The sequence below is a fragment of the Bradysia coprophila genome, assembly GCF_014529535.1.
Source record: "Bradysia coprophila strain Holo2 chromosome X unlocalized genomic scaffold, BU_Bcop_v1 contig_473, whole genome shotgun sequence".
Taxonomy (NCBI): Eukaryota; Metazoa; Arthropoda; class Insecta; order Diptera; family Sciaridae; genus Bradysia; species Bradysia coprophila.
The window spans coordinates 305,454-373,299 of NW_023503340.1; the positions used below are offsets into that span (position 1 = coordinate 305,454).

At 37.7% G+C, this 67,846-nt stretch overlaps 8 protein-coding genes across 9 annotated transcripts in view; 4 read left to right on the plus strand and 4 right to left on the minus strand.

Moving 5' to 3' along the window:
- LOC119070116 (general transcription factor 3C polypeptide 1) overlaps positions 1 to 1,433 on the minus strand; it is a 7,015-nt gene extending 5,582 nt beyond the window's left edge. Inside the window, exons 1-5 of the mRNA XM_037174429.1 lie at positions 1,264 to 1,433; positions 1,004 to 1,194; positions 794 to 933; positions 519 to 716; positions 1 to 444 (exon numbers count right to left, since the gene is read on the minus strand). The exon at positions 1 to 444 is cut by the window's left edge and continues 222 nt beyond it. Of these exons, the coding sequence (XP_037030324.1) occupies positions 1 to 444; positions 519 to 716; positions 794 to 933; positions 1,004 to 1,194; positions 1,264 to 1,342 (1,052 nt within the window). The 5' untranslated portion in view covers positions 1,343 to 1,433. The remainder of the gene's footprint in view (positions 445 to 518; positions 717 to 793; positions 934 to 1,003; positions 1,195 to 1,263) is intronic.
- A 9,568-nt stretch (positions 1,434 to 11,001) lies between these two features.
- On the plus strand, positions 11,002 to 12,921 carry LOC119070130 (histone-lysine N-methyltransferase ASHR1-like). The gene has a single exon (XM_037174453.1). The coding sequence runs from the start codon at positions 11,376 to 11,378 to the stop codon at positions 12,804 to 12,806; it is 1,431 nt and encodes a 476-aa protein (XP_037030348.1). The 5' UTR covers positions 11,002 to 11,375; the 3' UTR covers positions 12,807 to 12,921.
- A 2,695-nt stretch (positions 12,922 to 15,616) lies between these two features.
- Positions 15,617 to 17,056, minus strand: LOC119070133 (ubiquitin-like modifier-activating enzyme 5). Its single transcript, XM_037174457.1, has 2 exons — positions 16,795 to 17,056; positions 15,617 to 16,722 (listed from the first exon to the last, which is right to left on the minus strand). The coding sequence occupies exons 1-2, from the start codon at positions 16,933 to 16,935 to the stop codon at positions 15,691 to 15,693; spliced, it is 1,173 nt and encodes a 390-aa protein (XP_037030352.1). The 5' UTR covers positions 16,936 to 17,056; the 3' UTR covers positions 15,617 to 15,690.
- A 2,929-nt stretch (positions 17,057 to 19,985) lies between these two features.
- LOC119070137 (trypsin-like) lies at positions 19,986 to 21,234 on the plus strand. Its single transcript, XM_037174460.1, has 3 exons — positions 19,986 to 20,221; positions 20,279 to 20,731; positions 20,935 to 21,234. Exons 1-3 carry the CDS (start codon positions 19,996 to 19,998, stop codon positions 21,144 to 21,146), a joined length of 891 nt encoding a protein of 296 aa, XP_037030355.1. The 5' UTR covers positions 19,986 to 19,995; the 3' UTR covers positions 21,147 to 21,234.
- A 7,848-nt stretch (positions 21,235 to 29,082) lies between these two features.
- On the plus strand, positions 29,083 to 31,025 carry LOC119070131 (SET domain-containing protein SmydA-8-like). The gene is made up of 5 exons (XM_037174454.1): positions 29,083 to 29,294; positions 29,469 to 29,690; positions 29,749 to 30,098; positions 30,160 to 30,881; positions 30,943 to 31,025. The coding sequence occupies exons 1-5, from the start codon at positions 29,274 to 29,276 to the stop codon at positions 31,014 to 31,016; spliced, it is 1,389 nt and encodes a 462-aa protein (XP_037030349.1). The 5' UTR covers positions 29,083 to 29,273; the 3' UTR covers positions 31,017 to 31,025.
- Positions 31,026 to 35,736: 4,711 nt separating this feature from the next.
- LOC119070128 (lysosomal Pro-X carboxypeptidase) lies at positions 35,737 to 38,663 on the minus strand. Of its 2 annotated transcripts, XM_037174449.1 has the most exons (9): positions 38,485 to 38,663; positions 38,341 to 38,425; positions 37,581 to 37,726; positions 36,991 to 37,527; positions 36,832 to 36,929; positions 36,496 to 36,638; positions 36,316 to 36,426; positions 36,093 to 36,256; positions 35,737 to 36,020 (listed from the first exon to the last, which is right to left on the minus strand). In XM_037174449.1, exons 1-9 carry the CDS (start codon positions 38,646 to 38,648, stop codon positions 35,798 to 35,800), a joined length of 1,671 nt encoding a protein of 556 aa, XP_037030344.1. In that variant the 5' UTR covers positions 38,649 to 38,663; the 3' UTR covers positions 35,737 to 35,797. The 2 variants fall into 2 exon arrangements, with proteins under 2 accessions (XP_037030344.1, XP_037030345.1); XM_037174450.1 differs by lacking the exons at positions 38,341 to 38,425; positions 38,485 to 38,663 and adding an exon at positions 37,890 to 38,104.
- Positions 38,664 to 39,753: 1,090 nt separating this feature from the next.
- On the minus strand, positions 39,754 to 40,888 carry LOC119070143. Its single transcript, XM_037174471.1, has 3 exons — positions 40,385 to 40,888; positions 40,140 to 40,302; positions 39,754 to 40,077 (listed from the first exon to the last, which is right to left on the minus strand). Exons 1-3 carry the CDS (start codon positions 40,494 to 40,496, stop codon positions 39,867 to 39,869), a joined length of 486 nt encoding a protein of 161 aa, XP_037030366.1. The 5' UTR covers positions 40,497 to 40,888; the 3' UTR covers positions 39,754 to 39,866.
- A 3,980-nt stretch (positions 40,889 to 44,868) lies between these two features.
- LOC119070134 (nucleoporin Nup43) lies at positions 44,869 to 46,452 on the plus strand. The gene is made up of 5 exons (XM_037174458.1): positions 44,869 to 45,354; positions 45,426 to 45,588; positions 45,651 to 45,750; positions 45,815 to 46,246; positions 46,305 to 46,452. The coding sequence occupies exons 1-5, from the start codon at positions 45,081 to 45,083 to the stop codon at positions 46,419 to 46,421; spliced, it is 1,086 nt and encodes a 361-aa protein (XP_037030353.1). The 5' UTR covers positions 44,869 to 45,080; the 3' UTR covers positions 46,422 to 46,452.
- The last annotated feature ends 21,394 nt before the right edge of the window (positions 46,453 to 67,846 follow it).

Genomic DNA, 67,846 nt, shown 5'->3' on the forward strand with positions numbered 1-67,846 from the left:
TCCAACGACATTTCATCGTCGTCCAGTTCGGCTTGTCTCGGCCAAATGTCGTACACGTTAATGTTGGGCTCACGCAACTGAAGCACTCGAATCGACTTTTCACCGCCTTTCTTCATTTTCCATTCAACGGGAGTGGCATCCGGATATATCGTACGGTATGGGACCTGAGCAGCGACGATAAACTTTTGCAATTGCTGAAATTTCAACAGCTTGCGCAGAGTGTTTGCTGCTGACCCGAACGATTTCTTCAGGACATCGTACGCAATCATACAGTTGGACTGACTCTTCAGCAGATCGACTATCTGCTCGGTTAGGATCATGTGAGGTGGCTTGTATTCGGTGTAGAATCGTTGCAGATGCAGTAAAATACCATTGTGAGTGTGTTCGTCCAATTGTTCCATGTAGTTTTGACGGGCGATCAAATTGTAGCGATAGAGGAGTTTCCTGTGACACGATGGCAATAATGGTCTTAGCAAAAACGAAATATGTTTTTGTGGATCGGACGCAGAGCGTAATACCTGGTGTAAAACATGGAAAAGGCCGGTTGCATGTCACCCAGTGAATGAGTCAATTCGCCATTGTATCGTGAACGACCGATTCGTTCCAATACGCAGTACTGTAGCGTATTCAGTTCAAGCATTTCAGACACGGTGTTGGGAATTAGCACCGATTCTCGTAGTTTCTGCGTGCCGACGACAACGAATTTATTTCCCCACCTGTGACAAGTGAACGAAAATCAAAATTTTCGGTCCGCAGGAAACGTTGGGACTACTCTAACGGACAGTTCACTTACTTTTCTAAAACCTCATCGTATGTCATACTGGCCACCTCATCCGTTCGGATTTGTGTCCGCGAATCGAAATCTTGACACGATCCTCGCAACGCACCATTATCCTGACTAATCGGATTGTACTTATAGATCGTGTATCTGTGCTGTGGTTGGGAGAAATGTTTGCGTCAGACAATTGTTCGCGTTTCGGCAGTAAAGTTCAAAAGTACAGACCGTTGAATCACCCATCGATTCAATGTCAATATTGTCAGCTCGATCAAACGTTTTGATCAACTCTCTCGGTTCGGCGAGCTCATAGTACAGGACACATTTTTGTTTGGCTAGAAACGACCATAGCTGAACGCAAAAGCCTTTGGCTAGAGGAAACGACAACTTTAAACGGATGGAAATTCGTTTCCAGAGACCTGCAATGAAATTCGATTTGACGGCACGGAAATTGGTTATGAAAGTGACTATGACAACAATTGACTCACTTTCCAATGTTATGCCGTCTAAACCCTCCAATCCAATTTCATCAATAACTGCATGTGTAACTAAATTTAGCGACGACATGGTCAGTGTTTATGTTTTCCGTTTGATTTCTTCGGAATTTATGTTTACGTTTCGGTTCCATCAATGAGAGAAAAAAGAGTGGATCAAAGTGTCAAACCTGCTATTATGTGAGTGGCCGCTGTGTACTCTTGTCAAGTCACTGTCACATTGGAAAAATCACACTGGAAATGAAACCGCGAAAATTTAAAATAAAATTTGAAATTTTGGCTATGGGTCTGTTCCAAGTGCAAGCGCAAGAGTATTATGTCAAATTTCATCCGCAGAGCCATAACTGCTTTTGCGAACATTTTGTAAACAATATTTGTTTGGCTATGAGACTGTGGATGAATTTGACATTTCATTGTTGCACTTGGAACAGACCTTTACAGAGTTCCCACGACTTAGGAAGGCTCCAAAAATTAGGAATTTTAGGAAATTTTAAAGGTAATTTTAGGAGAATTTTAGGAGATTTTAAAGGTAATTTTAAAAAATTTTGATAAAGTTTTGTAAGTAATTTCCGGAGGAATTTTTGCAGCCCTTAGATCTTTCTATTTCTCATACACTTCGTAAAATAATTAAAATGCTTGCGATGGATAAAGGATCGAGACTGACATAGTCCACGAAAAATTGTTATCATCCCTAGGATGTCAAAAACTCGATTTTCTCAATTGAGCCATTTTTAGTAGAATAAGACTAATGCAGTAAACAAAGATCTCAAAGAAGGTTTTTGGTAGAGGTCGAAGTAGGTGGGAGACCGAAAACTCAAAAAATTAGCTTCTATGATTTGTCGCAAGTTGTAAATGAATTTTTAAAATTTAAGCCAGTGTCGATCCTTTATACATCGCACACCCCTAACTGACAAAAAGTTGTTTTTAGCCCCGTACGAAGTACGAAGGGGCTTATAGGATTACGATGCCGTGTGTAATTGATGGAATTCGAAGCAGACGGTAAGGGCAAAGTGTTTGCCTATGTTCATAGATAACGAATCCACAATAAAAATTTTGTCCGTCCGTCCGTCTGTCCGTCCGTCTGTCACGTCGATATCTTGAGTAAATCAAATCCGATTTCAAAATTTTTTTTTCCCCTGAAAGATAGTCAAAATAGTGAGGCTAAGTTCGAAGATGGGCGATTTTGGGTCGACCCTTCCGGAGCTGGGGCCCAATAAGTGCCTAACTGTTTTTCGACGATATCTCCAGACATTTAACCACTGCACTTGTAAGTGATACGTCAAATGAAAGGTATTTACAATACCGATCGACAAAAAAAAAGTTTATGAAAATCGGATGACCGACTCGTGAGTTAGACCCCTTGGTGTGAACTAGGTACAGGGCGGCAAGCCGTTTTTGCTTGTAGGTTGGCCAAATTTGAACGTATTTAGATGGATTTTGCTTTATTAGATAGGTATTGACCGTACCAATCAGGGAAAAAAAAGTTTATGAAATTCGATTCACCGGAGCGTGAGCTAGGTCTCTTGGAGTGAGCTTATATGTGGCTACTCGGCCGTACAGTGAAGGTGGTGTTTTTTGTTAATATCTCGAGTAAACTTTGACCGAATTTCAAATTTTTTTTTGTTTGAAAGCTACTAACGATTGTAAAGCAGCCGTTCCACCTCCTAACAAAATGGCCGTCGGCCGCCATTTTGGATTTTTGTAAAATCAATATAAATAGGTGAAAATGATAATTCCAAAATCACTGATCAGTGGGAAGTGTAGTTTGTGTTACTTTTGAAAGGAACGTCGTACGAGGCTTCGTAATTGCGCTATGCGCAATTTTTAAGACGTACACATTGCATAAGAATTTTACGATGTTTACGGGCGCAATAGGCTTACGGTAGGAGTAGGGCGACGGACGAAGTATGGTCACGTGCGCAATAGATGTACGGGTTTGTACGGGGCTCAGTCGCAGCAAACGCTCCGACTGTTCTGACGGCTCGTTTTTTATCAAAACGTCTTTTTCCTTATGTAGTTCAATAATTGAAACTTTTATGGTTTACACTTTTTTGACGGCAGTATCGACCAGCAACTTGGCCTTTATTTTCTTTTTCTTGTCGACTGGACCCTTCTTTCAAGTTTATAAGATTCACCATATTTTTGGTCGAAGTGCGACGATAGTTTGTTTGTTATCGCTAAATCCACGTTCGGGATCGTTGTTTACATGACTAGAAAAGACTGTTTTCAAATTCATTGCCGCGTTATTAAAAAAATTACCTGTTTTTCAGTTTATAAAAAATAATTTTATCACCTTTTTAGGAATTTTAGGATTTTTATAAGATTTTAGGAGATTTTAGGTGGATTTGGTCCATTTTAGGAATTTTATGAATTTTAGGAGGAGTGGGAACTCTGGATCTATCTTCATCGGAAGAGCAACCTCAATGAATTCCGTGATGAGATTTTCTTGTAATACAGGCAGTAAACTTTTTGCCGTTTTCAAATGTCACGACCTGAGAGCTGCTGATGTCATAATAGTAGATCACATCATCTTGGAAAACCATAGAAACCATAGAAACTATAGAAATGTGAATGACAGCTGGTCTATGTGGGAGTGGGTTAGTGTGATCAAAGTATAGATCATTTTCAAGGCCGTTTGAAATGCCATCCACGTCAAACAAATCTCATTCAAATGAATGAATGAACGAAGCATTTAAAGAAATTTAAGTGAGGTTACGTCTGAAAGTACCGTATCTTGAATATAATCTATACTGGAGGTAATGCAAATGCGCAGTTTTGCGTTGAATTCGTTTGCGTCAAGTTGCAGCTAGTGTTGAGTTCAATTCCATAGATTCCATACAAACTTACCAGGTACAACAACATTAGACACAAGAAAATATGATGATGACAACATTACAAAAATGAATCCACTGAGGGTTGGATTACCTTCAATGTTATATACTTTGGGAGTGATGATCTGTAGCAAGGCTGTATACTTTGGGGCGACTGGTTGATCTTTACAGATTGAGTGCTGGCGAGTCATTCTCTGTAAATAGAGTTTCGTCATCCGGAATTTTGGGCCTATTAGTGTAGCTTGAGGCCATACTTCGCTCACTACGAGATTTTCTTCTACTGATTTTGTTCAGAATTGTTGCTACACAGAAGGCTAAGAAACATTTTCATGCTTCGGGGCCGAAAATGAGGGCAATTTTTCGAATTTTCTCGGGTTTCCGGCCCTCTGCATGAAAACTCACATGTGCACCTGTTTGGGACGGTTGATTTAAGGCACTTTCGCTTGTAAGCCTCACTTCGTTCGGCCTACAATCCGCGAAATTGCCTAAAATCAATCGTCCAAAACAGGTACACAAATGACTATTTCAGTCAAATTATTTCAGTCAAATTGACTTCAATCGAAGTTTTTCGCGAGATTTTCGCATTGTTTTTCCGTTTTTCCATTTCGTTGTTTCGTTGTCGTTGTTGCTGTTTTGCCGGTGATTGTGCAATTTTCGCTGGATGGATGAATGGTGAAAATGAGCGGATCAGAAGGTTGGTGACATGAGTACGGCGCATGAGAATTTTTATTTTTTGTTTTTGAAGCTCAGGCTCAGTTCTTTTGTTTGCTTTGCTGCATTTTTTGGTGATTTCTTAGCAGCTTTCCGCTATTTCCCCAAATTTTCCATCAGCAGATGGCAATTTCTCAATGCAAACTATCCTACACTTGTTCATGGAACGTTTTGCTGCTGTCTTGTGTAAGAGGCTAGCGGAAGCAACTGAAGATGGTCAGTCCACTCTGACCAGTGACCGCCGTTAGTTCTCGAGGTCGAAACAGCTTTTCTTTCTTCTTTTTTGTCACTTTACGTGATGTGTGGGCAAGGGAAGAGCTATAGCTCTGTTTGTCGTTCCGAAGGATAGTTTCTTTGTGATTTAGTGAATGTGAAAAGGAGTCCTGTTTTGGTTTGTGTGCAGATGTCCGGTTCTTGCAATTTGCGCCCCTGAGCTTTTCGTCTCAGGTTAAGCAAAATTGGTATGTGCGAAGTTGTTTATGTCCCCATAGTTTACAGCCTTGGACCTGTAGAACGCTATTAATAAGCAAAATAGAATACTTTTTTTTAAATAATCGAGTAGCCAGCATTTCATGTGCAACTAACAATGTAAATGCATTTTTAAACTGAAACTTATCGGGTAGCGGTACATTGGACCAAAAAACATCTTGAAGATATTTTCGTCACATTTCCATGCATAGGCTGATGCATAGCAAAAGCAGAAAAAAGTATGAAAAAATAAAAAAACCTGACTTTGGTGACCAATGTTCACAATGGTTGATTTTCGGAGAAGATTGCAAATTTAAACTTTGTTTTAACGTAAATGTAGATTTGAAGAACTAATAAACATTATGTTAAGTCGAGCAACATCCGTCAGGATCTTCCAATTCGGAATAAATTTAGATTGGATACTTCAATAATTCAAAAGTGTAGTCGAGCTACGATTGAATTTGTGTTTTGTGATGGTTCATGTGGACTGTACAGAGTAGAAACAACAACAAAAACGGGACGAAAATATCTTACAGGTTTTTTGGTGAATGTAAAAATGGACCAATTTACCGCTCCTTAAAAATTTTCCGTTTAAAATTTTTCGTCTCCTGAGTTCCGGACCACAATCTAAAAAGTGGTTTTTCGGGGCTTGTGTGGTCGTAAGAAATCGATCACCCATAACGTGCAGGTATGGTAACATGTGTAACGTCGTGGTATGTTGATGAAGTGGATTGAAATGATCGAAACAATAGATCAATAGTATCCAATAATGGTTACCACTGAAAGGTGAGTATTGTGTCCCTGTGTTGCGAAAATCATTTTAAACTTCCCGTGAGAAAAATGAAAGATTTTCAATGAAATGAAAGATCTGCAATTCAGGTGATTTAGACAAATTGGTAATGTTCACTCTCCACTCCATAGTTACGTAAGTAATTATTAGCGGTGACGGGTATTATGACCCGGGGAATTATCCCCCAGACTGAAAAAACTGAAATTAAATTGGAATTATCACCCGGGGAATTAACGCCCAGGCATTATCACCCAGATCATTTGGAATTATCACCCGGTGAATTAACGCCCAGGCATTATCACCCAGATCATTTGGAATTATCACCCGGTGAATTAACACCCAGGCATTATCACCCAGCTATATAAGAATGATTTCCCAGCAGTTTGTAGCTTAAAATTATTAGCAACTGAATTGGGAATTATCACCCGGGGAATTATCACCCAGATCAACAGGAATTATCACCCGGGGAATTACCGCCCAGGCATTATCACCCAGCTATCTGAGAAGTCATGCTTAATTAGTCTAGTTAATTGTGTATCGTCTGAGAGACATGCACAATTAGGTAATAGTGCATCGCCTAAGATGTATGCACAATTAGTGTAGTTATTTGTGCATCGTCCTAGAGACATGCACAATTAGTCTAGTTAATTGTGCATCGTCTTAGAGACATGCACAATTAGTCTAGTTAATTGTGCATCGTCTTAGAGACATGCACAATTAGTCTAGTTGATTGTGCATCGTCTTAGAGACATTCACAATTAGTCTAGCTGATTGTGCATCGTCTTAGAGACATGCACAATTAGTCTAGTTAATTGTACATCATCTTAGGGACATGCACAATTAGTCTAGTTAATTGTGCATCGTCCTTGAGACATTCACAATTAGTCTAGTTAATTATGCATCCTCTAAGATGCATGCACAATTAGTCTAGTTAATTGTGCACCGTCTTAGAGACATGCACAATCAACTAGACTAATTGTGAATGTCTCTAAGACGATGCACAATCAACTAGACTAATTGTGAATGTCTCTGAGACGATGCACAACGAACCAGACTAATTGTGAATGTCTCTAAGATGATGTACAATTAACTAGACTAATTGTGCATGTCTCTAAGACGATGCACAATTAACTAAACTAATTGTGAATGTCTCTAAGACGATACACAATTAACTAGACTAATTGTGCATGTCTCTAGGACGATGCACAAATAACTAGACTAAATGTGCATGTCTCTAAGATGATGCACTATTACCTAATTGTGTTTGTCTCTCAGACGATACACAATTAACTAGACTAATTAAGCATGACTTCTCAGATAGCTGGGTGATAATGCCTGGGCGTTAATTCCCGGGTGATAATTCCCCGGGTGACAATTCCCAATTCAGTTGGTAATAATTTCTAAGCTACAAACTGCTGGGAAATCATTCTCACATAGCTGGGTGATAATGTCTGGGTGTTAATTCCCCGGGTGATAATTCAAAATGATCTGGGTGATAATGCCTGGGCGTTAATTCCCCGGGTGATAATTCCTTTTGATCTGGGTGATAAAGCCTGGGTGTTAATTCCCCGGGTGATAATTCCAGCCTGGGGGATAATTCCCCGGGTGATAATACATGTCGCCATTATTAGCAGAATGTACGTCTTATATCATGTGACTGTTTGCGTAACACAGTGCTTTATATAGATTACACCGCAATGAAGACTGAAGACATTTCCTACATAACTTAAATAAAAAATCATCAGAAGACGTGTCACCCGTGTCACAAAAAAATCATAATCAATTTTTTTTTTGCTCATATCGGAATGTTAAATACAATGTAGCAAAATTATATTCAAGCGTAATTGGTCACAGAGCGTTCTGGAGAGGTTATTTACACCGTATTTATTGCTAATTTAAGATATGCATTAACATACGGTTATCGGTAAAACGGATGGAAAATTTGAATAATTCTCAGCGCAACACACTGATCTACATACATTTTAATGGACCGTGAGTTGTATTTTTTTCATTTAAATTTATTTTTTAGATGCTAATGAAGGTACTTATATTCGGTTCACACAAAATAAAACCGCAATTTTGGAACGACTTTATTTTGAATGAACTTTCATTGTAAAACTTAGTACATATCTCGAACGCAGCGAAAAAATAACCTTTCATGTAAACGGTGTGATTAACCCTATTTTCTACACTCAAAATGGCCATGAATGAGTAAGTGAATTTTAGTTAACGCTTTGCTTGATGACAGTTCGGGGTAGAATATGTCTATTTTCTTGCCTTTTATTTGGCAGGAAGAAAGGAGGGAATAAAATAAACATTTTCTCCTCCAAACTGTCTAAATAAATTTTCGCAAGGGATACACCGTTGACATCTGCGATAATTTTCATTTTCGCAGCGCTTCGCAAGGAAAATATTGTATGTTGTTATTGATGTTGTTATTTTGCCACGAGGGATTATAACCCTAGCCTTTGGCTCAAACCTCCCACTCGGCAAAAAAAATCGCCAAACAAGGACGTAATGTACTATTATTTTGGGTACAAAAGAATTTTACGATGTTTATTTGCCCCTGTGGTATACCTCTAAGATACAACATTTTTTATAAAAGTAATTGCTAAGATTTAATATAACTAGAATGTCGGCCGGACTATTCTTAGAAGTGAAAGAGAATCGGTCAAAAAAGTGCAGTTTTTGATCATCAGGACGAATTCTTGACAGTTCTCACCTTAATGCTAAGAGTGGTCCATACGATTCGGAAATTTTAAGGTGACAACTTTCAAGTTACGAATTCTTAAATTCACGAGAATCGGAGCCCTGGGCGACTATTCTCGTATTTTCGTACCTGGTACCCCATAAGAACGATCAAGTTACGAATTCTTAAAGTTACGAACGTATGAGAATTGATGCCCTGTCAAGTTAATATCTTGCAATAAACTTTATATTTTAATCTGAAAAACTAGTAACATTCTAAATATTTGTTGATTAATGCAATTGGTCTCCGTAAAATATTTGACGGCTGTACGTTTCGGGTAGAATTAATTTTTTTCATCGACACATTAAATAATTTTAATAATAAAATATTAGAATTGGCGCCAAATTCTCTGACATTAGTTAATGTCGCAACCATTGCAACGTAAGCTTTTAATACCACTTACTTAAGCCGAGAGCATCGAAAGGTTGGTGAACACATACTCAAATGGAAATTCAAGGTAATGAGCATGTAGTGATGAATACAACAATGAGTTAAAATTGCATATTGACTAGCCCGATTAGTTTTATTGTTTATCATCACGCACGGATGATTAACGATTACACTTTTCACATGGCCGCAAGAAAACAAATTGTTTGTAATAGTGTCATATATTACAAACAATTTGTTTTCTTGCGGCCAGAAAACGAGTCATTATCGTCTTGCTCAAAATCAATTTTTTGCATTTCATTAAAACCTTCACACACGTCTCTCAACAGAAGATGTCTTAGCAAGACAGGAATGTACTATTACATGCTGTAAGCTCCTAAACCAATTCTCTTTTTTGCCATCATGAAGTAATAAACAACTTTCGACCCTAGAAAACTCAAAAGTACGTAATAGCTATTTCAAATAACTTATATGTTCACCGAGTGAAGAAAAAGTTGAAAAATTTCATTTCGATCTCGCTAGCGCGTAGCTAGTTGTACACGTCAATCGAGAAAATAAAATTTTCTGATATTTTCCCGAAGTCAACACAACGTTTTTTTATGCCAAATACTGCGAAAGTTTGTATTTTCGGTCCTCAAATGGTGACCGAAAGTAAAAAAATTCAGGCCTTGGGCCGAAAGTAAATGTCACTGTCATCATTTTACTTTCGCCCCGTGGGCTTGCGTATTTGCGGGCTGAAAGTAAATGTCACTGTCATCATTTTACTTTCGCCCCGTGGGCTTGCGTATTTGCGGGCTGAAAGTAAATGTCACTGTCATCATTTTACTTTCGGTCCTCATATGTCTCGAAAACACATGTTCACTTGATTGAAAGTACGCATTGAGTGTAGTGTTGTGTTGACGATAGCCAAATGTTTTGTGAGCAAGTGAATGTATGTTTACAGTAATTTCATTTGTTAAATTGTTTTTATTTTTATGCCAGGGGGCTGCCGCCCCCTGGACCCCCGCGCTTTTCGGCATTTTGGTGTTTCTACAGCAAATTTTGTTGATAACTCAACAGTTTAATTAAAATTATGTTTTGTTTCGGACCGAAAATACAAATCTTCCGCAGTATTTGGCATAAAAAATAGTATGCATCACTTGGGGCAAAAATAAAAAAAATTAAAACGTGTGATTGCCGCCCTTGCCTGCGGCGCGGGCTGCAAACTTCACACGTTTGAATTTTTTTACTTTCGCCCCTTGTTATGCAAAATACTATTTCACAACAAAGGCTCACGAAGTTTCAGCATCAGCAGAGGTGAGAAAATGACTATTTTCTCGCCTGCGTTGTGAAAATACATCCAGAGCGCTTCAAGCAAAAGTGATCATAGTCGGCAGCTGTCAAATAAAGTACTATTTTGTATGAAGTCACAGCACTGCTCCTAACATGAAGAGAAGCAGTGCTGTGATGAAATGGTGTTTTACAGTTGTGTGACATGCTTGAAGTGCGTTGCTATAGCTTAAATATGAAATGAAAACTTCAACAAATTAAAATGCATTATGTGACATCACGCTTGCAACACGTTCGAGTAGATTAAACGTTGAGAATATAAATTTCGCTTTCACTAATAGAGAGTGTTTAAGTGAGAGAGATGGCGAAATAACAACCTATTGTTCCATCTCGGGTTTTCTGTCAGATTCTTTTGTATTATCGATGACATCAGACCCCGGGTTGATTTTCCATCTCGCTCTACTTAAACACCGTATAGCCGCAACACTCGTATCCTACCAAATCAGCTTCGACTTTAATGCAATACACAATGTTGAGCGAACCTAATAGACTCTTACGATTCTGAATTGTTATCAGTCTGCGACAACATTCTGTGTGATCGTGTATCGATGATGAATAATATAAATTTTCACTCACACGTGTCCAAATTGTTGGCTTTGTGTGTTAAACAAAAAAAAAATGAAAAATGAAAAAAGTGATGATGTATCAGATGCTTTGCTTAGTAATACAGGCCGAAAGAGAAAACAGTCATTGTCCGTTATTAAACGAAGAATATACACAAAAAAATGATGATAATGAACACAGGTTCATATAGCAACGTTATTTAAATAGGACACAGTACGAAGCGCCGATAACAAAACGTATCAGTTCAGTACGTTTCCGATCATCCAAAGTGAGAGTCATGAAAAGTAACGAGTCAGCTGTAAAACACTTTTCGCTAGCTGAAAGCTATCAGCAAAAGGGAAATTTTGCCCAAGCTTTGGAAAACTTCAACTTATGTCTGTGTTACGCTCCAGCCAAGTCGAAATTAATTTTCGACTCGCTGACCAATCGATCGAAAATTTATTACAAAGTGAAACAATACGGACGCGTTCTGGACAATTTGAATTGGGCGAAGGAAATCAAATCGATGGAAAATGGATGTACCGATCTGATGGAAATGTTGACCACTTGCAAAGAAGAGATTTCACGTGGAACGACTGCAGCCAACGCGACGGATTTCTTTCAATTGACTTTGCCGATAAACGAGAGGCTACCGTTTGTGTCTGCTTGTTTGGAATTGAAACAAAATGAAATTTACGGCAGATATTTCACAACAAACAAGGACCTCAGTCCCGGTGACGTAATCGTTGCGGAAGAACCGTTTTTCAAGGTCGTCGATTCGACAGTGTGCCACCTACGGTGCTGTATATGCTGCTCAACTAATTTGTACAGTCTGATTCCGTGTGATAATTGTTCGGGAGCAATGTTCTGCTCTTACGAATGTAAAAGCTCTTCAATCCATGGACGAGAATGTGAACCAGCCGGAAAACGTATGGATACGCTAGAGGAATACATGCTTCAACGGATGTTCTACCAAGCAATGGAAGTGTGTGGTGGATCAATGGATGAATTGAAGGCCTTGGTGTCGTCGGAAGCAGAGCACAAAACGATTTTAGATTTTGATTTTCGTCACTGTACCGATGACGTGAATAAGAGGAAAATCATTTTGGCGGTGTCTGGATTGGACAAGAGAGATCCTGGATCGACCGAAACATATTCAAGGTATCAGAAAATTATCGATCGTCTATCCACTGAAACTGCAGCCACTGATGACTTCCTGGAGAATTATCTTGTCAGATGTCTGCAGAGTCTGACCGTCAATTTTTTCCACTTCTTCTGGAGCGCAGTGAATGAGGCCAAGCCGAAGGGCTTTCTGTTATGCGCACTGTCAGCGTTTTTCTCCCATTCTTGCGATCCCAACGTGGAAAAAGTGGACGTGGACAATAGGTTAGTGTTTGTGGCCAAAAGACCGATCAAAGCTGGAGAGCAACTGAACATGTGCTACGATCGCTACAACTATATGCGGTATTCGCTGGATGAGCGACAGAGTTATTTGAATGAAGTCTACAAATTTAAATGCAACTGTGATGCTTGTGCTAATGACTATGCGAAATACAATTTCACATTTGACGACCATCAGCTTGATGTGGAGAAGGCTAAGGAAAAGTATCGTAAAAACTGTGAATATATCAAACAGAACATGTCAACCTATCCCTGCCAGACAATTTGCAATGTTATGGAGGAAAATGTATTTTTATTAAGCTATATTGGCAATGGAATGCAATTTTGATTTAGTCGCTAAAGGTCGTCATAGTCGGGTAATGTTAGTCGTTCATTTTAAGGTTTTTCATTAAAAAATTTTTTTTTCCAATTTTCTTACAAATAAAAACTTTGTTGTTCAACGTCTAGATTGTTTGCATTTTTCATTTAAACACTGTTTCCACACAGACAGAAGGCAGACCCCTTCCTTATCGGAAAAATGAAATGTATAAATATTCGGCTGGATAGACCGAAATGCGATTAACTCTATGTCGTTATCTTCAAAACATTCCGTTGTAAACAACTCTCTGCCTGATTGTAAAAATCTTATCACCAAAAGGGTATAGTATGTGCCCATTCATAACGCTAACGACGTTTCTAACGCGTACAAACATATAAGGAAACGGAGGCAGAGCGAAGAAATGATGCGAAAAACAATTCGAATAACATCATCGGTAGTGACGTAGAAACATATGGTAAATGGTAATCCAGGCCTGATGAAGTAACTGATTCGTGCTATGTCGATGAGATGTTGACGGTTGAACGATCGTGTGGCCTTTTTTGTGGCACAGTGTTTAAGATAGTTCAGATACTTATGCTGATTGTTGAATGGCTTTAATCAGGCCCGGAGTGGTTCGAAAAAGCCGTCCGCGGGATCCGTACAACTTATTTGTAAAGAGCCCAAAAACGAAACATTTTCGTACAAAAATGTCAGAGGCACTTCGTTAATCACCCGAATTCACAGTCTATGGTCAGTCCAGGCCTGACTTTATCTATTGTCGTGTAGACACATTTTAACATGAGGCACGATACATTTAGATCAGAATCCGATCGAAGTAGAAACCGTTTTGTAAGAAACATTCACATAAACAGAAAACGACAGCACGAACCTCTATAAGGTACCTTAGCACTTGATTGTACAAGGCCTTGGCAATGACCATTCCTCGTGATGAAAATGGAAATATGAGATTAGAAACACTTAAGGTATGTTCAGTTATTCAGCTACAGCTCGAAAAGCTACAGCGGTTCGTTCGAAAATTGCGAGCAATTTACCGCATGCTGCGCAGATGTACTTATGGGACTTATGAGTTATTTTAGTTTTGTCGCAACATATACCTTACATCTTACGAGTTGACTTATACAGTGAATAAATGCGGAACATTTCGATTACTTACCACCGGATACATCCGATCCATATTCAAAATTTAAATATGTTTTTAGTCGATCTTGAATCGATAATCTTTGACCTACATTTAGCAGCAGAATAACCGTTTTGAATTATTAGATTATCTGCCCACGAAAAAAACAGAATTTCAATTCTTTGAATCCGAGACGCAAAAAATTGTTATTCAAGCGGTCAAAATCATTGGGGTCACTTTCGGGCGTCAATCCAACACGAAACAATTTATAATTCACTAGGCAACAACTTTTGGTAGTACACGGATGATGGTGGCATAGTGGATGGGACGATTGGTGCCCTGAGTTGAGTATGAAACAAATGCATTGTTCTAATGACGATGAAAAAAGTGACGGGCTTGGTTTGGTCGATTCATTGTGGGTGTAACAAGAACTCTGTTGGTCTCGATCACCTATCTATTGTGCATTCTCAAAAAGTGAGATTGGCATTTTTCCTATTTTCGTACAATTTCGCTACGGGACAGGCAGTGCCTATTTGGCAGTGAAAGTGAAGCCTCAGATGAATGGTTGATTTGCATCCAAAACCGGTAGGTGTAATATCGGAACAATTAGTGCTCGATTTGATTGTCTGATACTTACTCTTCAATGTTCCCTTCATTTACGTTGGGTCTGACTTATCGAGCAAAATATCTGCTGATATGCTTCCAATTTTCGGTCTTTACATTCGCTACTGTTTGAACTTTCCATTACAGCAGAAGCATTTTTCCCATTGATTTGTACTGAACTGTAACTTAAGAACGTGAGGTAAAGTTCAATGTTTAATGCTTGAAAACATCGGTGAGAAACTTGAATCCGGCCACGGTCTTACATTTTTATTGGACAAATAATGAGACTGCTCCGTGTGTTATTGAACTTAACTTTGGCTCGCAATTAACATTTCAGCCTTTCCCACAACAATCACCATTTGTATCACCGTACGAATGTAATTATAGACTTTATATTAAGAGTGATATCGCCAAATCTTCAGGTGATTGGGAAACAAGCGGTCTCCGATTTTAATGAGTGATAGCTCGTTGGATTCGTCTTTCAATTCTAGGAAACACGTGTCTTTCACTTTTTCTTAAAAAAATTTGTTTTCTGTGAAAAGCGCTCAAAAGTGAAGACATGTCAGAGGGTACCGAAAACAGTTTTTCGACAATAACTCAAGAAAAAATTATTTTAAATTGTTGTAATGTTGTACGATTGTCGGCCTTGAAAAGACCTACAGGTGTAGTATATGCACCGCTTGGTGCTAGTTGATCCACTAGAGTTATGACTAGAAATATAGTGAATGTTCGGAGAGTCCGCCTTCTCTGCAGCTTCGATGTACCACGGAACTGAGTATGGGGTGTTGTAGCTGGCCTCACCCACTATCGTTGCACATATAAATGAACCCAGTACTTTTGGGCTGCAAGCCTACAGAAGTCTTGAAAAAAAAGTTGGTGCCAAAATGTAGATTTTTTCCTTCTTTCTGAGGGCCCAACTGCCAGAAGGTATTTGTGTTAATAAGTTCCTTAGGCAAGGACAAAAATCTAATTTCAATCTGTCCATCACTCCTTTCTGTGTTTGTTCGTAAAAGCATAGACTTTGGCTATAAATTGATTATTTTAATGCAATCTCCTCTTAAGACATTCTGACTCACATGCCACAAAACAATTTTTCAGTTCAATCGTTTGCTCTAAATTTTTTTTTTTCATAAAATGCTCGCTTGCAGCGCTCCTTAATGCTACGCAATATAATTAAATCGATTTCATTTGTGCCATCAATTCATCCAGACTCACGTCAACGTTTGCATCGTCCGGGGTATGTTCCTTCGTTTGCGGAGCAGCATCGAATGCGAATTTCAAACCGGTTTCCAATGCTTGCGGTGCTGCGCTACTACTACTACTACTAGTATCATCACACGAAACCAATTCGATTCCATACAAATTATCATCATGTAACGGGGTATCGTCCTCGACGACGGTCACTTCTTGTAGCACTTTCGGTTTGCTGTTGAATTCTGTCTGTCTTTCTAAGCAATACCGATCGTTGCATTGTGTATTCGGTCGCAAAGTCATTTTCGGAAAGAAATCGATCAGTGCGTTGTAGCCTAAGTAGTTGGACACTTCGCCGAAGTTCAATAGGAATTTCAAAGTATTCTGAACCAACATTCCAGCTACGATCCCCATGGTAGTTGGTAAACTAGCCGCACACACACCTTCCCGTTTCAATGTTTTTTCATCTATATTTTCAGCTACTACTAATGGTGGCGCACAAGCAAAACACGCTGTTTCGCCCGGTTTCAGTAACTGTATGTGACCGGAAACTGCATTCTCGCTAACACCACTCTCGAACCAATTGATATTTAGCTCATTGCAGGCCGTGTTTATTGTCATTCGAGCCTCAAAATTATCCACACAGCTCAATACCAAATCGACGGGACCGTTGCCGTCTATACCGCCCGTATTGATAGCGTCTAAGAATTTGCTAAACGACTCCATGGTCGTGATGTTGTAATTATTTGTCAAAATCTGCACATCCGGATTGATGAAGTTCAGCGTCTTCGCGGCCGCTTCGACCTTTGAGAGTCCAGCCTGGTCTGGTGTGAAGAATAAACGATTCATATTGGCCAATTCCACTTTGTCATAGTCGAACAGAATCAATTTTCCGATTCCACAACGAGTTAACATATCAGCGGTTACGCTGCCAACGCCGCCCACACCAACAACAGCTACACTCTTCGTGCGAATACGTTCGTACTCCTGGACAATACCCATTCGTTGCAAGGCCTAAAATTGAATGACATCCCTTTGTTGTACAATTAAAGTTTGGTAAACAAAAACATGCCTGTCGGAACTAACCATAAGTCGACTGTATGGATTTGAATCAACCACTTCTGATGACATTTTCTCGATTTTGTCACGTCCACCAGAACTTTTATACTTTTGTAGCTCATTTTTGAGCTCAATTATTTGAGCCTGTAGATCACTAATTTCGCTCATTTTCACTAACAAGGTATGATACACCAAAAACCGACCGTAGTCGTTCGTCTATATCGAATTCTATGAAAATAACAAAATGTTCCAGTGACGCGTAGTGATATACGTGTCAAAAAGTCTTATGAAAGAAATTGATGACAGAAACAGAAATTGAAGGTAATAGATTTCACAGAGTAACAGAATAAATTTTAAGTCATCGAGGGAAGTGCGGACAGGTTTTTAAGAAAAACCAACCTGACTTTGTAAATCGACCAATGGTACAAAACTTTATTTTACCTGGAAGCCAGACTAACTCCAGGGGCGGCGTTATCTAATATGCAGAACAATCACCAAAACAAACAAACAAACAGAGCACAATTACTCTTCCCTTTCCCATGGATCGCGTGAAGCGAAAGTGGAGATAAAATGCTGTTTCGACCTCCGGAACCAGTGGCATATTAGATAACGCCACCCCTGGAGTTAATCTGGCTTCCAGGTAAAATAAAGTTTTGTACCATTGGTCGATTACAATAAAGTTTTGTACCATTGGTCGATTACAATAAAGTTTTGTACCATTGGTCGATTACAATTGTTCTGCATATTAGATAACGCCACCCCTGGAGTTAGTCTGGCTTCCAGGTAAAATAAAGTTTTTTACCATTGGTCGATTACAATAAAATTAAGATTGGCTCACCTAGTTTGTGTATATTACGTAGGTGCAAGCACGGGGTTTCAGGGGGTTTCGAACATTTAGTTTTTTCATGTTGCAGATATTGCAGTGTCAAATTCTGTCCAAGATGTGACATATTTGCAAGGTATTGGCCTTTTTCACAAAGTATAATCAGCGTAACCTTCGTAAAAAGAATCTTGAATCTGACAAGAGCACGTGTGCCAACGTGTAAAAAACAAATGTTCAAAACCCCCTGCTGAACCGTGGCGATCCTCTTGTCAAACGGACAGTACATAAACAAATTCCATCATTTATAACGAAGCTTAAGTGGCTAGATTGGATAGGGCGCTAATATAAAAGCTCATTTTAAGCTAACAGCAAGGATATCATCACCATTATGATAATTTGAATGGTGGACATAATGTCGAATTTGCGTGACATTGACACGCAACAGCACTGCTCCTAGCATGAACATAAAAAATATTCGGAGGCTGATGAAATGACAGTAGGCACTGTGTTTCCTTTGTAAATATAAATAACTTGTACTACTTAAGACATACAAACAATCCTAAGCGGTAGCTCTTATCGCTTATAAGCCTCCATCATGCTAGGAGCAGTGTAATGGTTTAGCTATCATTGAAATATTCAAGGTTCTGAAAGAACAGACTAAGACAACTCTGAGTTGAAGGCGGTGACACACAATTGCGTCAACGGCTGCGAAGTTTATGTGTAAAATGGAACTTAACAAAAACAAAATTCTGAATTTTTGAGAAAAATATTTTCTTCAAGTTGATTTCTCACACTATCTATCTGTTTATAAAATTTGGTGTCACCCGCCTTCGTGGTTGTCTTAACCTGTTCTTTCAGAACTTTGGAAAAATTAGCGTCATTGAAATTTGCTTGAGCTGTTTGTGAGCTGCTCCACTCATACAACCTGACACTCGAAGTCGTACGGGTCTGTGAAAATTCTTGTAGTGCTTATTGTTTATTCACGTTTCTAATTGATACCAAAATAATTGCTAAATAAGTTTATCATTTTATGTTGACAACAATTTTATTCGTAGACAATATCACAAAAATTAGACAAATAGTTATTTATTAATCATGGCGCCATGTTAGTAAGGCGCCGTGACGCAAGTCCCAACCTACTAAAAAAATAGAATTTTTATTTCGGGGGTACTGAGCATAATAATAAATTTTGTAACGACGATCTCCATTGGATTGATCAATATGCTGTGTAATTTAAGCAACTTATGTTATGTAATCAACACCTTTTATGTTAAATAAATGTTTCTCTCGAACTGTTTTGACTTTGCCCTCTTTGCTCCTACTACCCCCAAATTATTTTATTCGTAATTTGGGCGACCATACGAGTTCAACTAGCTATCAAACGTCAAAATCTGTTCAGATTTTGCCGAGATATTAAATTTCAAAACTTGGAAATTTGTGTGAAGAAAGGGATTTTCATACGTTTTCGAATTAATGAGTTTTACCGGTTTTACCTTGTGAGTTTGTACCTTTTTAACGGTAAAACTTTTGAATAGCTCAGTGGATTTGGCTATCAAGGTATGTGAAAGACGTAATTCACGCCATAAGTGCGGTCGAAATTCAAAATGGAAAGTGCGGAGGCCTTTCTAACGTAGCGTAATTTTCATACAAGGAAGCGTTCAATTTTTCATCGAAACGTTCACTTAAAATTCAAATTACAGCGTGAATTCTAAAAAACTAATTTGTTCTTAATTTTGGAGCTATAAGCGTTTTGAGCTAATGAACTATGTGACCCATAACTCGGAAAACATGGTAGGTAGAAAGTTCGTAGTCGACACGTGTTTCAGGGTTTTTCGCAAATGTCGTCATATGTCTTTCGGCTGATCGAAAATATTGACAAAAGAACTGAAATCAGTCAAAAACCACTTACAGTGGAAGTGTGACGCAATTCGCTTTATACACTTACAAAAGAACGGATATCGGTGGGAGTGAGCCTGTACGCAAAAGTTGTATTAACAAAAAATTTACCCAAAAATTTTTAGAAAGGCAATTAACCTGAAAAAAAAACAAGTGGCAGATGTTGGATGAAACTGATAAAGGAAATTGTTGAAATAGGTTACAAATATGTCCTGAAAAAATGGAATTCAAACGGAAGAAAGGTGAATCATCTGCCAAAGCTGTTAACTCAAACCAATGAACTTTTAGCTAGCTAAAAAATAGCTGACAAAGTCTGTTATTTTACTGATCCATAAAATGTATTCCGTCGCGTAATTAGTACATGAAAATTGCAGTCGAACTAATTAATCACAATGGAACAATTATTTGTGGCATTAAAACGATATAGAGTATTGCTCGGAATTTTCGCACAATTTTCAGCTATAAAAGTGGAAATTAGAAAGAACATTGTGTCAGTACGAGTTGTAACAATGAAAGCAAAACTTTTCTTTTTGACATTATCTTTGATTGTACTACTACATGGCTTAGTACAGTCCGACAAAAGAATTTATGGCGGCTACAGAGTCGACATAACAGAAGCACCGTATATGGTTTCCATTATCATACTTATCGAAACATATAACAATGGAACATCTAAAGTACACGAATGTGGTGGCTCAATCTTGAAACAAAATTTAATTTTAACCGCTGCTCATTGTGAATAAACGAAAATTAGAGTGATGGTGAAGTACAATTCATTTTTTTTTTAAATAGGTAATGTAGACGAAAGTACCAGAGAACCGTACAGTGCGGAGCGATTTTACGTTAATGTGGGAACAAACCGAAATGACTTGAAAGGAGGTACTGTTCATAGGGTCAAGACTGTGTTCGTTCATCCGAAATTTAGAAACGGCGATGAAAATTATCGCTTCCACGACATTGGCTTACTTCAGTTAAAGGACGATATCACATTGAACGATAAGTCTCAACTTGTCAAGCTCGCTCGTCGCGGTGATAAACCTAAAATTGGCGCTGACTGCACTATTACTGGATATGGAAAAAATCCAGATCACCCAGGCAACAAGTTTTTGTACCAAGTTCATTTGAATGTAATAACCGCGGAACAGTGCGTTGATGAATTGGCTAGTGGAACAGTTGAAGAAGTTGAGAAACACAATATTTGTGTGAAAGCAGAGGGTAAAAACCAATGCCGTGGAGATTCAGGAGGTATTTTTCATTTCTCGTAGAGTTGAACTTGAAACGTGGCAGTTAAATACAGCGCAGTTGGCAATGTTGTTTTAAAATCGTTAGATACCATAAATGTTGGTTCGAAAAAGGTTTCGTATAAGCTTGCCACCGCTTGAGTATGACTCTTCGGAGTAATCAAACAACTAACTTTTTGATTTTGTTAACAAAAAAAATTATCGTAGGTCCAGTACACGACGTATCTACAAATCGTCAAGTTGGAATCGTTTCCTATGGTGCCGAAGATTGTACCAGCGATTCGCCTAGTGTTGACACGAGAGTGACAGACAATTTGGATTACATAGAGAAAGTCATAAGACATACACGCGGCGGTGGGAATGCAGGAGTCAGTCCCATGGCACCTGGTACCAATTTCTTGGCATGGCCACGTACATAATTTTCCGATTTATTTATTTTTTTAATCTAAATACTGTGTTTGTATAGGCTTGTTATGACCAAGTAAAGATATTTTGAGCAAAAGTAAACAATTTTTGTCTTCTTCAGGGTCGAAGCCGTACAGTCTTTGAAGTCGGGTGGAGTGCAACAGATTTTACTCAACAAAAATGTCCTAATTCTGCGAAATTTTGTTTTGTCTTTTTGTTTATCGACGCAAATCAGCCATCGGCCGCGTAGTGTACTAACAAATCCCATTTCATAATAACTTATTTGTTTCGGTTAGTATTATTAAAATCAACTGCAATAGGTTTTTCAATGCAACGGTTAAGCCACAGCACTGCTGTGGTTAAGCCGAACAAAATGAACCGATATCATCCATAGAACCATACCCACAATCTATTTTTCTTTGTTATTTTGACAATTGCGTTGTTAATAGTGTTAAGGTTAAGGCTCTATGGATGACGGTTTGACATGTCACTTCACCTTGGAGCAAACCTATACTCGGTAAAGTAATTCCAAGTTTGTGTGAGCTGAGCGTTTTCATTTCAAATCAGTTCAGTCCCGAAATAAGATCAATGAGGTACATGTCGCTGGCACCGCCACCATTTAGGGCTGTGTCGAGTTATGGCTCATTTTAAAGGGCTCGTTTAGGGCTGACAAATAAAACCGGTCCCGAGTTTAGGGCAGTCGATTTATGTGAGTTATACCGTTTTGAAGTTTTCAAGCATGTCACTTAAGTGTTTTGTCATAAACTGAATAGGTTTTTGACTTTCCACTCAATCTATGATTTGGGGCTAGTTTAGGGCTGACGATTGAAACCGGTCCCGAGTTTAGGGCTGCTCAAATACCATAGTTATTCAATTTTTTCTCGAAAAAACATGTCATATTGGCAGTTTTGGATGTTATTCATAGTGTTCCTAGTTGAAAGTATGTATTAACGTTTTGGGCTAGTTTAGGGCTGACAATTGAAGCCAATCCTGAGTTTACGGCTGCTATCCCGCCAATGATATTCAGCTTTCTCTAAACACAAACATGTCATATTAGCTCTTTCAACGATATTCAAAAAGCGTCTGACTAAAATTATAGTCTATCGTTTAGGGCTCTATCTTAAGGCTGAATGAATCGTGAGTTGGAAGCCGAAAGAATTGGGGTTAAGGGACCAACGTTGAGGCGAAACAACACGATCAGGAAGCCCAAGAATAGAACGATCCCAGAATTCTTATTAGCTACTAGGTTAAGCTTTTCAACGACGTCCTTTAAAAGACGTCAATAACCTTTTGCTCAGATAGGTTCAAAAGAATGGGCAAAGCTTTATGGAAAAGAATGTTCAAAAAGAGTAACACTACCCCGTCGGGCACTGTGCACTTTGATAGGCACTGTGGTCCCGGTACGTGCAGAAATGCGCGGGTCAGAGCTCGGGGATTACCGGGGGCGAGCAAAGTAAAGCTTTCATACTCACCAACCCGCAGTAGCAAGCGTGGTGTTTTAATGCTAAAAACCTTCAAACGAAGCCACAACGAATTATACATTGCCACATATAATGCCAGAACATTGTCGTCAAGACAAAAAATGCAAGAAATGGAAGAAGAGCTAGAAAAGATAAAATGGGATGTTGTGGGAGTGAGCGAAGTGAGAAAACCTGGAGAGGAATGCCTGAAATTACAATCAGGGCATACATTCTTCTACCGAGGAAGTGATAGTCAGATGCTGATGCACGGTGTCGGATTGTTCATAAACAAGCGGTGGTCGGATCGCATAACTCACACGAAAAGCATATCCGATCGAGTGATATACGTAAGCCTGAAGATAAATAACAGATACAGTGTCAAATTAATTCAGGTTTACGCACCCACGTCCACCCATGATGACGAAGAAGTAGAAAGATTCTATGAAGATGTCGAGAAAGCTCTGGACGAAAACCCATCACATTACCAATATCTCATCGGTGATTTCAATGCGAAGCTGGGAAAACGAGAAGAAGACTCCGAAGTTTCTATTGGCAGTTTTAGCAACGACCAAAGAAATGAGCGTGGAAATGTTTTACTCAACTTCCTACAGCAACACAATTTGTACGCAATGAATTCATTTTTTTGCAGGAAAGCCTCAACGTAAATGGACTTGGGCTAGTGCAGATGGTGTAACGAAAAATGAGATCGATTACATCATAACTGGCTGTAAGTCAACCGTTAAGAACGTTACGGTCCTAAACAATTTTTCAACAGGTAGTGATCACCGAATGGTTCGTGCAAGAGTCACGTTAAATACCAGATTTCAAAGATCACAACTAGTTCAAAAAAGTGAAAGGATTGACGTACAACGGCTTTACACACAAAATGAAGAATTTGCTACGAAAATGACTGCCGAATTAGATAACGTCAACAATCAATGTGAAACATTGAACGAATTGAATACCAAAATCGTCGATACAATAATGGGTTTCATGAAATCCAAATGCAAATCCGTCCAAGGGAAAGAATCAAAACTCAGCAGAGAAACATTAGACCTGATCGCAAGCAGAGCAGAGTTGGTAAAAAACGGAGGACGAGATTCGGTGGAATACCGGAACTTGTCTAAAAGTATCAACAAAGCAAGGAGATCAGATGAAAGAAAATATAATGTCCAATTGGCTCAAAACATAATTGAAGCTAACTGCAATATGAAAGTCCTACGGAGAAAAATGACAAACGCCAAAAAAGAAATCTTCAAATTACGAGACAAAACAGGAACGATCCAAACGGATCGAAATGCGATATTAAATATTGCAACAGAATTTTATGAGAATTTGTTTTCTTCAGCAAGACAGAGTCCAACGGAAGAAACCGAAGATAGACCAATAATAAGAAACGTGGGATCGGAGGATATGCCCGACATAACTGTTGATGAAGTCAAGGCCGCAGTAGCCGAGATGAAAAACAAAAAGTCTCCAGGAGAAGATGGTGTTCCAGTGGAAGCCATTAAACTAGGTGGAGACTCCTTATTAAAGGCAATCACGGCTTTTTTTAATCAATGTCTCCAATGGGAAGAAGTACCAGAAGCTTGGGAAAATGCGGTAATTACATTGCTGCATAAAAAAGGAGACATAACAAAGCTGGAAAATTACCGACCCATAAGCCTATTGTCAACACTCTACAAGTTGTTTATGAAAATCATTACGAAGAGGAACACTAACAAGTTCGACTTCTACCAACCTGTTGAACAAGCTGCTTTCAGATCTGGTTTCAGCACAAACGACCATTTGCAAGTGATGAGAACGCTTATTGAGAAGTGTCGTGAATACAACATCGACATAGTCTTGCTATTCATAGACTTCGAAAAAGCTTTCGATTCAGTGGAAACATGGTCGATATTGGACGCATTAGACGAATGTAGAGTAGACTCAAGGTACTCCAACACAATTCGATATGTGTACAAAAATGCTACTTCATGTATAAAACTTCATAAGAGCACGGAGAAATTCAGAATTGGCCGAGGTGTAAGGCAGGGTGACACCATTTCACCGAAATTATTCACGGCGATTCTGCAGAGTGTTTTTAGGAAGTTAAACTGGAGTAAAATGGGAATAAATATAAATGGAGAGTACCTGAGCAATCTCCGCTTCGCTGATGACATAGTACCGATAGCAGCGAATCTAGGTCAGGCTCAGCTTATGCTACAACAGTTAAGTGAAGAGGCAAACAAAGTTGGCCTCAAGATGAACTTATCGAAAACAAAAGTCATGACCAACATCGGGGACGATAGAGAAATCAAAATTGGTGACACTGTCATTGAACGAGTCGACAGCTACGTATATCTAGGACATAAGCTGAAGTTAGGTCTGGACAACCAAACTGCAGAAATAAGACGTAGGATTGGTCTTGCATGGGCAGCGTTCGGAAAACTCAGACTAATTTTCAAAAGCAAAATGAATAATAGTCTGAAACGCAAAGTTTTCGACACTTGTGTCCTTCCAGTGCTCACTTATGGAGCGGAAACGTTAACTTTAACGAAAGCATCCGAAGAAAAATTGAGAGTGACACAAAGAGCCATGGAACGGAGTATGCTTGGAATAACACTCAGAGACAGAATGACGAATCAATGGATTCGACAACAAACCAGGGTCGTTGATGTCATGGAAAGAATAGCATCTCTGAAATGGAGCTGGGCGGGACATATTGCAAGAAGGACAGACGAACGTTGGACCAAAAAGATCATGAACTGGCGACCATATAAAAGACGAGCTATAGGTAGACCACCAGAGAGATGGACAAACGGAATTAAGAATATTGCAGGTACAAACTGGCAGCAAATGGCAATGGATCGTACGAAATGGAAAGAAGTTGGAGAGGCCTACATCCAGCAGTGGATAGAAACAGGCTGAAAAAGAAGAAGAAGAAGAAGTTTAGGGCTCATTTAGGGCTGATGATTGAAACCGGTCCAGAGTTTGGAGCCGCTCAGTGACCAAAGTTATCCGATGATTAAGAAAAAAAGCATGTCATAATGGGCGTTTTGTTGATATACAATGTGTTTCTTAATTAAATCATAGCTTCACGTTTAGGGCTCATTTAGGGCTGACAATTGAATCCGACCTTTGAACGAGCAAAGTTATTCGAGTTATCACCCATCAACTGTTCCATTGGAAATTTTCAAGATATCTGATGATCAGATTTCAAGTCTATGACGTGAATCCATCGTTGTCTCTGAGGTATTTTTCAACATTATTTCAAGAGCAACTACGGTATTTATTTTATTTGAACAGTTTCTCCTCTCGAAAACTAAGACCAAAGGCTTAGTCTTAAGTGCATTTTAGCATTGTTAGAACAATCATACTCAATAAGAGATTCAATAACTTTATCTGATTTGTAGCGATAAACAAGCCTCTGCCCCTATCGCTTAATGCAACATTTTTATGGATCTTTTAATATGAGAGTATTACTTTCAGAGTAAACCACCTCTCTTAGTTTTTGATGGATTGCTAACCTAAATACATGACTGGTTCCAAATTTTAGGAATAAACTAGCTCAAAATTGTTGATCAGTTGAAAATTAAAAATATTCTTCAGATATGCTAGAGCCCTCACAGTCCCTCTATCCTTTATCTCTACGGCTAGATTAGAACACAATACTACCAAGTCGTAACTTATTAGATATGGAATAACTTCATCCGCTAAGCGACACAAATTCGTTCTGTAGTTCCAGAAATACTAGAACAATCATAACTTAGTTTATGTCAAAGTTTTAAGAGTCATATCGCCAAGACTTCGGGCGATTATGGAACAAGCGGTCTCCGATTTCATTGGATTCGTCTTTCAATTCTAGCAAACACGTATCTTTCATTTTTCGAAAAAAAAATTATTTTCTGTGAAAAGCGTTCAAAAGTCAATGAAAGTAGATAAGTAGGTATGGCCAGTCCATACAAGTCGGAGCACATACGGATTTGCATGGCGCCACCTCAAACGAACTCATTTCTAGTGGAAATTTGCACTAGAAATGAGTTCGTTTGAGGTGGTGCCATGCAAATCCGTATGTGCTCCGGCTAGAACAAATTTGAACGTTTGGCCATACCTATCTATTTACTTTCATTGTCAAAAGTAAAGACATGTCAGAGGGTAACCAATAACTCAAGAAAAAAATATTTTAATTTTTGGAATGTTGTACGAATGTCGCCAAGATTTCAGGGCGATATGAAGCGACAAATTTGTTTCTGTCTACTATGTATCATTACATCTGTTATCGCCATTGATATAATATAGGGTAGATTGGCACACACGAATAACGAAAATGCGGAAATACATCACACACACAACGGCAACAATTTTTAATCACAACGATCACAACACAAAGCAAATCGAAGGGACATTAAAAGGTATATTCAAAAATGAAGGGGACATTAAGATTTTGAAATATTTGTATGGTTTTATTCCCGGCTCTTTCTTAGAACGTAAGTTACGTTACACATACATTCTTACATTCTTTCCGCACAAACGTTCTTCGTGTGTACCAATCTACCCTATATTACATCGATGGTTATCGTCAGCATACCGGCGGTGATCACGGTGATCTAAGTTTAATGTGGTCTTATATATAGTAAAAGTAATGGTAAAACAAACAGACAGACACAAACAGGTTGTTAACTGTGTATCTGTATAATAAAAAGCCGACACAGCAACTTCACCTGGCAACAGAATCGTACAGGAAACGTTCACGCGTTCACTCATTCAGAATGGAAATGTTTTAACCAATTTTTGTATGTAAAAGTCATTTACTCGAATGTGTTTTACAAGCCTCATTATCCGCACAACCTTGGTAGGTAATTTATGATAATTTTCGTAGTCTGAAAAGCCACTCTTAAGAACGCATCTTTACTTTTTTAGAAAAAGTTTTGCAATTTCAAAACAACTCCGCAGCTATTTGATTTACAAATTTTGAGTAGCCACTCTCGTTAAGATGAACATCATCTTCGAAATCATTTTCCGTATCCAAGTTCCACATGAAACGAGCGTCACTTTTGACGATTCCACTAAGTCTCTCATTGCAATCATCAATATGGGCTGGGTTTCGTTTTTTTCTTCCCTTCAGCGGTACAGGTGGAATCGGGAATACCTTAATTTTTGCATTTGGCCAACGTTTTTCCAAATGCAGGTACATGCATTCCACAAGTTCAATAATTCGTAGAATATCTTCTTCCTTCATTTTCGGTAAAATGTTATTCGTTCCGATTATTATTCCAATGCTGGTAAAGTTATTTTCGACTGTCGGATGCTGGCTATATCCATTCCCATTTCCATTGTAAATTCTGTAAGACAGTTGGGAGGCATTGTCACCGCCGATACCACACAGCCATGTATTTGCGGGTGCAAACTGAGGATACTTCCATGTCAATCTTTCGACATGTGAATCTCCGAGCAATAAATATTCATCGGTCACTTTTAAATTAGAAATATGATCGGACATTCCTTGCACAGTCTTCTTTCGCATCATTTTCTTATTTATTTGCTGATTGCTCACTTGTTTATTTATTTGGTTTTATGACTGAGTGAGTGAGGTGAATGACCGGTGTCACTTTCTGTCAGAATAAAATTGCACAGCCGTAATGATTGATAGAGCCGCGCAAAACTTTAAAAATAATTGTGCTCTTTAGATTGGTTTCACTTTACTTTTGCCTTTTGTCTTTGCAAATAAAGGATGAAACTCATACTAATGGACCTTAGAATTATGGCAATGAATTAATTTTTAAATTTCAAACAGCGATTACTGATATATTCAGAGATGAAAAAGTGCCTGATATTGGCGGCCTCACAGATGTTAAACTTAAAAGCAACAAGACGTCGACTAACTCATTAAAATGTTGCCTTTATCGTCGGCATTTGCCATTACCGTACGGATTTAGCGTTAGTGCGTGGCATTTAGCATTAAAAAAAATCTGACGTTCTCTACTATCTGGTTCACTATATGCAGAGACACTGGGACGTTGCACAACTTTTCATCTCTCTGACTATCTGATATTTTAAGTTTAGCAATTTCAACGCACAGTGCTTCGGCAATTTGCATTTTTACGGTTTCATAATCACACGAACCTTACTATTTCGTTGTTCTGTCTCATAGTTTTCGTAGCGTAATTTACTCGGATGCTCAATGAAACGACAGATTAAATCGAATTCACAAGTGGAAGTAGAACAGATCTATAATAGTTGTTTGTAATAAATGGTCATCAATAAGCAGTGGCGTCAATTTTCAATATTTTCCCTTTTTTAAACAGTACATTTAGATCATCTGTGATTTATTCAACCATAACTACATAACAGTGTTGACTGATACAACTTTATGAATGAGTTGTAAATTAACCGAACTAACTTAAGTATGATTAGGTCATGATGGTGGCGACATTGTTTTTTTTTAGTATTATCTACGACTTTGAAATTAATGTTGAATCTAATATTAGAAACATAATTTTGGCATCACCGAGCGTCACCACCTTGCGTATAAAGTATTTAATGAACAAAATAAATTTTGTGTGTAGTTTGAAAGGTTCGCTTAGTCAGTCGATTATTCCAAAAAGTTAGTACAGATACCCATTTCGCAGTGTTTCAGTTTCAAGCAATCAAAAACAAAATCTGCATCACTAGCTGCACCACAGATAACTAGATCTAGCAATGATGTCAACTGGTAATAAGGTACGATTCAATTTGGTTATAATGCTTAATTTCCTCTTACGCCGTTTACGCTCCGTTTGCACTCCGTTTACGTTTTAAACAATAAAAAAGAGGCGTGGTTAAGCTAAACGGAGTAAGAGGAAATTATGCATAAGAAAAACAAATGTCCTCTCATTTCGTCCAACTCTTTCAAAGTTACAAACACAATGGTCCAACGAATACGGCAGATATTTAGTTGCCGCTTGTGATATTCCCGAAAAAACGGTTGTCTTGTTAGAAAACGTTATATTACACGCACCAGCCGACGATGTTAAGAACAAAACTGACGCGACAAAACTATGTTTAGTGTGCTGTTGTCCAAGCGACCGACGTTGTACAACCTGTGGCTGGTGCATTTGCAGCCCAGACTGTGAGAAGGTAAAGTCTCAATTCAATACGATGAACCATCATGATGAATGGAACGTTGTATTTGTAGATGCAGTGCCATTCCAACGAATGTAATCTTTTCACCAAAAATAAAGTTAAATTTCCACCGCCCCACAAGTGGCCCATTCTAAATAAAACGATTTTAGTTCTGCGATGCCTACTCATGAAACTTTATGGTCGTGGCGAATGGTTGGATTTTCTTAGTAAATTAGAACATCATTCTAGAGTTCGCGGCACCAAGTCAACTTGTAATCGAAGTGATAAAATGATCATGGATAATATTCAGTATTTCTACGGATGTGCTGAGTGTCCATTCAGCGAAATTGAAATACGAACAGTGTGTGGCATAATTAATGTAAATGCATTTTTCGCGGAGAGCAATGAAGACTCATCCCACTGGTAAAATATATGATTTTCGTATAGAAACCGTTCCGAAATTTACTTCTATTGTATACTACAGGAGGGCGAAGTGCATGTTTAAGAAAGCCAGTCTATTTGCACACAGTTGTAGTCCTAACTGCTATTGGAACATTGAACTCAAACAGGATGGATCAATAAGTGGCAAATATCAGCCAGATATTCAAATAGAAGTTGCAACCGCGAAGCCAATCAAAAAGGGTGAAATGCTAACGATATTCTACAGCACGCGTTATGCACTGTACGGAACATTAAAACGAATTGTTTTAATGGAAGAAATTGCACACTTTCAATGTAAATGTTATCGTTGCCGCGATAGCACCGAGATGGAGACGTTCATGTCAGCACTAAAGTGTTTCGATTGTGAAAGGGACTACCTCCTACCGCAATATCCGACCGAAGCTCAGTCAGATTGGAAATGCTTGGACTGTGGCTCTACTCAAAATGTGTGCAAAATTGTTTCCAGGGTATGTGAAATTGAAGATCAAGCTGAACAGATTCAAGTGCTCGGTTTGAGTTTTAACGACGAATTGGCATTGCTGTCAACTATTGCTCGGAAAGCTTCGGGCAATATTTTGCATAAGAACCATTATGTTTTGCAAGAAATTGCGACGAGAACGATTCAATTACTCATCGAAAATGGTATTCTAAACGTCGACAAAAGCTCAGAAAACACGATTGCGAATCTGGAACTGTTCGTCAATCAATGTACATTTTTGCTAAACATTGCCCGAACACTTTTGTCGGCAATGACCGGATACATAGGTAAATAGGAGCATTTATAAAAATATTTCACCTGTTGCAAGCAGATGCCCTTTTATTGTAGGTACTCTGCAGTCCTATTTACAAGCGGCAGAAGAGGTTCGCACGATAGTTCTAGAGAAAAAATTAACGAAGTGAATATTCGCCCGCGCGGGCGAATAGCATATTATAGACTATTCGCCCGCGCGGGCGAATAGAAACTTATTGACTATTCGCCCGCGCGTGCGAATAGCATCTTATAGACTATTCGCCCGCAAATCTTTTTTTTCATTTTTGAATAGTTATTTTCCTAACGCATGTTTAACGGCTTTTTTAACGAATGAGACGTAGAATCAAATTCGCTAAAAAATAGCCTTAAGAAAATTATCGGTGATGATTGTTTTCGTAATAAAAAAAAACAATTTGATTGTCTTTGTCTTACAAAATATGATACAAGTGCTTACGATCTCTTTTACAAAAAGTGGACGTGGAGCTTATACTTCTTTTACGCATGCCCCCTTCTAAAGAAAGTGATACAATTAGCTTTTAAACAGTGTGATGCTTCCTTTAACAAAATGCTACATATGAAGCGTATGCTACTTTCTAAAGAATGTGATGCAAGTAGCTTTTGAATAGTGTGATGCAAGGATGCTTCCTTTTACAAAATGTGAAATAAGGAGGCTCCTTAAAGGAGCTAATGCTTCCTTTTACAAAATGTTATGCATGGAGCTTATGCTGCCTTCTAATAAATATGATGCAAGTAGCTTTTAAATAGTGTAATGCAAGGAAGCATCCCTTTACAAAATGTGATACAAGGAGCAAATGCTTTCTTTTACCAAATGTTACACATGTAGGTTATGGTCCCGATTGCATAATGTGACACATGGAGCTTATGCCGTCTTTTATAAAATTGGACGAAGAAACTCGTACTCCTTTTTGTACAATATAACTTACGAAGAAAAGGATGTCTTTTAGAAATTGTAATGCAATAAACTGAAAGTGTGAGGTAATTCACTTTACAAAATGTAACAGGAGGAACAATTGGCCCAAAAAAACACTATTTTCGCACCTGCTTAGCATTTTCACTAACAGTATATAAATGTTAATCGCGTAAAAATAATCATTTGCGGGGGAATAGTCTATAAAATACTATTCGCCCGCGCGGGCGAATAGTCTATAAAATGCTATGCGCCCGCGCGGGCGAATAGTCTATAAGATGCTATTCGCCCGCGCGGGCGATTAGTCTATAAGATGCTATTCGCCCGCGCGGGCAATTAGCAACGGCCAAAAATTAATGGGTTGATTTAATTGACAAAATGTATCAACAGTATTGAGAAAGAAATGCTGTGGTTTAGTTGTGAGGGTTAAATCTAAATGAAGTACAAGATTTTTGTAACATTATTCTCATCAAGTGACCGAAAAAATGAAATAACACGTTTGAATACCGAATATCATGTTCAAAAAATACACATTGGGGCAATTGGGTAAGCAATTATTTATGGTTCGTAAAGTTCACGAGTATGGCGATTTCGTAGACTTTTTGCATAAAATAAATGTCAAAAGTTTACGAAAATGTCGTACCTAGGAACCATAATGGTTTACCCCTATTATGCGAAACAAATGTCTCAAAATAATAGTAAATCGTACATATTATCAACGCACTTCAAGCAAAAGTAGTACCCTAAATAGGGTACTGAAACTTGACAGTGCTCCATTCAAAGTTTTACAGTGTAAAAAGAGTGGGGATAAAATTTCATACAAAATAGTACTCTATTTGGCAGCTGTCATTAATAGCACTTTTGCTTGAGGTGGGTTGATATTATGCAACGAACGATTTCCACTGTTTTAATCTTGAAATTTGAACAATAATTCAAAAACAATGATCTGTATGTAATGCACAATTAAACTTGCGCATGCGCACCCAAATCAACACACTTGAGAAGCACACCCTTCCCTATCTTTATCATGAGCTATTATCGCAAAAAAAGTCGGCTTGTACGAACTTGACATCGATGGAAAACTGTAGTCTTTGGTTTTCTTGTACGATGAGGAGTCCCCACATTTACACATTTTATCGATCAGTTTATTCAATTAGTGAACGTTTAACCCTAACTGCCAATTTACATGCAAATCTACCATTCATATGTAATGCGCACAATCGGAAGTGTTAATCCGGTAACATTTACCGATAATACAACCGCTGTAGAAGAATCCGTAGGAACGAGTATGTCGAGAGCGGGTGAAAATTTTAAACGATAGGCAATGGTCCACAGAAGCATAATCGGTTGGGTGTTTTTCTCGATTTTGCGTCAGACCCGAGTTATCGGCTTCCCCCCTTCCAAATCCGTGTTTTTACGCATGTTTTAGCTTCCCAACGGTAAAATACGAAAAACAAAATAGTTTCTTCGGGAAAAGTTCAGAGAATTAAATTCTGAACAAAAGTCTCCTTGGTGGTCAATTTGTAGAAAATACAGGGTGGTCCGAAAATACTATCAAAATGTGAAAAATGACAAAATATAAGGAAATTTGAATTTTTCCTTCATTTTTATTGGTAGATGAAAGTACTTAATAAAAATTATTATGAATTTACACTGAAATATGGTATAAACAAGGTCAATAAACTTTAATTTGCACAGGGTGGTCCTAAAAATTTCGATTTAGATGCAAATTTTTCGATAAAAATATATTTTGCTGCTATTTATTCACTTTCTGCTGAACAAACTAATTTGTAGTTCTATTTTTGGAAAAGAATCATCAATATATCTAAGCAGAATTTGTCTTAATAGCTCGAACAAGATTATCGAACATCCGGAACTCAGACTATCTATCATGCAGTCAAGGCAGGATACGAACTAGTAAATTATTATTTACTAGTTCGAGTTTTATAGAAAATTCAAAATTTAATATTGCAGTTCCCTTTGATCAGTACAGATATTGACGTAACCGCAGTGTCCTTGTACCACTGGGAAACGATCCACCAACAAGGGTAACAACGACAATAAAATTCAATCGTAGAATCTAGGCTTAACCATTTTACATTAGGAAACTGGATCCGGTACAACGACACGATTCGTTGCTATTCACGGACTCCAAGGAGGTCTTGGACATGAACTGTGCTCTGTAGTTGTTGCGCTTCACTTATTGACTGAAGGTGATCACACCAGTAAATTTAGTACCAAATATGTTGCGCTTATCGGTGATGCTTATAAATATCTATCTGGATTCGGTGTCCATGAATGCACAGATGAAAATATTAATCAGGCAGAGATGTAAGGCTGTTGAAAAGGAATCCATCATCCAAATGATGGACGAGTTATGATACTCAATTTACAAAAGCGACAACAATATTTTACCTCAACAGACTGCCACCGACATCTAGTTCAACGAGGGAACACATTTTGAGAGCATTTTATAATTAGCATTTTATAATGCTCACTTGCAAAATGAATTGTCTCAGTAAGAATTTTGTTCTGGACATGATTGATTTCGGGTATGAGTACAGCGGAGATCTGATTTTACCGAAAACTGGAATTCATCTCTATCCACCTGAAGATGAATTGGTACCAGCTTGAACTGATGGTAAATGTTCACGAAAGTTCTGTAACGGAACGAAACAGTGTATTTAGGTACTCTAGGGATAACGTTACTTGTAAAAACTCATTTTCGTCGTCGTTTTATCGCGTGTTTGACTATGACAAAGAATTGGCGTCTTCCAAAGTTTATTTTTTGCTGTATTAATAGCCTAATAGCCTTGCGCTGTACGTGAGTTCTACTGTTGCATTTAGTCCGTGGCCAAGCCAATCTACATGTGTCAGATTCACGGACCTTTGCAAGACGTTAAGCATTTGTTCTTAATCTGCCGGAATCAGGTGTTGCATTTACTGTAAATGTCATAGCGGAGAATAAATATTACGTTTTAATCAGCATTCACAAAGAGATTGTGATGCATAATGAATTAAATAATTTCAATTTTGCCTACAAATTTTCTATTTCAATTGAATTGGTTATCAGCGATAGAGAACTCAATATTTAACAACCTTATGTTTCATAAGAAACGAAGTGACTCTGAAAAAAACTGAAAAATTAACTGAAAAATGTATTTTTATCGAAAAACTTGCATCTAAATCGACCACCCTGTGCAAATTAAATTTTATTGACCTTGTTTATACCATATTTCAGTGTAAATTCATAATAATTTTTATGAAGTACTTTCATCTACGCATAAAAATGAATGAAAAATTCAAATTTCCTTATATTTTGTAATTTTTCACATTTTGATAGTATTTTCGGACCACCCTGTATTTTCTACAAAGTGACCACCAAGGAGACTTTTGTTCAGAATTTAATTCTCTGAACTTTTCCTGAAGAAACTATATTTTTATTTTTCGTAATTAACTGTTGGGAAGCTAAAACATGCGTAAAAACACGGATTTGGAGGGAGGAAACCGATAGCTCGGGTCTGACGCAAAATCGAGAAAAACACCCGACCGATTATGTTTCTGGGGACCATTGCCTATCGTTTAAAGTTTTCACCCGCTCTCGACATACTCGTTCCTACGGATTCTTCTACAGCGAGTGTACTACGAGTTTAATCGGTTAATATTTACAGGCAGCAACCATATCTGTAGGATATAGGATATCCATTTTACTATTTAAGTGGACAACAGGTCAATGCATACTTTCACTGTCGTTGTCGGCAATAACGCACTCTAATAACCAGTTACAATAGCAGATTTTTTAACGGTCATTTGGCCTCTCATTACTTATAATTGGGAAGTGGATAAACGTTTTACGTAGACACAAATGAAAGATAAATTTTCTTTCATTTGTGTCTAGGTAAAACGTTTATCCACTTCTCATTCCATTAAAACAAACTGAGTAAATTTGTTCTGGTTTATTGGTGTCATTAGTGTAACCTACTCCGTATCAAGTTAAAACAGTCAACCCCAGTATGCTCGTATCCAATCTCTTATGTATTGGAATTCGAACATTCTTGCTTCTATCACAGATGCCGGATCGGCTGGATTGCTTGACCGTAGATCCAAGTGATGAGCACCTTCCGGTATGATCATTATCTTGATTTTGTCATTGTAATTTCGTAAAACACCGCCACCACTCCATGGATCCAACAAGCCATTGCTGAAAATGATATTCGATGCTCCTCTGCAATGGTTAAAAGCAACAACAAATTATTCCACAAATGCGTTGTGTCAATATGTGGTCGGTGTTCCTTACTCTAAATGGACTCCACCGTAGTTAGTGATGGCTTGTTTTGGTCTGGGTTTTACGCCGAATTTCTTAAAGCATTCTTCCGAGAACGTATCCAAATTCCAGTCCTTTTTCGGAAACATGTCCGTTTTGCCATTCGAGCACATGGGCATCACCATTTCGGTACAGGCCTGCGAAATGTAATTTATTTCAGAACTTCTTTTGTCATCGGAGTTTTGCAACTAAATACCTGAAAGTCCCATCCCTCATCGCCCAAATTTGAATCGAATGCTGAGTCGATTTCCAAGCACTTTGCCTTGCCAGTGGAATTTGAGTATATGCTCAGTGACTGTTGTAGTTCCTGGGAGATCAATGGAAAGGAAAGTTTCGATAAGCCTCAGACAATTTAGTTTATTCGTCGTAAATCAACCTGAAGTAATTGAGTATCGTTCAGTTGGCCTTTCAGACGATTGCAAAATTCTCGTACTGGATATGCGGGCAGCTGAGCAATGAAATTTGTGCTGTATGGATAGTTCATCATTGCAATATTTCCGTACACATCGGTGAGATAGTCTGCGAGAAACAATAGAAAATTGTAACAATGGTGATGCAATCACACCGACAGTAACACGATGTACAGTCATGGAGTAAGTTTATCGTTGAGATCGGAACATTCAGACCTTGAGTTAGCTATCTGTCTTTCTCAGCCGATAACAGTCTTCACGTACATACAACGCAATTCATGAAATGACACTCATGTACAAACCTTCAAATTTATTCAGGTCATCTGTACCATTTAAGGCCTTACAAAACTTGAAGTTTTGATTGAGCAATGTTCGTCCCTCTGGAGTACCTACCAGCTTCCTAAAATCATTAGAAAATGTAACGGTCACAGATACTTTAACTTGCACCCTCGCACCACTACCTCATTACATCCCAACTTTTCTTTACATTTTCGGCACACAAATTGTTTCCACTGAAAGATGTGGCAAACACTGACGTCAATATTCGATTGAAAGCATTACACGGAGTCAAATCGGTAAATTGGAATATTGGTGCCGATGAGGCAACGGCACCGATCACCAAATGAGGATATTTCATTCGAAACCAGGCTGCCAACATTCCACCATAAGATCCACCGAATGCAATGACTGGTCGCATCTTTTTGCCGGGCACTGGTGTCGATGGATTTAGATTTTCCAGCAACAGTGCGAAATCGGCCAATGCCTGTTCGGACGTCAAAAATCCGAGATGTTTTGCGGAATCGTATGAATTGTTGCCGAATGGTAACGATTTTCCGTAATAACGGTGCTCAGCGAATACAAGCGTTGCACCGAGTTCAGGAGCTTTTTCCCACATAAAGCCGGTGTTTTCAGCAAACAGCTCAATGTCTCCCTCATTTCCGGTATAAAATAGAATCGGAGATTTAGAGTCTTTGGTGTAGGTGTTATTGATGAGGTACCTGCAACGGTTGGTTTAGTATACCAAGCAAATTGTCGCAGCTGAAAAACCTACCGAATTTCAAACGTTTTATTCGAAGCAAACGAGAAATGGTCCAGAGGCACAGAAAACGTTTTTATGTCGTATTTGTAGGCATTTGATAATGAAATCACTGCCAGCAGTAAAAACACATTCCAACGGTTCGTCATGATGAATGTTTTCTGAAAGAAAAAACAATCTGCACTGAATGTACGGTTGAGTTAAGTTCACAATTTTATTTGAATTGATAAGGAATTACGAAGTAAAATTTATATAGATTAAAGGATCACCAGTTGCTTGACCCCCTAGCACAACACTAACTACATAATACACAATTAGACTTACACGTATTTTCGTAAACAGAAAGAAATTTTATTCTATTTGCGAATCAAACATTCAAGTTATTCGTTATTGACCATTTCCTCTCGCTACGATTTATCAGCAATCTTTGTAAATACAATTCGATTTGATTTGCCCGGTGTCTGGGAAATGTTTGATGATACGACGATAATGTGAAGTGAATTGCATCGATGAGAATGTAAACAAAAGAAGAAAGACAGCATCCTGACGAAGACATCCACAGCTCCATCTACTGTAATACAAAAATATCATCAGAGCAAATCAGACCATCAGATTGATCAGATTGGTGTAGCGCGCTAAATTCAAATCTTAGTTTTGACAACAAAAATATTGTACAATGGTCATGTTATCAGCAAATCAGCGAATGTTGCCACCACTGTGTAACGTACATTAACCTAGATTGACCAGATAAGTGGAAGAAATAAGGAAATCTCACCTTCAGTTCGCCTACAGTCCGCCAAGCTACGCCGTTTTGTTTTGTAGACACACTTAATAGGTCCCCAAGGAGATTCACCACTTTACTGTTGAAATAGTTAGATAAAGTGAGACAATTGAGCAAGTAATTGTATTGTTCAATTACAGTTTAACGATTGCAAATATTCTCGTACTTAATAATGCAGGGAGTTGAGCAATAAACGGTGTGCTATTTGTGCAATTGCAATAGACAACTGAATGGTACTTTAGGTTAATAATAAATATTTCACAGACGGCAAGCAGATGAGCGGTTTTACTATCGGTTATCATTATGCCATGTTAGTAAGGCGCGGTGGCGCAAGTCCTCACACACTAAAAAGATGTGGAAAACCATAATTTCTGCAAGGTTCTGAAAAAACAGGTTAAGACACCCACGAGGGCGGCTGACACAAAAATTTTGACAAATAGATGCTATTTATTGAACATACTCATTACAGATTGTTTGAAATGTCAACTTGAAGAAAAAAAATAGTTTTTATCAGGTTGACATTTCAAACAATCTGTATTGAGTATGTTCAATAAATAGCATCTATTAGTCAAAATTTGTGTGTCACCGCCTTCGTGATCAACTCAGATGTGTCTTAACCTGTTCTTTCAGAACCTTGAATTTCTGTAGGACAAATATTTCCTCAGAGTCATCTGTTTTCATTCCGTTTTGCCTCCATGTACGTGACAGTTGTCATTTCAAACAATATGGAAATATGCTCTATTGTATGAAATACCAACTGTCATGTACACGGAGGCAAAAGGAATGACAACGGATTACTGTGAATTCAGACTAAGGATATCCTTTTGACTCTCCCCCTTTTTGACTTTAAAGTTTAAAAATTGGTATGACCAGACGGATCTTCTGTGTGACTTTTATACGGCGAAACTTTTGATCTAATCGGTGGATTCGGCTGAAATAAAGACGTATTTCGAAGAAACTAACTTAAAGGAATTTTTATAGAAGTGTCAATATTTAATTATATTGTAGCTATGAGCGTTTGCGTTGTAACCTGTGACCGATATTTCGGAAAATATGGCAGGTAGGTTTCAAGGTTTCTCCCAACAGTCGCTCCTCGGCTGAGGATAAAATAGTACGTGTCTGCAAAGCCCTATGTTATAATCGAAATTTGATCGAAAAGATGACGGAATACTTAAAAAAGAACTGATATTGCTCAAAAATCACTCACAAGTGACATCGGTGGAAGTGACACTGACAGCTTCGAAAAGCGTAACGAAATGCGTCACAAATGGCAGATAATGACGAAAGTGTAAAAAATTGGTTATTTAAATTAAGTTACTATTTCATTATGAGAAACGTGCGTCACAAGTTTCAGATGTTGAGGAAATCACGGTAAGGAAAATTTAATTCTACGTGATTCTACGAACAAACACAATCGATGAGCACTAGTTCGTCCCGATATTTTATTTAAAAAAAAAACTGTAGACGACGATGATCCAAATTTAAACTAAGGACGACAGAAAATCGTCGATATCTACATATTAGCAAGAGCCCCGAAAATGATGTTCCATATCAGTGGGCCAACACACTTTCCGATCTGGATTATCATATTCGATGAACCGAGCATCGAAATTCATCATAGCCATTTTTACCACCTGAATGTAATCGAATAGACTGACATCGTAGTCGATTAACGAAACGATATTCACGCGATATTGGTCGTCCAGTAATTTTGGCATGGGACAAAATAATCTGAAACAGAGGAAACGGTATTACAATAAGCGCTGATCGAAACGGTCAGAGCTGAAACTAACGTCGATCGCAAAGCTGTCTGTGTTTCGTCACTGAGCGGATCCCGATTGAAGAATATTTGTGAACCATTTTTGCGTGTGATTAAGTTGTATTTTAGGAGATCTAACGATTTTTTCAGGTCTTTGTTATCGTACACTTTCAAGAAACGTTGCAGTAGTATATCGTCTGATTGGATGGATATGTAATCGAAAATTGCACTTTGATTACAAATGATTTTTTCAACTCAACAGCTCAACATTAATGTTACCGATATTTTGCGGTAGACTTGCATCTTTTGCGATCTTTTTCCGAAATTCTTCCACACTTATCAACTGGCTGACATTCTCCTCAGACATCATTGCACATGAAAATGCACACATCAATTTTATAGAAAAAACAACAGTACACTGGTGCGCTTGCCACAGCAGATAATATTATTTTAATTGATTAATGTAGATAGTGAAGTACTAACGCACACACAATAGTCTCCGTAGTAGCGATTGACCTTCGTGGGCAATTACGATTTTCATAAAAATGAGCCCACACACACGTTCTTGCTTATTTATCTACAATGTGAACCGTTCACACAATCGACTCGCGAATAGAGAGTGTGCTAACCCGGAAATGATAATTGGATTTGAAGTTACAGGTTTCCATAAAGTATCGATTGTCGATTTTGTTCTCTCGAATCCAATTGAAGAAATGACCTGTTGCACTTATTATATCTACTCTGCGATGGACGGTCGCGTAATACATAAACTATTCGAGCGTTGTATCTACTACAGTCTATAATTTTTTGAATCATTCGGTTGCGCGGTATACAGTGACTATTGACTATGAAACTCCTATAACAATAACGCGGATTGTCCATGGTCATCATTATTAAAAAAAAAAAAAATTGAAATTTTGCGATACATAGAAGTGATGAGATAAAACATAATCTAATCATTATACAACGCCGATTTCGCTGTTCTTTTATCTGTCAGGCTGAACTTGTTTGGTATATATTTGAAACGATTAAACAACAACAATTATTACAGCACTAAGTGTTTTCGGGTTCTTCTTTTTTCTTGAAATTCAAATTTATTACAAACTGTTAGAACCAGTTTGTTGTATTACGACTCATTATTATTGACGATACTTACAAGTTTGAAACCGCTTTTCAGATAGACGATTTATTTTCGGTTTGTGATTGGAAACAGCAACAGTAAGACTAAGTAATGCCGAGAGTAGCTCTTGCTCACCTTCGTATAACACAGAGTCACGGGAAATAATTTTCTTATTAAGTTAAATTCCACTAAATCGGTGGAAAATTTTCATTTCTGGCATGCCTTTTTATATCAACTTTGTTGCGAGCTGCAACGTCCAAATGAAAAATCTGAATTTCATTTGAACCGAAGGTGAAACCACATAGTGGTATAGACGCGTGTATAAAAGGACAAGGGAACCAACGGGTGCAAATAATGTTTCCAAATCCGGTAATTTTCCGGTAAAAATGCTGTGATTTCCCGGTAAATAATATTTATTTTCAATCTTACCTATGTGTTGAGGCTACTGTACAGTACACATATGGCATCATTTGTGAGTAAAACCAAATTACTAGTAAAGGTGGCGGGACATTTCCACACCGTCAATATCGTCAGGAACGATATTATCGTTTTTTGGACGATAGTATCGTCTAAAAAACGATATTATCGTTTTTCGATATTTTGAAAGAGAATTCAGTTCTTGCTGCACCTCTGAGTAAAATTGAGTCCTGGACAATATTACCACCCAAAACTAAACGATAATATCGTCCTGGGCGATATTATCGTTTTTTTTAAACGATAGTATCGTCCTGGACGATATTATCGTTTAAGAAAACGATAGTATCGCCCAGGACGATAGTATCGTCTAAAAAACGATATTATCGTCCAAAAAATTTTCATCCAGGACGATAATATCGTCTAAATTGGAAAATTCTAAAATATTGTCTGGACGATAGTATCGTTTTCTGGATGATATTATCGTTGAAAAAACGATAGTATCGTTTTCTGGACGATATTACCGTTCTAGAAAATCTAATGGATATTTTCGTTTTTTGTACGATAATATCGTCCAAAACGATAATATCGTCCTGGGCGATACTATCGTTTTCTTAAACGATAATATCGTCCAGGACGATACTATCGTTTAAAAAAAACGATAATATCGCCCAGGACGATATTATCGTTTAGTTTTGGGTGGTAATATTGTCCAGGACTCAATTTTACTCAGAGGTGCAGCAAGAACTGAATTCTCTTTCAAAATATCGAAAAACGATTGTCAGAGGAAATCACCTACCAAAAAATAAAAGAAGGGCAATTTAGTCACACAAAGTCGGTAACTTCCTCCATTAAAAATCATATTTTTTATTACAGCTATTTATCAAGTCAACGTCTTTCCTCAATGTGGAATATCTTAGCTCAACTCAAGACAATCTTGCGATTAAGTTGAGTTGAGATCTCAACTCAACTCAAGATTTTCTTGAGATTTTAATCTCAACTCAAGATTACCACAATCTCAAGTTGAATTGAGATTAAGATCTCAAGATTACCTCAAAATTAGCAGAACCTTCAGGGAAAGCATAGTTTCGATACATTAAGTGAAAGGAAGAGTTTACAAAGTATTTATTGATAGAAAGTAAATAATCGTAAAATCGGTTGTGCTCACTACATACATTGGTCCATACACATCAGTATTTAAAAACTGCAGTGTTACATGTTACAGTCGCACGAGTCGAACTCTTTGATCCCAGGGAATTCATCCTTTTACAAAATGTAACGTAAAGACGTTTTGTTCGTTCCTTCCTAGGAAATTCACACTTTTACGAAATGAAACGTAAAGGCGCTTAGTTCGTCCCTAAATAATTCATCTTTTTACGAAATGAATACCAACTTAGATTGTACATAAAAAGCGTTTTAACACGCCGAGCGATCCGGTCCATTGCCCCGGAGCGAAGCGGAGGGCCGCAATGCGAGCCGGGCGCCGGAACGGTGTCGGAACTTAGGAGTTATTTTTTTTCTCGCATCGTCTCATAATTAGTCTGTGTAATTTTTCTATATAAAATTTAAATTTATAGAACCAAATGAACCAATTTTTAATATATATTTGCCGTCTATAATTTGGTTCTGTAAATTTAAATTTTATATTAAAAAACTTCACACACTAATTATGAGACGATGCGATAAAAAAATTAACTCCTAAGTTACCGACACTGTTCCGGCGCCCGGCTCGCATTGCGGCCCTCCGCTCCGTTCTGGGGCAATGGGCCGGATCGCTCGGCGTGTTAAAACGCTTTTATGTACAATCAAATTTCGTAAAAGGATTACTTCCCTATGGTTGGTATACTCAAAATTACCACAATCACAAGTTGAGTTGAGATTGAATTCTCAACTCAACTCAATCTCAAGAAAATTCTTGAGTTGAGCTAAGATATTCCACATTTTCCCCACACATTTTTGTTCAATTTTGTGTTTCGTCTTCAAAAACCATCCAGAACGATAATATCGCCCAGGACGATATTATCGTCTAGAAATTTTATTTTAAATAAATTAAAAACGATATTATCATCCTGGACGATATTATCGTCTCAAATTTAAAAAAAAATTAATTAAAAACGATATTATCGTTCTGGACGATACTATCGTCCAGAACGATATTATCGTCCCAAAAATTATCGCCCAGGACGATAATATCGTCCACAATAACGATAAAATTGTTCAGAAATAGAAAATAACGATAATATCGTCCAGCGGATATTTTCATCCAGGACGATATTATCGTCAAAAAAACGATATTATCGTCAAAAAAACGATATTATCGTCAAAAAAACGATAGTATCGTCCAAAAAAAACGATATTATCGTTTAAAAACAATAGTATCGTTTTTTTAAACGATAATATCGTCCTGAAAATATTTTAGAAAATTATAATTTTAGACGATATTATCGTCCTGGATGAAAATTTTTGGGACGATACTATCGTTTTTTAGACGATACTATCGTCTAGAAAACGATAATATCGTTCCTGATGAGATTGACCGTGTAGTTATGTCGCCTCTACCTAGGAAATGTCCAGACGTTTCAATTCTGTTCTTTCAAAAATATATTGACTGAAATTTTGCCGAAATGAAGAAAATCAATTACAGATTATTCAAAACCTGGAATCACGAGCGAAGCGAGTGAAAGTTTTCGTGTGATCACTATTACAGTTCAATGATAAGGCTTTTTTTCTATTTTCCTGCAAAAGATTGCTTCCCGTTTGTATGACCTGTTAACATCTAATCATTTTAATTCCTGATTCCTGTTCGTTTCCCACTCATTTTGCAATTTTCCGCTGGGCCGAGGACTCACACTATGAAAATTCGAGTGATGCCCGAAGTCTTTCCATTTTATTTTTTGTCTGAACGAGGGGCATTTTCAAACTTTTTGCCAGCCATGCCGTTAGGGAAACTGAACTGAAGTTACAAGAATAGAATAGAACCAAAATTTCGCTTTGTTTCCAACTTCCAACACGTACAATAAACAAAACAAATTTTTGCAGGGTCCCTGCAGTGGAGTAAAATTTGACTTTCAATTTCAATTCACTTGGTAAATTTTCCTTATAATTAACATTTTAAGAAGTTGACTTATCGCCGTTCATTCAGTAGAATCAAGGAGTAGTCTGCTGAACCGTAAAATTCAAATGATAAACACCGGCCCGCCATCTTCCTCATTGGTAAGGTACTAACAGTTGGAGAGAGTGCAGATGAACGTAAAGAGAGAAAAACTACAGAAACAACAGAGATGACAAAACCAGTGAGAGACATAAAAATCGTGTTTTGCTGGGGTAATGACAGCTGTCATTACGCGCAAATCTCCTGCAGTTCCATAACCAAACAATATCCATTCCGCAACACAGTCTACGGTTCTTTCAACCTCTGAATGTTAAATTAAAAATTGTGAAATGTCAACGGCTAAACTAAACGCTTCGGTCATATCTGAAAAAGTGAGTAAAATCCGATGGATTCCAGAACAGTACAGTGCACCGCAATCATTCGTCACCGGCAACTGGGACTTTGGATCGAATAATGTTCGGATATGGACGTACACACACAATGATTTGACCGATGAGGACGTTGAATATGTTCCGAAATCCACGGCAAAAGTGAATATTGCAGGCGATGTGACCGGAATCGAATTTGTAAATTTGGACAACTTTTTGGTGTCGTCCAGCAATGGTGAGAGAGTATGGTCCTGCTAGTGGTTCTGGATCGATTAACTGAAAATTCTTTCGTTTACATGAAAAAAGGACTCGTCAATCTGTTCAACATCAATAGAGACCTGGCTGCAAATAACTTAGTTCAGAAACACGCATTCAAGGGATTGCACAAATTTCATGGTGAGACTCTAGCTCCGTGTACAGATCTATCAGTTTGTGGTCACAGTGTCGCTACGGTTGGTGAAGATGGGAGGTTTGTACAGATTAGATTACATTACGGACAGTAGCACAAAACTGATCGAAGTCATTTTCCAGACTGAACATCGTTAATCTTAACGGAATGAATGTAATGAGGTCTATCGGCGATGCTGACAGTTGCTCCATCATATGTGTTGATTTTATCAATCAGAAGGAGGTAAACATTCACATTCAGCATTGTTGAAATTCATCTCACTCAAGTTATTGACTCTGGCATACAGATTCTAACCGGAAATCGGATGGGACTAATCAAAATTTTCGACAGTCTGTCCGACCAAAAACAACCCACCACAACTTTGATGGCTTCCTGTGAGAACGACAAAATCTCGAACGCTGTCAGTGCCATCACTCATCATCCCAATCAAACTCACATTGTCCTTAGTGGTTGCGAGGAAGGCTCCATTACCGTTTGGGACCTTCGGCAGCCCGAATATCCTGCATCCTATGTGAGCGCGCACGACACAGCCATCACAGAGATCGCTTTTCATCCCACCGAACCGGTGAAAGTGTATACGGCGTCTGAAGGCGGCGAATTGTACCAGTGGCTGAATAATTCCAATGAATTTACCATTGACGGCATGGATCGACAACCGAGTCAAACGGAAACGATCAATCCGTGGCTGAGTGGCGAACGGACAAAGAATACGATTTCGGTGAGTTTTCATTTTGAAGCTGGACATTTGACACTGAAACCAATTTTGATTCTTTTAGTGGACGCCGCTTATCAGTGGACTTCATAAGTCAATCAATTCGTTTAGTGTTTGTGGTGCGAAAATGGTCTGTAGCTCCGACAACGAGGCCGTTTATTTTATAGACAATTGTATCTGAAGTTAACCATTAAAAGATCACGTTTTTGTAAAAACTGTCGGTTTTCTGTATTTATTATGACTATTTCATGCTCTGGATGGAATTTCAACTGTTCAAAGATGAGAGTTTGACATCAAATCTACTACTGCATGTATTGCCACATAAGAGGACACTGTTAGGAGTAAGGAGCTAATCGTTCATTTTTTTCCAGAGCCTGGAATCGTGAAAACGTTTTCGCTAATTTTCATGAATTTCTGGTAATTCACGATTGCAGGCTCTGCTTTTGTCGTATCTCAAATGTTAACATTGCTGACTATAGCGAACAGTATTCGTACTGTTGTACAATGCTCCAGCTGCATACTTCAATTGACACTAGCAATGAAATGGTAGTCGACACGGAACATTTAGTTATGTGCTTGGTGATTCTCGTATATTTGATGTTTAGCATTTTACTGTGGCAATTTGGTTTTTTGCTTCGTTGCATGTGGTATAGGATGCACGCACATTAATTTTAATTTTAAATTATAGAAAGATCTTCAGGATAGTTACAGGGTTAAGAGCAAGGTTGCACTATCGTCGCTAGTCATTAGCTAATGAAAAATAGAACTTTCTAGGTATTGAACAATTTAATATTGAATTATTAGAATTGTTATTTGCATAACTGAAAGTGAAGCGTTAAAAAATCGAATTATGAATAGTACATTGAATGACAAGGGGCGAAAGTAAAAAAATTCAACCGTGTGCGAGAGTTGATGCCCGCGCCGAAGGCAAGGGCCTCAATCGCACAGGTTGAATTTTTTTACTTTCGCCCCGAGTCGTTCATACTATTTTTTTTTGATACCAACATCGAAAGTTGATACGTATCGCAAACAGCAGAACAAAATGTTGAAATATGAAGGCATTTAGCCAGAAAATGCGGGGGTCCAGGGGGCAGCAGCCCCCTGGTATATCAAAAATTTAATTATTTAGCCATCACAACAGTAACACACACAAAAATTAACAAATAACTAACAAATCATTCAGCAACAAAAAGTATCAACTTCGTATGTTAATTTCAATAATAGCACTGGCGCACGCTTTATTTCAATTTTGATCGCAGTACACTTATAGATCTCTTCGTTTGGTGAAACTGATGACGGAAACGTGAGGAATGGTGGGGAAAAGTGTGCAAACTAATCGAAACCAATTTCACACTTTCACATAGTAATGAATAAGTGAATGCGTCCAATTCTTTGAAATGAATGCAAATGAACTAAATACGGGGAATTCCCTTAGAAGCAAAGTTGGTTGTCAGTAGTTTGCACACAAAACCGAACCGTCGATCGTCACGCCAGCGGTCATTTTAGTGATCTATTGAGAAGAGTCGACTATTACATTATGTAGTCGACTTTCGCATTATGTATTCTTTCTTTCTCCCCGCTCAAACACATAACTTGCATTTTTTTACTTTCGCCCCGGATTTCGAGGGCGAAAGTATCAACTTTCGATGTTGGTATCAAAAAAACGTACTTCACATTCAAAGTCCGTTCAAAGTTTATGAAATTTCATGTATTAGACCAACTTCAACTCCAAATAGTATTTTGCATAACAAGGGGCGAAAGTAAAAAAATTCAAACGTGTGAAGTTTGCAGCCCGCGCCGCAGGCAAGGGCGGCAATCACACGATTTGAATTTTTTTACTTTTGCCCCGAGTGATGCATACTATTTTTTATGCCAAATACTACGGAAGATTTGTATTTTCGGTCCGAAACAAAACATAATTTTAATTAAACTGTTGAGTTATCAACAAAATTTGTTGTAGAAACACCAAAATGCTGAAAAGCGCGGGGGTCCAGGGGCGGCAGCCCCCTGGTATAAAAATATAAACAATTTAACAAATGAAATTACTGTAAACATACATTCACTTGCTCACAAAACATTTGGCTATCGTCAACACAACACTACACTCAATGCGTACTTTCAATCAAGTGAACATGTGTTTTCGAGACATATGAGGACCGAAAGTAAAATGATGACAGTGACATTTACTTTCGGCCCGCAAATACGCAAGCCCACGGGGCGAAAGTAAAATGATGACAGTGACATTTACTTTCGGCCCAAGGCCTGAATTTTTTTACTTTCGGTCACCATTTGAGGACCGAAAATACAAACTTTCGCAGTATTTGGCATAAAAAATACTATTTCATGTGTCGGGGCCGAAAATGAGGGAGTTTCGAGATTTTTCTCTGGTTTTCGACCCCTTACATGAAAAATTTTTTTCATGTGTCGGGGCCGAAAATGAGAGAGTTTCGAGATTTTTCTCGGGTTTTCGACCCCTTACATGAAAATTTTTTTGAGTATCTGTTTTGGACGATTGATTTTAGGCACTTTCGCATGTAGCCCTCACTTCGTTCGGGCTACAACTCGCGAAATTGCCTAACAACAATCGTCCAAAACAGATACACAAATAACTATTGAGTATCTGTTTTGGACGTTTGATTTTAGGCACTTTAGGCGAAATTGCCTAAAATCAAACGTCCAAAACAGATACACAAAATACTATTTCATGTGTCGGGGCCGAAAATGAGGGAGTTTCGAGATTTTTCTCAGGTTTTCGACCCCTTACATGAAAATTTTTTTGAGTATCTGTTTTGGACGTTTGATTTTAGGCACTTTCTCATGTAGCCCTCACTTCGTTCGGGCTACAACTCGCGAAATTGCCTAAAAACAATCGTCCAAAACAATTAACAATATTCACATGAAGGCTTGACTTTCCAATTGTTCATCACTAGTATGTCTATAGCTACTATACTCAATCTTTTGCAACTCCAGCAAAAAGCTAATCTTCAATATTTATCTTCGGAACTTTACTGTCGAACTTTTGTCTACTTTGTGAACAAAAGGCAAAAAAAAGGCAATTCTTTTCGAACCCGCTTAATTCTATTTGACTAAAGAAAACGATCGCTCAGACATTATTTAAAAACATTTCAAGGGGTATACTTTGAAAATACAAGATTTTCTGGATTCAAAAGTTTATCGATTTGCAAAGTAGATGACCTTCTGCATGACAGATGACAGTTTTTTTAAAAGTCATTCTGAAATTGGTCACCTATTCATAAAATGCAATACAGTTAGTAGTGCCGCTTCTGAAAGACTTCCCAATTTATCGAAATTCGTTTAGAGAACCGATCGCTGTCAATTGAGAAATGAGAGCTTTGCAGATTCGTAATAAATATCGTTAGCGATCGCAACCTTGGTTAAGAGTTTGGAACCTTTCACTAAACGACATACAAAAAACAAATCACCACCAATATGAATTATATACTGTGTTATGCAGCTTGTTTACAAAATCTACTACTTTGTTTTAACAAACATTTTCTATGTACGATTACTTAGCGAACGTCGTTTTTGTCGAAGAGTAACGCATGGTTGATGTTTCGCAATACATTGATTGCCGCAAGACGTGGGCGAATTTCTAGAATTTCTCAAATTTTAAAAAATTCTACTGAGTTTATATTTTAATTTAAATAAGAGTCTGCTGTCATGAGATGAAAGAAATAGCAATAAATTGTATGTTACTCATATCACTTTTAGCTAGACCTCGCCATAGTTCACAATAAGCCGTGCCCATTCTGCATATTTCTCTGAACAAAATGTGCAGTTTCATGTATCCGGGCGATATACTTGTCAAATATATTCGATTTATATTAAATTTATTTCAATGTTCTCAGTTACAATACCTCCTATTTGGTTACTCATTGTGATAACCTACTAGATACCAGAGTTCTGAAAGAACTGGTTAAGACACTCACGAAGGCAGGTGACATCAAATTTGTTAAAGATTTTTTGTCTAATTGAAATCGTCATATAAAGTTTCACAAACCTAGTTAACGTCACAGGAAAATTTTGATGCCGCCGCATTCGTGATCAACTCGAAAGTGTCTTAACCTCCTTTCAGAACTTTGCTAGATACTACAAAATCGATTCTTGTTAGACTTTTCTTCGCATCTTCGATTCGTCACTACAGATTTCGAGCTATTTCTTAACAAAGCTTCGACAATTACGGGATAGATCATGAATTTCGAGAAAACTTCGAAAATGTATTAATCATACGTTTTGTCAGATTCCTCCTCCTCTCCCCGAAAGAGAGTTCTTATGCAATTTGTGACTGTAGCCTTTCCCCTGTGATTGTTCCGTTATTGCACGAGTGGGAGGCACGAAGGGACATTATCAAACTAGTCTAAATCAAGACTTAAAACCACAACAATTACGTAGAACATTTCCCTCACGATACACTTTAGTTGAGGCCTGCGTAATTACACAGTGGGTATAGATGTCAGTGCATATTGCCGGTCTATACACTGTCAGTTCAATGTAATGAGACAAACACTTCTTCATACACACACTTTCCTGCGTATACATTTGTAGAAAGGAGACATGTTTCATTAGCGAATTAGAAGAAAAATGAATTCTAAATTATTAACTTATTTCTCCAAACATAGAACGTGTAAGTAACACATTTAGGATTATCAATCGAAAAGAAAAATAGCCCTTCCTTTGTCCGAGCAGTAAAAATTACAAATTTCATTTTTATTATAATTCGCTAATGTAACATGTTCCCTTCATGCATGTAGCTACAAATCTATGCTCAAGGTTTGATTTCAATTTGCTTCTGAGATTTCATTTCATTTTATTGATTAAAATTATCAACGGCCCAGACTCATACAATACACAATTCACACGTTCGGTTTGAAAGATTTTAACGTTTGAATATATTTAAACACTGACCAAACAGAGAGAAAAATACACACACAAAACCCAACGAATCGGTGGAAACACCTGATGAATTTATAATTAATTTTCTTATTTTTTTGTTTATCTTTTGATCACAATTTTATGCATTTATTTACCTTTCTGTATTGTACTACGCATGGCTCACTGATATGCAATTATGAAAGTACTTCTCGAAAACAAAAAAAAAATATTGTTAGGCATGTAATTGAAATGGATAAAAAAAAAACAATAAACTGGAAGCGAAAGGGATACGTAGCATTATAAAAATGCATATAAAAGCAAAGACAATTTATTCATGGATATATGGCTGACTAATTTATGAATTAAATCCGCACTGCATACCGTTGCAGGTTGCATTGAGTGTATGAAGTGTATGAAGTATAAGGACTCAAACGTTCATTTACCAACGTAAAAATGTAAATTTTTTTATGAAATATTTTGGGGGAAAAACGAAAACAAAAAGGGCATTCATGGCTTGTTTTGTCAATGAAGTGCTGGACACTCAGAATGGAAAACTGATGCAGCGAAATTCAAAGGTTCATGTTTCCGATGGAAGGATTAATGAGACATCTTTGGCAAGCTTGTTGGAGCGTGCTAGAAATTTTCTCGATGACGAAGAAGATACGTTACTCGGACCCCAGCCGGAACTCATCACTAATACACCCCGGATCCACAAATTACTCAGTTCAGCTGACTCAGATTCAGGGTGAAATCGCAAATTAGTCATAACAGACTGCGTCAGAAATTGTATCGTTTTTTTTATCAGAACGACCGAACGGCGTCGTTTTGTATTCGATATAAAAGCAGACAAGAAGCATAATATCGAGGCGAGCCCATCTGCGAATTCAAATGTTCTTGCTGAACCGGAATTGTCTTCTAGCTAGAAGGACGGCAAAAGAAAAAAGAAGAGACTACAGACAATTGCTCATCGACAGCGACATTTGCAATTGAAACGTTCGGGTTAATATGTGTAGAACGAAAGCAGTTTGTATCGAAAAGAAAATAACGACATATCTGGCGAATATAGGTCAAATCAATACCTATTTCAACGCATGGTCTACCAGATAGCGAATCTTTGATAAAAATCAAACATATTTAACATTTTGAATTCCCTAGGGTCGAAAATGGTTTATTACATCACTGCGGTCGTCCACAGCAGGTAGAGTAGCGGTTAATTCTGAATTATATTGGGATCGGTAGCGGGAGTAATTGTAAGACTTTTCATTTTAAAAAAATCACATTGGAACATCTGGTTGGGAAGCTGTAGCCCTAAGTAGTCGAAAAATCACGATTTTCAATGGGCGATATCTTCGAAAGGAAGCAACCGTGGAAGTTTTGGATTGTTGATATGAACAGAGGATGACAAGCCCTATCTACGACTAGTAACTGATTTTTTAGATGTTGTCTCTAATGGCCAATTTTTTTTGCTACCATCGGCGAACTTTGAGCATTGCTGGAACACTTCCAACGTAATTTTTCGCCCCGTACGAAGTACAAAGGGGCTTATAGGATTACGATGCCGTGTGTAATTGATGGAATTCGAAGCAGACGGTAAGGGCAAAGTGTTTGCCTATGTTCATAGATGACGAATCCGCAATAAAAATTTTGTCTGTCCGTCTGTCCGTATGTCCGTCTATCCGTCACGTCGATATCTTGAGTAAATCAAATCCGATTTCAAAACATTTTTTTCCCCTGAAAGATAGTCAAAATAGTGAGGCTAAGCCCTTCGTGAGTTAGGCAAAAAAAACGTTGGAAATGTAAATGAAACGGCAGAAGATAGGTAATGTCGAAACCGATCCAGATTTTTTTTTTAAATTAAAATCGGGTGAATGGCCCGTGAGTTAGGGCCCTAGAAATGAAAGGCTTCTTCTTCTTCTTCTTCTTCTTTTTCAGCCTGTTTCTATCCACTGCTGGATGTAGGCCTCTCCAACTTCTTTCCATTTCGTACGATCCATTGCCATTTGCTGCCAGTTTGTACCTGCAATATTCTTAATTCCGTTTGTCCATCTCTCTGGTGGTCTACCTATAGCTCGTCTTTTATGTGGTCGCCAGTTCATGATCTTTTTGGTCCAACGTTCGTCTGTCCTTCTTGCAATATGTCCCGCCCAGCTCCATTTCAGAGATGCTATTCTTTCCATGACATCAACGATCCTGGTTTGTTGTCGAATCCATTGATTCGTCATTCTGTCTCTGAGTGTTATTCCAAGCATACTCCGTTCCATGGCTCTTTGTGTCACTCTCAATTTTTCTTCGGATGCTTTCGTTAAAGTTAACGTTTCCGCTCCATAAGTGAGCACTGGAAGGACACAAGTGTCGAAAACTTTGCGTTTCAGACTATTATTCATTTTGCTTTTGAAAATTAGTCTGAGTTTTCCGAACGCTGCCCATGCAAGACCAATCCTACGTCTTATTTCTGCAGTTTGGTTGTCCAGACCTAACTTCAGTTTATGTCCTACATATACATAGCTGTCGACTCGTTCAATGACAGTGTCACCAATTTTGATTTCTCTATCGTCCCCGATGTTGGTCATGACTTTTGTTTTCGATAAGTTCATCTTGAGGCCAACTTTGCTCGCCTCTTCACTTAACTGTTGTAGCATAAGCTGAGCCTGACCTAGATTCGCTGCTATCGGTACAATGTCATCAGCGAAGCGGAGATTGCTCAGGTACTCTCCATTTATATTTATTCCCATTTTACTCCAGTTTAACTTCCTAAAAATACTCTGCAGAATCGCCGTGAATAATTTCGGTGAAATGGTGTCACCCTGCCTTACACCTCGGCCAATTCTGAATTTCTCCGTGCTCTTATGAAGTTTTATACATGAAGTAGCATTTTTGTACACATATCGAATTGTGTTGGAGTACCTTGAGTCTACTCAATGAAAGGCTACTCGGCCCTAAGTGTATTTTGCATATAACTCGAGAAAATTTCATCCTTTTTTCGTGATTTTTGTTTCATTTGAAAGGTAATTGAAGCCCGAATATAATGTGGCGAAGAACGTTTTAAATTTGGGTCCTTGGACTGAGGCCGCTCCTCGGCCCTAAGTGTATTTTGCATATAAATCGAGTAAGTCTCATCCAATTTTGCTAGTTTTTGTCTTATATGAAAGGTAATTGAATACCGAATAGAATGTGGTGAGAAAAATGTTTGAAAATTAGGTCCTAGGACTGAGGCCGCTCCTCGGCCCTAAGTGTATTTTGCATATAACTCGAGTAAATTTGATCCGATTTTCCAAATTTTTGTTTCATTTGAAATGTAATCGAACACCAAATTGTTGAAAAAAAAAATTGGGTCCTTGGACTAAGCCCGCTACTCGGCCCTAAGTGTATTTTGCATATATCTCGAGTAAATTTCGTCCGATTTTCCTAATTTTTGTTTCATTTGGAAGGTAATCGAAGGCCGAATATAATGGTTTTGAAAAAAAATTAAATTTGGGTCGTTGGACTAAGGCCGTAACTAGGCCTTAGGCCTCTCAATAAATTAAAATTTTAGGTCAACTTGAAATTTGTGTTACATTTGAAAGGAACGTCGTACGGGGCTTCGTAATTGCGCTATGCGCAATTTGTAAGATGTACACATTTCATAATAATTTGACTTCAACTAGGGTGACAGACGCACTAGGGTCACGTGCGCAATAGAAGTACGGGTTCGTACGGGGCTCAGTCGCAGCAAACGCTCCGACTGTTCTGACGGCTCGTTTTAAATTAAAATATGTGTAGTTGCTTACCCCTAAGCTTAAGCTTTGTAACGATACCCAACATGATACGCATCGGTCGTGACGCGTACCCTTTTTGTTAGATTTTTTGTAGCGAGATCGCTCTACGACGAAATTTACAAACGAATCTAAAATTTCGAAGTTGTAACTCAGCTACTTCGTGTCTTTTGTTCTTGAATGATTTTTTCGTGTTAACAGTCAACAGTTGAGTGTCGAAGAAGTCAAATATGACTGATTTTGGTGTAGGTGTCACTATTGGGCTTATGCGGGAATTCTGATTTCTTCTAAAATTCGGCGTTCCCTATTTAATCTCGTTTCAAACCAACCGTGGGGTGTAATACCATTATTAAATTGACTTGGAAATCGATTGAATGAATTTCCTTTTATTGATGTCTACTATCTTCTAGCCGACATTGAATACAAAATCAAAAAGAGTACAAAAAAAGAAAAAAAAAAAAGAGCAATCCAAAAACAAAACAAGTAAATCAAAAACAACAGCTATACCGCTAGCCGGCTGGTAGAAAGAACAAAAAAAAAACGAAAAAATAGCAAAAAAGGAATATCACAAATAATAACAAAAATAGCCAAAAATGGCATCGTCTAAATTCAAAAAGTAAAAAATAATCAAAGTTAGCCACTGTCTAAACTAAAACGAAAACCTAAGTTTCTTAAAGAAAGAAAATGGAAGTTTAACAGAAAAAAATAACTCAAACAAACTCAATATAACACCTAACAGGTAGCAAAAGTGCCGAACGTCGAATCATCGAGTTCCGTTACAAAGCGTCGAAATTCGCGGGATGGTAGAGTCGGATCCACATGAGTCGCCGCCAAATTGAACAAACGACAGGCAAAATTGAATGGCGAATATGTCTGGTATTCCCGTTGGTATGCATTAATCCGGATTAGCGACGAATTTCGCAGCGTTCTTGATCCATCGTTCAAGGTTATCCTATCACGTAGTGCCTGAGAGTTCACTTTCCCGGTTAACACGTCGTGTACAAAGAATACTGCTGCGTTTGCTCTCCGTCTAACTAGCGTCTGCAAATTCAATTCGGTACACCTGTCGATGTATGGCCGGAGGCGATAGCTTCTATCGTTTGGGTCGATGTGTCGATCGTGGTTCGCATATAGGACGAATTGCCTCTGAACACTTTCGAATGTCTGAACGTGGGTGTCATGATGTGGAGTCCAGACCGAGGATGCAAATTCTAGATGAGATCGAACGACAGAATTGTAAAGCATCTTGGCTGTGTCAACATCAAACCGGCCGAAACATTGTCTCTTGATAAATGACAGCATTGAGTGACCCTTCTTTGAAGCTAGCTCATGGTGCATGTTGAAGGTAAAGTCGTTCTTGTACGTTAGACCAAGATCTTTGATGTCATCAACACGTTTAATTGGCTTGTCATTCATGTGGTATTCGGCTAAGACGGGAGATCGCTTGCGAGAGATAGTCATGACCTTGCATTTATCCTCATTCAACTCGAAACCATTCCGACGACACCAATCGGAGAAATTGTTTATTGACTCTTGGAGCGAGCGTGTATCGTCAATATTAGAAATGTCGTTATGGGCGATCTTTTTGTCGTCAGCAAAATTCAATCCTTTTGTACCAATGAGTGTGTCATCCGAGTCATTAAAAAACACCAGGAAAAATGTTGGACCGATGATCGAACCTTGACCGACTCCGGAATGTACTTCAATCGCGGCCGACAGGCTTGAGTTAACTTTCACCAACTGTTTCCGATTCCGGAATAAAGACCGAAACCACAGCAAGAGACGATTGCTCAAACGATATTTGTCTGCAGCAAGTTTGTACAGCAGTAGGATGTAGCATATGACGTCAAATGCTTTGCGGATGTCTGCATAGAATGTGTCAATCTGTTTACCATTGATGAAGGCGTCGTGCACAAGTAGCGAATATTCAAACAGATTTGATTCAACTCTTCTCCCAGGAAAGAAACCGTGTTGTGTCGGTGATATGTGTGGGTAAATGTTGAATTTGATTTGTGCTAGAATCACGATCTCGAGCACTTTGGCCAGGTTAGGTGAAACATTTACGCCTCTGTAGTTCGTAATATCAGCCTTCTTGCCGGATTTGTGTATCGGTGTTACATGCCCAATTTTCCAAACGTCTGGGTAATGTAGGTCGGACATCGATTTTTGATAAATAATTGCAAGTGGATGACAAATTAGATCTGCACATTCTCGTAGGAACAACGGTGCCATTTTATCCGGACTCATACCTTTGCTGAGATCCATATGCGAAAGTACTTGACGAACGATTTCCGGACTTATGCCAACATCAAGGTTGCCGTCATCTTTTCTGGAGTTAATGAACGATAGGAAATCATTGTCGGCAGTCTCTTCGTTCATTTCGCAATTAGTGCAAGTAAAAATTTGATTTCCTATTTTAATTAGTTCATCTCTCAGAGGACTACAACAGACTCAAATGCTAACAAGATCTAGACAACGTAAATGATTTGATGACTGACAACTTTGAACCTTATGATGTGAATTGCTTAGCCGCGCAGCGAAATTTTTTTGAAAAGAATTTTGGAAGCTTTCGTGAAAATATTTTAATGTGAAAATTAGTAACGTCCAAAAATTCCAGGGGGGGCGTACATTTTTTTAGAGGATAGCTCCTGTCATTTGTTTGAGAATTCTCCACAATATCGGTAGATTATCAATAAATGCAAAAAATTGGAAAGGGGGCTATTTCTAAACAAGTCTGGTTGTAAAAATTTCAATTGCTAAGGTCATTGATAGCATTGACGCTGAATCGCCTCATTGCATATTTTACTCATTTCACTCTCATTATTATCATGTACGTGAACATTTAGCTTCAGATGAAAGCCCTCCACACATAATGCCATTTACAGACAGACCAATAAATAACGCATTCATCCCACGAATAATATGCAAAAGTTAAACATTGTAGGCAATTCTCTGCAACATATAAATTGATATACATTATGCATTTGATATGCAATTGTGACATTTATGTGTTCGTTAAGATATACCCACTGAATTTTTGTTCTCTTTTTTTTGCATTTTATTTTTTCTGCATTTTGTGATGTCGCTTATATTCAACGTTATGTATGCATTTATTTAATCGGGTTAAGGCTGGTCAGGATTATTATTCTTTTCGTTGAAACGTTTTTTTTTGCATTTTGCAATTTTCTTATCGCCATTTAATTTCATGGCATTCTAATATTGTCTTCAGAAAGAAAAAGACGATGCAGATTTCGTTGTGGCATGGCGGCGATGTTGAATTATTTGAATCAATTAATCCTATCATATATGCCATAATAATCCTATGTGGTGCATATCCTTAAACAGAGAATATTTTTAGCCCCGTACGAAGTACGAAGGGGTTTATAGGATTACGATGCCGTGTGTAATTGATGGAATTCGAAGCAGACGGTAAGGGCCAAGTGTTTGCCTATGTTCATAGATAACGAATCCGCAATAAAAATTTTGTCTGTCCGTCTGTCCGTCTGTCTGTCCGTCACGTCGATATCTTGAGTAAATCAAATCCGATTTCAAAAAAAAAAAAATTTCCCTGAAACGTAGTTGAAATAGTGAGGCTAAGTTCGAAGATGGGCGATCTTGGGTCGACCCCTCCAGAGCTGGGGCCCCATAAGTGCTTTAACGTTTTCCAAAGATTTCTCTGGCCATTTAAAGGCTACACTTGTAAGTGATATGTCAAATGAAAGGTATTTAGAATACCGATCGACAAAAAAAACGTTTATGGAAATCGGATGATCGACTCGTGAGTTAGACCCCTTGGTGTGAACTAGGTACAGGGCGGCAAGCCGTTTTTGCTTGTAGGCTGGCCAAATTTAAACGGTTTTAGATAGATTTTACTTTATTAGATACGTATTTACCGTACCAATCAGGAAAAAAAAGGTTATGAAATTTGGTTCACCGGAGCGTGAGCTAGGTCCCTTGGAGTGAGCGTATATGTGGCTACTCGGCCGTACAGTGAACGTGGTGTTTTTTGTTAATATCTCGAGTAAAATTTGACCGAATTTCATGAATTTTTTTTTGAAAGGTATTATTGAATGTAAAGCAGCTGTACTAATTTCCACCTCCTAACAAAATGGCCGTCGGCCGCCATTTTGGATTTTTGTAAAAACAATAGAAATCGGTGAAAATGATACTTACAAAGTTACTGATCAGTGGGAAGTGATTGGTTATGTGTGTGGGGTGTTTTAAGCATCGCAAATATGGATATTTATTTATAAATATATACAGCTATATTGAGCTATATAACGGTGTAGATAGTTCTTTTGAGCTATATAGTAGCATATTTATTCGTAAATTGTTTATTTATAGGTAAATATAGGTTAATATAAATTGTTGCAAAAATTTTTAAGTTTTAAGTTTGGGTTACAGTTGAAAGGAACGTCGTACGGGGCTTCGTAATTGCGCTATGCGCAATTTTTAAGACGTGCACATTTCATAAGAATTTTAGATTAGTAGGTTTAGGGTAAGAGTAGGGCGACCGACGAACTAGGGTCGCGTACGCAATAGATGTACGGGTTCGTACGGGGCTCAGTCGCAGCGAACGCTCCGACTGTTCTGACGGCTCGTTTTTATTGGTATCATTTAGAAAGTGATTTGTGGTCGTGAATTCACTCGCATTCATTTATTCTTCATATGTTGCGTTGTAAGCAAAACTTTTGCTGCAAAAGAGAAGTTATGTGATGGTTGTTTTAATGGTAAAAAAATTGATTGATACAAAATCTTTTACTTCGTTTGTTTGAAAATCGTAGAATAAGGTTCGAAGATACTTATCAAGTGACACCGTTACTGCGTTCTGGAGTCAACAACAGAAATGATCTAAATAAACTCGCTACAAACGATCCATGCGACGTACATATAACACTACCAGGTAATAGAGAGAACGAGAGACCGTTCGAAGATACTTTCGCAGCCGCAAACCAATGATCAATACAAACTGCCAACTCAAGCCGCAAACCAATGAACCAATTCAATACAAACTGCCAACTCAAAATTTCAATGCGAGTCCTCAGTCAAAGCACTGTGCTCTGTGCTTTTGAGTTGTTGATCTTAACTGATCGTAGCTGAACTGAAATCGTTAGAACTGATTGAATCTGACCAGCCCAGAACTGAAATAGTTATTTATCTACCAAGGTAGGTATGAAGGTATTTTTTCGCACTAGATGTCGATTGTCGATCCGAGGCGAAGCCGAGGTCGACAAGACGTCGTGTGCGAAAAAATACCGGCATACCTACCGTGGTAGATACAACGTTTTTCGCAATGTCGGGCCATAATCACCTTTCCAATGCAAAACATTACCAAAATTTCTACCAAACATTCACATGCAAACATGAATTCATTTGAACGATCAAGCAACCTGCACTATATACACATTGCAATGTGATGTATGGAGACGCGCTAAATAAAATCAAGTAGTCAATGCTTAGTATGTACGCTTCAACAATACGTTCTGTGTAATTGTGTGACTCTGTAGCCGAATGGCTATGGTCGTTGCTTGGTATTTGGAAGAATTTTGGTGTTGGATGTTCAAATCCTGGTCTGTGCAAAGTTTTTTTTAATAAAATTTAGTCTTTCTTAAAGGTACCTATGTAGCGTGCGAAAAAAATGTGAAAAAGCCCAAGTGCGAAAAAATAATCAAAAACGCACTGTGAAATAAATACCTTCAAAACGACATTAAATGGATGCATGGAAAGGTGATGATTATGGCCCGGAATTGCGAAAAATTGAATAATTCCTATATAAAATGGATTAAAATATCAGGTCACCTGGAGACCTGCCAGGTTGGGTCTAGTCCATATTTTTACTATACCTACAACATGTCTTGCTTCATTTTCTCGTGATTCATTATTGCATGACCCCGTATCGAAATGTCTTGCGATAGACTCAGCAATAATCGTAAGGCCAGGTTAAGGTTGCATCTATCGCACAAATGTAAGCAAGCATATCCTGGCCTTTATGTTTCGCAGTCGGCAAGTATATCACCGGTATTAATATCGAATCTGTCACTTCTTGTGATGAAAGTATTTTCGAAAGATTAAAATCTTTTACTTCATTTACGAACAATGATTATAATAGTTATTTATGTAACTCGAATCTTATGCTGGTATTTTATAGCATTAGATGTCGATTGTCAACCCGAGGTGAAGCCGCATTTTGCCTGCGATATTTTTTTTCGTAGTCTTTATTGGATAAAATAATACTTATCAAACGACATTGCACACAGATCGGGTAAGTATCGCATTTGTTCATTCGTTTATTCAAAGACGTGACGTAAAGTCAACTTTACTTCACGGAGCCGAAACTTTACCTCAAGCTTTTGACATTACTTACCAATGGAGCAAATGATGGAAATTCTTGTGTGTTTACCGATCGAGGTGTAGCCGAGTACACAAGAAGTACCATTTCCATCATTTGCTCCATTGGTATTAGGTTTTTTTTTTAAAAAATGAGGTAAAGTTTTGGCTGCGTAAAGTAAAGTTAACTTTACCTTAGAGGTGAGTGGGCATACCTAATTTTTATGCCCGCCCTGCCCAAAGCCCAATAATTTAAAGAAAGCATGCCCACGGCGCAGCCAATGCCCAAGAATTTTAAAAAGCATGCCCACTGCCCAGCCCATGCCCAAGGCCCACATCGGAAATTTTCGAAAAAAAAATGTGAAAATTGTCAATCTGAGGCGAAACTGAGGTTGACAGCACATCGTTCGTGCAAAATTCTAGTGAATTGATGAGTTGGAAACACGATTTTATGTGCGAAAGCCATTTTAAAATTTCTTGATGAACATTACATCGTACGGAAAATCTTGACTACACTTAAAACTTAAGTTTGTGGGCTCACACATTTTTGAAAAGTGCCCATTCTGCGCCCTATGCCCACGAAATTGAAAAGTGCCCATGCCCATGTCCCGTGGGCATGCCCATGGGCGTGGGCAGCCCACTTTTATGGGCAGTCCACTCACCACTACTTTACCTTACGTTTTTGAATAAAATACCTTAATTGGCAATGGTACAAATGATGGAAATGGTACTTCTTGTGTGAAATTTACCGATCGAGGCGTAGCCGAGTATACACGAAATACCATTTCCATCATTTGCCCCATTGGTAAGTAATGTACTATTCATCTCAATTCAGTGTCGTTCTCTGTTGTTTTTCTTTCCGGAGCATAAAATTAAATCGGTTTTTATCGCTTGACTAAATAAGGATCGATGTATTTAATGTTGTTTACATGTCAAAAATAATGCACCATACTGTGTATCATTTTTGGCAATCGTACAGTAAAAGTTGTACATGTATGGCAATCATTTTATAAATAGATGGTGCATTCAACCGTATGAATTGAATGTGTCCGTTTCAGGTACATATATACATTTTTGAATCATCGTCATAAAAAATTAATTAAGACCATGAATCTATCAACGTACACTTTGTTGTAAGTGGGACATAATGAGGCATTTTTTTTCTTCTTCTTCTTTAAGTTACATATTAATTAAAAACGGTTCGGTACTTCCTACTCAAATTTCTCATACGAAGAATTCAGAATATTGAAAAAACAAAATCTCATTTGAGAAAAATATATTTCCAAACGGTCGACCGATGATAGAAAATGGATGTATACAAAATAACAATTTATCGTGAGACTTTCTCAGCCAATTGCTGAGATTTTTTTTAGCAATGTGTGAGGTACGAATTGTATGTAGTTATCCAGATAAAATTAATGTAACCAAACATGAAACGTTTGGAAGACTATGCTTTCATAGTGAAGTTATATAATATACGTAGATATATTTACAACATACAGCAGAAAGACGATCTGTTTGTGAAATTTACTATTTTTCCTATATAAAACTAACATTTTTTTTTTCTTCTCTCCAATGTTCATATAATAATACAAAAGCCAACAATGTCAACGAACCTTGGTTGAACTGTGGAAGATGGTAATATAAAAATTATTCCCTTGACTGAAAGTCAGGGTCTTATGAAAGAAAATACCCTTAAATGTCCGTAACGCTAAGTTCACTTTGATATTTTGAAAATGTTCTACATTGGCAAAAAACGTTAAATACAGAAAACGTCCGTACACTTGTGGACTCGATAACTCGAGTAATTCTTTACCGATTTGCAAAATTTTGGTTTTAATCGACGGAGAATGAAAATCATGAGGTTAAGTTCGTAGATGGGCAATATTGGGGTAATGAGATGGGAGTAATTCTTAAGAGAATTTTAATACTTGTTACCGCGATAACTTCCGTAATTCTTATCAGATTTTCAATTTTTTTGTGTTATTCGACGAAGATTGAAATTCTTGAGGTTGAGTTTGCAGATGGATAATGTTAGAACAACGAGATGGGAGAAATTCTACATAGACGCTTTCTCTTGTTACTTGAGTAATTTTTACCAGATTTTCAAATTTTTTGTTTTAATTGACAGAGAATGATATTGGAGTAGTGAGTTTGGAGTAATTGCAAACATAACTTGTTATACGACGACATTTTTGCAACGGATTTCCAGAAAAATTTCTTATTTGACGAGTTGTGAAATTCTGGATTTCTGGTCTAACAATTAAGAAGTACTTCCCAAAAGAGTTTTTGCTTGCTTGCTTGAGAAACCGATAGCTCGAGTAGTTCAAGAGGTATCAAAAATCAATTTCGACTAGTAGCGTAGTTCATGTGGTTAAATTCGAACATTGGAATTTAATTGGACTAGTAATCTGGGATATACGACAATTTTTGCGTGAAATCTGTATTCTTAAAAGAATTTTTTTCGTTCGTAAAATGTTTGAACGAGTGTGAACTTTGCGGCCAGAGCGAAGCGAGGGCCGTAATTCACACGAGTTATATTTTTTCAAGAGGTAGGCAGGAAATACGCCACCTTTTCAGCGCTTTTAGTAGACTATATAGGAGACTCATATTAGGTGTTAAACGTACCTCGCTGGATCTTCCACTCATAGCGTATTTTTTGTATGTTTTCTGTTATTTAACACTCATAGCGCTTTTTAGGAGACAATAAAAAAGACTCGTAATAGAGCAAAATAGCAAAACATCGCTCGCTGGGCCAGCAACTCATAGCTCTTTTTGTTTCTGCAGAAAATTATATTAAATTTGAGTAAAATGAAGCATGTGATGTCTGCTGTTTTCTAAATAAAAGAGACATTGATCTTTCATGTGAATATAATTTTGTGATCGTTGTTACAAGATATGGGAGAAATTATACTCAGACGCTTTTCCTTGTTATCGTGAAAACTTAAGTAATTTTTACCCGATTTTAAGTTCGAAAAAGAGTAATATTGGAGTAGTGAGGTTGGAGTATAATTGTAAACACAACTTGTTACCACGACATTTTTGCAACGGATTTCCAGAAAAAAAAATTATTTGACGAGTAAGTGAATCTGGATTTCTGGTCGAACAATCTAGAAGTCTAGAACAATCTTGCTTGCTTGATAACACGATAACTCGAGTAATTCTCGGGGGCTTCAAAAATCGCAGATTTGAAAATATTAATTGTTTTCGACCAGTATCGTAATTCATGTGGTTAAATTCGAACCTTTGACTTTATTGGACTGGTAATCTGCGATATACGACAATTTTTGCGTGAAATCGTGTTCTTAAAAGAAATTTTTTCGTTCCTAAAGTGTTTGCCCGACTGTGAATTCACATGAGTTTTTTTTAAAGAGGTAGGCAAGAAATGCGCCACCTGTTCAGCGCTTTTAGTAGACTATATATAGGAGACTCATATTAGGAGTAAGACATCGCTCGCTGGACCTTCAACTCATAGCTCTTTTTGTTTCTTCAAGAAATTTAATAAATATGAGTAAAATGAAGCATGTGATGACTGATGTTTTCTTAATAAAAGAGACATCACCTTTTCATGTGACTTTAATTTTGTGATCTCATTTAAGAAAACTAAGACTGGAATTATAGAAAAAAAAGCCAGTCAAGGGACCTGACCCACCCAAGAGGTGGGGCCTAGTTATAGAGAAAGAAATAAACGATTGAATTTAAAACGGCGTATTTTTGAGCCTATAGTAAAAATATTCTTAGCATGTATTCGGAGTTTTATACATACAATAGTTAGTTGTTGTTCGTAATGTTTAGGTTATTACATGAGAAATTTCAGAGCCTTTTTATAGATGAAACTGAGTGGATTAACCTCTTACAATGTGATGTGGTTGTATACATACACACTCGTCGTATATATATATGTAATAATAATATCTTCTTAGACAATTTTATTCTTCTTTCTTTTGCGTGAAATCTTGATGCACATTATTGTAGTGATGTTCAGCTATGTAAGCCATTCTTGCAGATGAATGCTCTAAGATCTCTTTGCGGTACATTACATCTTGGTGAAATTCAATTAAATCAACAACATAATAGTCCAGGTGTAAGTGTCAGATAAAGTGGCTCCACCGAGAGCCCGCCATTTATTTTAATTTATTTATTTTGATTTTGTTTTTTCGAAAATGGAAAATTGGTTTTCCTGTAGGAAAAGCCATTTATATGAAAAAATCAAAAGTGAAAGGAATGCATCTTTTTCAATAAACTGCCGACATTTCGTAGAAGATTTATTTCTTCGTTGAGACGTTGGTTTTGACACTTTCAAAAAATATGTCTAGGCAATTCGTCCACTTTGAGTATTTATAGCTTGAGCAATTTTTAAACAATTTTAAGGGATAGGACTCTTACAAAAAATATTTCGTTTTCTTCTGGAAAAATGCAATTATTAAGGTCAGTTCCTTTGAATTGATCATTCTTAATCATAGGAGGTGATTCCTACATCTTCCCAGTTCCAGAACCTAGATATTCAACAAAATTTTAACCGACTTTTTGAGCTGCTTCATAAAAAAAACGCTACAACTGAGGTCTTCAGAGGACAGTTTCTATGAGTTGATCACTCTTCATCATAAGATTTTTCTTGTTACATCTTCCCAGTTCTGAGAATGCAACCGGACTATGAAGACAATCCATTTTGTGTTATTCATTCACTCAGACCTTAATAAATCTATTGTCGTCTACATAAACTGTACAATTAATGCAACGATGTTGTAATGAGATTAGAGTCTTTTAATTAGCATCAGCACATCGCAGCACGTCGCAGCAAGACATATCTTCGTAGATTTTATTCTTTTTTAAATCAAAGTCGGATCAATGTCGATTTATCTGTTTCGTGTAATTTACGCCCACTCTAACATTTTGTCAAACTAAATTCTAATCGTTCGAAAATATATTCACAAAATTAAGCTGACATTTTGTTATATCAATTTTGGATTTTGCGGTCTTGGTCTCTGTTTTGGTTTTCGTTTTTTTTATCTTTATTATATTTGATTCGTCGACCAATTCACTATGGTTAATCTATGTGGTTTCTATATGCAAAATCAAGGGAAATAAATTCAAATTATTTCTCTAATTCCAGGGTCTATTTAGAATTGAACAAAACTCTCAGAATTTTCAGAAAATAATTGGGTGACAATACACCCTAGACTTCCGTTAAAATTCCTCTCAGTATTCATTCTGGTATTGTCAAGTCTCCAACTTCAATTACTTCAAAATTATAAAATTCTTGCAGATCTTTCGTAAAATTGTAAATGATGTAGTGAGATAGGGGCTAAGATCAGATTGCCTGATTTAAGATGGAACCTGACCTTAACATAAAACCGGGCATAATGTTTTTGGTCAGCCGTTACGATAATTTTTTATTGAAAAAACGTGCCAATCCCTCCAGAAATTGTGCGACCTTTTAAATCTAAATCGACGCCTATAAAACTCCGACCACAACCAATTTCGGTAGAATGTAAAAAAACCATCAGCCACCTACTCACCTGTTTAATACTGTAAACGTTCTCTCTTCTGTGACGTGATCCGATATAAAAATTGTAACCAACCGGTAATCCATGCACATATTCAAAACGTTTCAGAGAAATTGCCTAAAATAAGTATCAAAAAACGTAAAGTAACCGTAAAAAGATTCGAATATAATTAATAAGAAGACAGAGCCATTAAAAATCTAATTTTAGAATTCATTTTCCGCTCTTTAATGATTACGATCTTGAAATCCCTTATTCTGTTTTGTAAAACTTACAACATTTGTTCGAAATGTGTTGTAAACATCATTCACCCTAATTTTCATTATAAAAATATATATCCTCCAGTCGTTACGTGTGATGCAAGTCGTAGGAGTAAAATTTTTAACTAAAAAACTAGCACACACATGTGCTGTGTGCCGTACGTGAAAAGCAGTGTCTTACTGTTTCAATGGTAAACCTAAACCTATTTTATTTTGAAAATGATGGGTGGAGTTGTTGTTGTTGTTACTGCTGCATGTTCAAATGAGCCTGGTGTTTTTCTAATATTTTGAGTTCAACTTTCTAATTATGGTCCAGGTGCTAAACAACATACAGAAAATAAATCCACAAATTCCCCTCCTTTTCATATTGTATACCGAAACTATTTAATTATTTTGAATGATAAACTACACGAAAAGAGATGATCAATCGATTTCTGATGCTAATGCTACACATTTTTCATTATGTGGGCACATTATATGTAGAGCCCATTTGGTTGATATTTACATAAATTTCGCAAGTAATAATAGGACACAATATACACGTAGGGATAGGTTGGGATCGTTTCGAAGCAGAAGGCATTTATGTTGTCTGTACGGACCTCACACCTCATTTAGTTATTAGGATGCAGTTATTTTGTATCATCAATTACTTCTAGTCACTTCTACTTTCAATTAAATACCGTCATTATTCGTTACTGTGTTATGGAGTGCATCGTTAAGACGGAATATGTAAAATTCGGATTTGTTGGCAATTTTCGATGACAACAATAGCAATGAGATTTGCAATAAGATAAAGGGATGTTAAAACTAAGGAAGTAGTGTTAGAGTTATCGCTTTAGTGAAATTCAGGATATTAATGGAAAGTCCAGG

What these genes read in the sequence shown, in the direction of transcription:
- LOC119070137 (XM_037174460.1), top strand. Translation starts at nt 19,996, where the DNA reads ATGAAAGCAAAACTTTTCTTTTTGACATTATCTTTGATTGTACTACTA. An exon ending in AATTTTAACCGCTGCTCATT is followed by an intron (nt 20,222 to 20,278) that starts GTGAATAAACGA and finishes TTTTTTAAATAG; the next exon opens with GTAATGTAGACGAAAGTACC. An exon ending in ATGCCGTGGAGATTCAGGAG is followed by an intron (nt 20,732 to 20,934) that starts GTATTTTTCATT and finishes AAATTATCGTAG; the next exon opens with GTCCAGTACACGACGTATCT.
- LOC119070128 (XM_037174449.1), bottom strand. Translation starts at nt 38,648, where the DNA reads ATGATAACCGATAGTAAAACCGCTCATCTGCTTGCCGTCTGTGAAATA. An exon ending in ATATTTGCAATCGTTAAACT is followed by an intron (nt 38,426 to 38,484) that starts GTAATTGAACAA and finishes CTATTTCAACAG; the next exon opens with TAAAGTGGTGAATCTCCTTG. An exon ending in AATAAAACGTTTGAAATTCG is followed by an intron (nt 37,528 to 37,580) that starts GTAGGTTTTTCA and finishes CAACCGTTGCAG; the next exon opens with GTACCTCATCAATAACACCT.
- LOC119070133 (XM_037174457.1), bottom strand. Translation starts at nt 16,935, where the DNA reads ATGAGCGAAATTAGTGATCTACAGGCTCAAATAATTGAGCTCAAAAAT. An exon ending in ATCCATACAGTCGACTTATG is followed by an intron (nt 16,723 to 16,794) that starts GTTAGTTCCGAC and finishes ATTCAATTTTAG; the next exon opens with GCCTTGCAACGAATGGGTAT.
- LOC119070134 (XM_037174458.1), top strand. Translation starts at nt 45,081, where the DNA reads ATGTCAACGGCTAAACTAAACGCTTCGGTCATATCTGAAAAAGTGAGT. An exon ending in ACGGTTGGTGAAGATGGGAG is followed by an intron (nt 45,589 to 45,650) that starts GTTTGTACAGAT and finishes GTCATTTTCCAG; the next exon opens with ACTGAACATCGTTAATCTTA. An exon ending in ATTTTATCAATCAGAAGGAG is followed by an intron (nt 45,751 to 45,814) that starts GTAAACATTCAC and finishes TCTGGCATACAG; the next exon opens with ATTCTAACCGGAAATCGGAT.
- LOC119070143 (XM_037174471.1), bottom strand. Translation starts at nt 40,496, where the DNA reads ATGTGTGCATTTTCATGTGCAATGATGTCTGAGGAGAATGTCAGCCAG. An exon ending in AAGTCTACCGCAAAATATCG is followed by an intron (nt 40,303 to 40,384) that starts GTAACATTAATG and finishes CCATCCAATCAG; the next exon opens with ACGATATACTACTGCAACGT. An exon ending in CAGACAGCTTTGCGATCGAC is followed by an intron (nt 40,078 to 40,139) that starts GTTAGTTTCAGC and finishes CCTCTGTTTCAG; the next exon opens with ATTATTTTGTCCCATGCCAA.
- LOC119070131 (XM_037174454.1), top strand. Translation starts at nt 29,274, where the DNA reads ATGATGTCAACTGGTAATAAG. An exon ending in TGATGTCAACTGGTAATAAG is followed by an intron (nt 29,295 to 29,468) that starts GTACGATTCAAT and finishes ACTCTTTCAAAG; the next exon opens with TTACAAACACAATGGTCCAA. An exon ending in AATGAAGACTCATCCCACTG is followed by an intron (nt 30,099 to 30,159) that starts GTAAAATATATG and finishes TGTATACTACAG; the next exon opens with GAGGGCGAAGTGCATGTTTA.
- LOC119070130 (XM_037174453.1), top strand. Translation starts at nt 11,376, where the DNA reads ATGAAAAGTAACGAGTCAGCTGTAAAACACTTTTCGCTAGCTGAAAGC.